The following is a 58,129-nucleotide window of genomic DNA, read 5'->3' on the forward strand; positions in this document are numbered from 1 at the left end:
TTTCAGCTCGTCTTTCAATAACAGGAAAACTTCTTCTTTTTGATTTAGACTGAGATAAAGAATACACAGCTTCCAGTGAGAAACATGAATCGTATAGGCAAATTAACATGGTGAGTATGGTGACAAACCTTTCTTTTAACTCTTCATTCTCTTGTTCTAATTGACTAAGGGTACGTGAACCAGACCGAGGCTTGTGTAGTTCGGAACTCTGCAAGAAGATGTACAAAAAGATTATGTTCTCAATCCAATTCACCAGAGAAAGCGTATAGATAGGGAGAGAAAAAAAAGGAGCATGTACCTTCTCGGGAAGCTCAGTGACAATTCTTTCAGAAGAAGAAGAATCATCATCACTATTGGTTAACTCTACAGCACCAGCACGAGCTCCTCGAGGCTTTGCTCGTTTGTTAGACTTGGAAGAGGTGTTTTCAACTTTACCACCGTTCTCTGATTTAACAGATCCTTTTCCTTCTAGATTCACATTTGATCTTGAGCCGAATTTTTCGGAAGCTGCAGCTGGAGTTTTGAAGCTCGAAGCGGCAGTTCTTTTCCTTGATGAGGCCGATCCTTTAGGAACATATTCTGGTGATGATTCTACAATGTTGAAAACATTTCCAAGAGATTGTTCAGCACAAGTTAAAAACTTCGATGTTAAAAACCAGTAAAAAGATATCGTACCTCTGTTTTCTGAATCCTTTACTGACTTTTTGCCTTGCCTTGAGGCATATCCGATTTTGTGACACTTAGATCTCCTGAGTAAAAGCAGAACGAAAACATAAGCCCCAAGAGATCAATGAAGCAACACGCTTGAGTTTAAAAAGCACGAGAAGAGCATCAGACCAATAAGTCTTCTGCATTTGAACTAGCCGTGCCTCGAGTCTAGACAAAACTGTTGTACGCTCAAAACCTTGCTTATCATGAGCAGGCTCAACGAAATCAGCTTCCAAGACACCTTAGTAACAGAATAAACGAGCATTAGACTTCCCATTAAAAAGGCTACTCGAATATTAGATCTTACAGTTAAAGAACAATACCTATGACCCCACGACCATCACTTCCTGCTGCATTCCATATCCTCCAAAATGGCTGACGAAACAAGTGGAACAATAATCATCGAAGGCATCGAGTTAATTTTCTTCTCAAGAAATTTGAGGGTAATAGTATGGGAAAAGCAGACAGGAACGAAGACAGTATAAGGCAAAAGAAAAAGAAACCTTAATAAGGCGATTTTTGTGGTAAACATTGAAGCCTTGAACATCAACATGATGTTTTGCATCCTTAACAAATCCAATGGTCACTACAGCAGACATCTGTTAGAAACAGAACCAGATATTAGTTATATTTAGAAGCTACGTTAATTCTTTTAATAAAATTACAGGAAGAAAGTCCAAGTATAAGTAAGATATGAAAAGCATACATTTGTGGAATTAGATAATCCAGCGGAACCATCTTTTGGCCGATAAGTAATTTGCTCTGTCAGCATCATGTCATTGACAAGATTGTGGTGCTCAACATCTTTTCCTCTGAGAATGATACGGAACTCAGGTGGAACTCTTAGGTATAGGATAGATACATAACTCTGCGAACAAGGCAAAAGGTAACAAATATTAGCCAACCTAAACAAGATTCATAATCATTCAAAATTGAGCTATTGATTTCAAAACCACCATTGTATCCCCCTGTATCGTTCTTTAAAGAACCATCTCAGTGATAGTAGCAGGAGGCTGAACCAAACTAACTTAGAAACTAAACATCTTCAACTGTGCGTGACTGCCGATATTACGGAAAGATGGAGAGAATTTTTATACCCTGAGTGAGTGTTTGTATGTCAGGAAGTGTCTAGAGTTAGGGAATTGAGTAGCCATATCGATATTTTTCTCATCCCGATTGACCCCTCTAAGTTGGATATCCTGCAACATTCCATATGTTAAATATATGAATACAGAAGCTTTCGACTCGTTGTAGATCATAATCTATGTATATTCAGCAGTAAAAAACACATACATGTGGATCAATATCAAAATCAAGTTCCAGCATTCCTTCGTCATCTTCCCAGAGGTTATATATGATTATCCTTGTGCCATGATCCTTCATCAGATTAAACTACAATAGCCAGAGAAATAGATTAGTGGAAATATTTTAAAAATATTAGTAAAGAGGTAGTAAGGTTTGAGAACCCACATCAAAAGATTGAAAGAAAACACAAACCAAATAAATCATAGCTACTGAATTATTTACAAGAATCACTACGACAGACTCCTTGGTTTTCTATACATTCCTTTGGTAATAAAGCTCTATTGGAACTAAAGGAAAGAGTTTTACCTGGGAAAGAAGATCATCTTCAGAAGAGAACGGCGACCATTGAACAACTGTTTCCACGTTCTTAAGCCAATCACTGGCCGAAGACCGTAATATTGGACTCCATTCTGAATCTCTTCTTTCGTAGTCAAGCTTTCATTTGAATCATCAAAAGAAGAAGATTAGAAGAGATAAACTCGCTACAAAAGCATGCTAAACTCAAAATAACATATGTTCTGACATGAAGCTATTTTAATCAAATGGGAGAAATGTCGACATACCATTATCAAAAAAAAGACATATGTCCTGGTTCTAGGAATTCGATGCCTAATTATATGAAAGTTGTAAACCACGAATACAGCAAGTATCCAAAACAAGCTAGGATAATGATAGCTTTCTCTGCAGAATTAGCTCATCTCAGAAAAGAGAGTAGGGTAAACAACTTTCTGCATAACATCTCTTTCAACAGTGATTGAGATGGTCTGAAACAGTGTCTAAGTAACTTAAGTATGCTTGCAATTGAATCACATGACTAACAAACCATTCCAGATTACCAAGCGTAATCTTAATAGATAAAAGAAGGTGAAACAATGTTCAATGCTCTGTGTAAAGCTATCAATGCCGTAGAGTTAAATTAAGGTACATTACCATGGGTACAACAATATCTTCTTTTCCTGTGCTCTTCAGAAATGTATAAGATAACAGCCCAATGCTCTGTGTAAAGCTATAACCAACATCAAGTAAACAGAACAATGTAAAGCAGGTTTTAATGTTTTTCAATAAATAAGATATAATCCGGCAAAAATCATTATAAAAGGCAAGATCGCTGACAGGGATTACGAACCTATCTCCATCTTTTCCACGGAAACGTGAGAATACAATAACATCAGCTCCGAGTCTCATTGTACTAGTCTTGAATCCATTTCCATCTACATAAGAAAAGTAATGATTAAAACTCTTGATGTAAGCATTTGATATACATCTTACAAGAATAAGAGTCGTTACACTGTCCGATGGTGTTTGCAAGTTTGCTCTTGACAGAGTATCCGAGAGACATGCAGTGTCGCATCTTCTCAGGATTCATCCCACCACCATTATCTACATTTCAAACAAACATAGTGAAACATCGTAAACACACTTGATACAACAGAAAGAGCAAATACTGTAGGAACACACACAAAAAAACACTAAATCAACAATATACCTTCAATCAACACCATCTTGCTTGCATCTTTCCTATTGATGAGCATGTCTACATTAACATATGTAGCTCCAGTGTGAACCTGATAGTCCAAAGATGGAAAAAATATATTACTACCAAACACAAACATAAAGTCTAAAATGCACTTTAAACCTTTGTACTACTTCCAAAACAAGAAAGAAATTTAAAAAGAGAAACATCTCACCTCATCCAAAGCATTATCCAAAAGCTCTGCAAAAGCTGCACATGAAAAACATTCTTAATCAAAACATTGTTGAATATAGCATTGAATCAAAAATTCCACTCCAAAAATAAAGTACCTCCAAGAGCCCATTTGTGACTAGTTGCATTAGAGTGCAAGAACTTGGGATGGACTCTTACATGATCATATCCACCTGAAAAAAATTAGGGTTTGTTTAATTCCCATTATCATTCCCCAATCATTTCCATTCAAATCCAGTCTTCAATAGAGAGAGTCTATAAACAAATTTTCCATTGAAAACACCTGCAGAAACTTCCCAACCACCACCGCCTGTTCCTTCGTAATCCCCAGCTTTCCAGAATTGCTTGCAAGACGGTGACGAAGCATGTGACGAAGCAGGCGGAACGACGGTGTAAGGAGTCGCCGGAACAGCCACAATCGATTGTCCCGTTGGTGGATTCGATTGGCCAGACCAATCGTCTACCTCCTCGTCCAGTATCATAACTGCTAGCCTCTTCGCCGGAGAATCTGTAGAAGCACTACTTCGCGCCCTCTTCTCACCAGCGACGGGGGGAGCTCTAGAAACACCATGAGAAGATTCGCCGGTTCGGTCTGCGCTTTCTGCGTCGGCGATTTCGTCGGGTTTATCGTCGGAGCCGTCGTCTTCGTTGCTGCTAGAGAGATTGATAACAGAGGTTGTGATTCTGTTCCCGGCGGGTTTCGAAGTCGGGATAATAGGAGTTGTTAGGTTCTCTTGCTTCACGCGAATATTATCCATTGCAAAAAGAACGAGAAAACAAAGAAAACAGAGGGAGGTAGAGGAAAAGTTGAAGAATGATGACTGAAACCGCCACTGAAGCGAGAGGAAGAAGAAGAAGAAATGGAATCGTTTTTTTGTTTTTGTTTTTTTTACCTTTAATTTAAAAAGCATTTAATTGATCTTTGGAGACTGCAAAAAAGGGTTAAAGAGCTAGCTAATTCTTCATTTACTGGTATGGAAACGCTGTCGTTTTTGTCGATTTCCCAAAAACCTTTTCAAGTTCCAACCTTTTTTACCCTTTATTTCTTGTAGTTCTTTCAACTTTAAAGTACCCAAAATAACTCAAACGACCCTTATGAAATTTATATGACCAGTCACAATGGTGAAATATCAAAGGATTATCTTTTTAACTGTTAAATTAATCCATAAAAAAAAAATTTACAAGACTGGAGAACTCAAACCAAATAGAATAGAAATAATATAATAAAGATTAAAAACAATAAATAAATAATCAAATGAGGAAATCCTCTTTCCTGGAAAAAAAAAGAATAATTCTCCAGATATATAATTAGAATTTTGTGATATTTTAGATTGAATACAAAGAAAATTAGTTATTAAACAAAGAATCAATACAAAATTAGGTAAATGAAAAAAAAAAACTAAAACTACTATTTGAATGAATAATAGATTTTACGTTTTTTTAATTTTTGTTGGATGCCAGCTTGATGCAGTATATTATACAGAGATTAGGTTTCACGCAAAAAAAACTTATCAGTCTCTTTTATTTGTTTTCGTTTATTTCTGATTGTTATTAGGATATCTCAAAATCATGTTAGGATAAGGATGTGGGGATCTTGTTGAGATCTTCCCTGAGCTGTATAAATAGTTTAATTAGGACTTCTGTAAAATACGTTTGACTTTGAATTGAAATTAAAAGCTTTTCAAGCACTATGGAAAATATCCATAAAATCTGTTGATCTAGCTAACTATTTCGATCGCTATCTCAACCCATTTCGACTTGGGATCGAGCTTGCGTTGATCAGTCGTTGAAATAAACTTCCACTCCTCTATCAGTTGGTATCAGACAAGGAACGTTCTGGGAATTGTGTACTGTCTCGTCGAAGATGCCTCCAAAGAAAAACACCAATGCCACCAACGCCCCAACAGTGCAGAGTTTCATCAAATTCTGTTGGTGTTTCAAAAGAACATCCAACCAACAATCTACGATTTGATCCGCGAGTTGGGAGAGATGTTGGTGCAGCAGTTTCCCTGTCACAATCCATTGTTTGCAGATAACGAGACAGGAGAAGAAGATAACCTGTTTGGTAACAACAAACGTGGTAATGATTGTGATGCCAATCATCATCATGTTGACAATCACTGGGAACCAAGCTTCAAAATTGACATCCAAGAGTTTCACAGTGGTATACGAGGTGATGCCCTCCTTGATTGGCTGGTGACCGTGGACGAAATCCTCGACTTCAAGCAGGTTTCTCCTAACCAGTGAGTGCCACTTATTGCAATGAAGTTCTGTGGACACGCAGCGTCTTGGTGGAAGCAGGTGAAGACGACGCACAGTTGTACGGGTAAAGATCCAATTCAAACATGGAGAAGCTTAATAAGCACTTGCGGTTGACTTTTCTTCCTCATAACTACGAGCGACTGCAATACACCAAATTGCAGAACCTAAAATAGGGGACTCATTCTGTGGAAGATTACGCGGAAGAGTTTTCTTTGTTGCTGACTCGAACAGATATTCGGGATAGTGAGACACAGTTGGTCTCTCGCTTCATTGGAGGTTTACGACCTCAGCTCTGAATGCTTTGTCGCAGTTTGACCGTACCACCCTGGCTGAAGCTCACCGCTGTGCAGCGTCCTTCGAGCAACAATTTTGAGCTTCTCCTTGTCTGCCGCAGTATATGCGTACGCAATTGCAGGAATTAAGTTCAGGCGCCACTTCCAAAGAGTTCGCGTTCAACACCACCTGCCACAACAGCGAGCGATGATACTGCTCCAGAGTTGCAATGTTCGACGAGACCAAATGCATTTAGGTGTTATTCCTGCGGTGAACCAGGTCATCGACATATCGCTTGTCCAAACCAGAATCGGCGAGGACTTCTCCTAAAAGATCCTGCTGAAGCCGACGATGTGGCGTACGAATCCTACGTTGGTTGGTCGTAATTCCACTCATGGCGATACAGGGCAAATGTTGGTTGTCCGACTTTCGTGCGTAATACCACGACGACAAGACGAGCAGTGTGATAACACTGTATTTATATTTATTTTCACCATTGATTTCAAATGCTTTTTCAAAGATTTTAATCAGTTTTAGAAATTTTTATTATGATTTTTTTCTATATTTTTAGTTTCAAGGCTCTTTTCAGAAAACTTAAGGGAAAAAGATGGCAAAATAGAAGAAATCACACATTTTTAGCTCAGAGTCAGACCGTCAAAAGTTCAGCCTCAAATGAAAACTTTCTCACCGTCTGATCAAGCTCAAATTTGGAGACATTCAAGAGGAGATAACCAACTTTCCATATCACTTTACATCAAGAAGATCCAACGGTGCAATCAAAAGATATGTGGAGAACAAGTTAACTAAAATTCACCAGTCTCGGAAGACTCTCACCCGCGGCAAACAAGTGTTTTACCTGCCCCGGAAGACTTTCACCCCTGGTACACCATATCTGAGCCACAAGCCCCAACATCAAAGCCCATTTCTCCATTCTTCTTCAGAGAAGCCCTAAATGAGAACTGGAAGACCTTAGGACTTATAAATACCTTTCTTAGCAGCCCTAAACAGGTGTGTGCTCCTGTAATGAGATTTTGAGCCACCAAACTTTGTTTTTCTAGGGTTAGGCAATGGAGAAGGAGATTTTTCCCTGGATCCATTGTTCTTTCTCCTTTTTAACTAATTAAAATTTCTGTTTCATCTTTTGCATTCTTTCAAGTCTTTTATCATTCTTTGCATCATGTAGATATTTTCCAGAGAGTCAAGTTGTTGAACAGTCATCGATAGGCATATATGTTCGATTACGATTTCTAAGTTTCTAGACCATATTCTGGATCTCATCTCTTCTAAGTTGTTCATATTGCATGAGAGTAGAGTCATGACATATTCTCTGAGTCTAGGATCGATCAGAGCCACGAGAGTGCTGTATCAGATTATCCATACCTAGGTGAAGAGCATATATAGTCGCTACAGGAGTCGAGAGCTACCTGTAGAGAAGATGTGAGCAGACGAATTCAATAGTTAATGCATGATCTTATTTCTGGCATGAGAGCGAGAGTTAATTGTCAGATTTGAGTGATTAGTTGATGAAGATGGCAAGAGTTGGATAATCATACACATGTTTATTCCAATTCCACGCAGATCCCATAAATAGATGAAGATAAATCGCCCGAAAGCTAATTGGAAATGCGTTGACATCGATTAGAGTAAACTGGAGAAGTCTAAATCGCCACCTATGAGGTTAGAGTCTATAGTTTGAGTCAACATCCTTTAACAGATCATTTGCATTACATTTTATTTCCCGTAAATATTAGATTATGTTTATTTTAAGATTCTTAACCAAAAATCTCAAACCCCCATGAGTTTCTGACTTTGCGTACTTTCTCAGTTTGTTGTTTATTGCATATTAGACATCTTCCATGTGGATCAACATCCTAACTCATACAACGTACATCTGTGCACTTGCAGACACTATGATTTTATAAATTTAAAACTTTAGGGCCAATGAGCTTGAAAAAACGACAACCCTAGGCCCACGCATCATCATAGTGGTTACACACCAACATTTTCAGATCGACGTGTACAATCAAGGGCCGTGTCTACAGTTTCATTGTTGACTCTGGAGCTGTCGCAATGTCATAGCGGAGGCTTTTGTGGACATATTGGACATTCCTCGCGAAAACCATCCAGCACCGTATACACTTGGGTGGATGCAAGAAGGTGTTCACGTACGTATTACACAGTGTGTTCTAGTGCCTTTCTCAATTGGGCCATATTACAGAGATCGCACATACTGTGATGTAGCTCTGAAGCCTCCGATGGATGTCAGTCACTTGTGCTGGGTCGACCTTGGGAGTTTGGCCATTGTATCATATACGACGGAGCCAAGAATACATATAGCTTCATATGGAGACACATCAGATTTTGCTCATTCCTTCACGCGATACAGTGTTGCCGGCTCCTCCGGAATCATCTCTGCCCCCACCACCATTATATATTCACCAGCGCTTGACAACGCTCATATGTTTGTATTCTGCCTTTAAGTCAGAACTGCAACTTGAGGGTATGGCTTTTGCACTGTTACCATTCTCGTCTTCACGAGTCTTTTCTGCGATGGTTGCACCTGATCTTGTAGCTGTTATTGACGAGTTCTCCAACGTGTTTCCCAACGATTTATCGATGGCACTTTCACCGTTATGTGACATTCAACACCGTATTAGCCTTGTGCCGGTGCAAAGCTGCCGAATCGTCTGCATTACCGGATGAGTCCTCATGAGCATGAGGCATTACGGCGACAGGTTGAGGATCTGCTGCGCAAGGGACATATTAGAGAGAGTCTCAGTCTTTGTGCTGTACCGGCGTTGTTGATTCCCAAAAAAGATAGCATATGGAAGATGTGCGTTGATAGCCTTGCCATCAATAAGGTCACTGTTCGGTACCGCTTTCTCATTCCTCGTTTGGAAGATTTGTTTGATTATATTGTGACTGCCACTATCTTTTTCAAAATTGATTTAAAGAGCGGATATCACTAGATATGAATTCAATCCGGAGACGAGTGAAAATACAAAATTAGATAAATGATAAAAAGAAATTCTAAAACTAGATATACTATTGAGATAATAATGAATTTTATATTTTTAATTTTGTTTTTGAATGTCAACTCAACCACTTTACATCATTTAGTTACATCCAACATATATACAATTACAGTTATATATAAAACAATAAGAAACTTGAACAAATAATTTTACAACATATCACTTAGCTAAATTTGTGTTAATTTTTTTTAATAATATTATTATCTGCATATGGTGCAGATATTACCAAGTCTTATTATATAAATCTGAACTCCTCGATGTGAATATGACACATATGTAAAATTATTATTTATGAGATCATAACATGTGTCAATTTAATAAAAATAAATTTTATTTTTTAATCAAAAAAAACATAAAAATAAAAATGAAATAAATTTATCTAAAAATATTAAATTGGAAAGTAAAGTAAGTGAAAATATAAAAATTATGTTTTAATTAGAATTTTTCAACATTTAGATTATTTATCATATTTATAAATAATACAGATTAATTTTTATTCTTTAGTTGTGCTAGTTATAAAATATATTTTGTAAATAAGTTAGTAGAACCTTAATTTAAAATATAATTATATGGATCATATTTACGTGGGTTATAAATTTAAAATCTAATTATTATTTTTTAAACAAAAATTATTAGATTGAAAAGTAAAAGAAAAAAAACGAAACTATGATATAATGAAACTTATGTTTTTTGAACTTTATCATTTATTTGGAATGATTATTTATTATATTCATGAAAAATATTGATCATTACTAATTTCTTAATTCTGAATTATAAAATATAAATTGTAAATAATCTAATAAGATTAACTAGTATTATTGTTAACAATTTACATTTAATTATTTTTTTATTGGGGACAGTTGCCCCCAACTCATTCTACATACTTCCACCACTGAGTATATATATTAGTTTTAAATCTAAATATTTTTTATTTTCTATGTATTATGCAGAACCTAATATAAATTTAGCTTGTCAAAAATGTGGATATGTTGTTTTTAGTCTTCACGTTAAACGTTGCGAATGAATAAACTACGAATAACTTTTTTCTTGTGGATGTAGCCGATTTGAAGCCGAAAAAGTGATTTTGGATTTCCTTTTGCAATTTTTTAAAATGTAATCAAGTATAAAACTTAGAATTTTTTAATCAAAAAAATATATACAAAACTTGGGGAAAAGGAAGTACTAGAGTTTAGGGTGATTTGCACCAATATTACTTCTGCGAGCGCTAATTAGGCGAATGACTGCGAAAAGCAGTCAATTAAGTTGGTAACAGAAGTCAACCAAAAAAGGAGGAGGGAAATTACAGTATACCCCTTGCTCCCTAAAAGTAGACAACGCTTTTTCTGAGCGGGACAGGGACCACACGAGCTTGCTAATTTACAGACGCTACCTTCCCTTTTTAACACAAACAACGTTAACTTTATCCCCAAAATAAGTTGTCGTGTAGTAAGAGTTGTACGGATAGGTTTAGGGAGGGGACCCTCAGGACCATCAAATAAATAGAGAAGAAGATAACAACTCACATAATCCGCCGCTAGTAAACAATTTACCTAGGGTTTGTCTACTTGTTTTTCTTCCTGCCATTTGTCTACTTGTACGCCACTAATGTGACTACTTTTAATTTGTAGTTACATACTTATTGGACATTGGTTTTGTTGTTGTAGATGGCAGGAAGACAAATGGTGTTGTTGGTGAAAGGAAAATGGTTCGAACAGAGCAACGGCGTGTGGACTTTCTTAACGGAACGGACTGGGAATACCAAAGCGGTATTCCTTAGCGCGAGGATGACATTTCGTGAGGTAGTGAAGCTCGTGAAAGAGAAAATGGATATCAAGGAAGATGTGGGCGTAACTCTGACCTTCCAGTGGCCGTCATACATGCTGATGGACGACGGTCACGACGCGCCACCGGTTTTCATGTCTTCCGATGATGAAGTGGCTCTTTTTGTGGAGATGAGGGCAGATATCGACCAGCTGAACCTGTGCGTCACAACAGAAGGCGATTCGGATGAAGGTGTGGCGATTCCTGAACGAAATGACTCACCTTTGGTGGTTAACAACCAAACGGAGGAAAATGTCGCAAACAACAACGGTATGAAGTACATAGTAGTCGGTCAGTTAGTAGTCAGCTAGTCCCAAATGTTAGGCATATATGTCATAAAATAGTTCACTATTAGGTAGGTAACTATATTAGTTAAGATTGTTTACTGGGTAGTGCATAGGCCCACCCAGTACCTGTCGTCGACTTGGTAGGGGCAATAAATGCGAGCGACCTGTGTGTACCATGAGCGCCTCGCTTTCACATACGCAGCTGAACCAGATGGGAGTGCGACAAGTTTCTTTTTAGAGGGATTGGTAAACTGCTGATGGAGCTGAATGATGCCATGAAGAAACGTGTACTCAACGAAATCGTAAGTGCATTGATCGTCGTTCAGTTCCGACAATTGATGACGCAATAACCTAATGATGCTGTTGATAGACTATCATAGACATGAAACACAAATTAGTAGTCATATACTAAAAAGTGAGAGTAGACAACTATTGGGAAAGTGTTTACCACAACTGAAATCGGGAATTTTAAGTCCACGATCTCTTTCAAGATGTTCACAGAGAGGGTTACGCCATCCCATCTTGGCAAATTCCTATAAAAAGCGGTAAATATTGGGGAATTTAACACTTACTATCAACAACATAAGCAAAGCAACCAATAATATGTCACTCACCGATTGTCCTTCATTCTATTTTGGAGGAGAATTACTTGCTCAAAATTGGGTGTTGGAAAGAAGTGAGACAGCTGTAATGGGTTCACATTCTTCTTAACACGCTTAGGTCGAGGGACTACAAAGTCGGACATCTGTGTTGAAGGCACGGGTAGTCGTTTACTCTTACAAGTAGGTAGCTGTGCTTCTTCACCCTTCTTCGAGGTTTGAGCCATATTCTTCTCTTCCTGTGTGAGACCAAGAGACCAACCAGGAGGATCAATATCACCCAACACCTACATTTTGTGTTTGAAAAAGTTGGTGATGCACGGCATATTCTTAGTTGACTAATTTATAAAAATAGACGACTATTAATTCAAATCTGCTCGTGGGATGAGACTCGAGGGTCGAGTGGGGCAATAACTTGGTTCTCTTCGACAGCAGTCAAGGCATCTTCCGGAGTGTCCTGCAAAACAGTATGTACATAAAAAAGTAGGAGACTTTGTGAGGATAATAGTAGGAGACTTTTTGATGAAAATAGTAATTAATTAGCATATCTGTAAATACCTCCTTAGGGGGGGCATCTTTGTTGACGTCTGTTTGCTCGGTTGCCACAACAGGTGCTTGTTGACAGTGAGATCCGACGGATGCGTGAACAAAGTTTACTTCGTAGGGGTTTGGGGGCTCCTCCAAGAACTCCTAGTATATATCGAAACATCATATACTACACTACTACTCTCTATTTAGGTAAAGTAGACAACTAGCTAGACAAACCTGATCTTTTGCTTGGCCGTCGTCTCCCATTTGCTATATTGTGAGGAAAAGTAGGCAATTATCAAGAAGTCGACTATGTTTACAATATATGAAAAGTAAAGACATACCTGATCCGTGACTTCCTTGGCATGGTTAACGGGTGAATGAACTGGGTTCACACGGCTTGGTTCACTGACTTGATCAAATGGCTGGTTCTCGGAAGGATCTACATTGACCTGCAAAACAGGCTTTTCTATCATAAGTATATGACTATGTTTATGTATATAACTATTACTAGTTGGCTACTTACTTGGACAGTTGCGGATAAATCAAAAAGCACAGAAGCAATCTGATCTTTTGCTTGGCCGTCGTCTCCCATTTGCTATATTGTGAGTAAAAGTAGACAATTATCGAGAAGTCGACTATGTTTACAATATATGAAAAGTAAAGACATACCTGATCCGTGACTTCCTTGGCATGGTTAACGGGTGAATGAACTGGGTTCACACGGCTTGGTTCACTGACTTGATCAAATGGCTGGTTCTCGGAAGGATCTACATTGACCTGAAAAACAAGTTTTTCTAGCATAAGTATATGACTATGTTGACGTATATAACTATTACTGGTTGGCTACTTACTTGGACAGTTGCGGATAAATCAGAAAGCACTGAAGCAATTTGACTTTGCGCGAGTGTTGCATCATCTTGGACATCGTGAGCGCCAACATGCGGTTGGCTTTCATGGTCTCCAGCATCACGAGATCCCTCGCATTCGTCCTCTACACTGTCTTCTTGGGCAGCAACGTCGCCATCAGTAGAAGAACTGGCCGATTCCTTGTTTTTGGTTACCTTATCACTGTCATCGCCTTCAGATGAATCTGATGACTTAGTCTCGTCAGAAGAAGAAATCTGTTGGAACCTAACATGCTTTTGGCGAATTGGAATTGATTTAACCCTCTTCTTAGTCTTTGTTTGAGAAGGTGGCTTGACTACCGATGAAGCCCCTGGTAAAGTCTGGTGTTGTTGCTTAAAAGTGGACAGAGCGGTAGAGACTTCGGTACGTAGATCACCGAAATCTGCGCGAAAGCTTTTTATCTCGGATTCGATGATGGAAATGGGATCTAGAACCTTATCAATTGTCGCAGCCGAAGCAGAATCGAACTCCCCGTCCGAAGGTGTATTCCGGGAGGATGTAGATGGTGCCTTAGGATTCTTTAGATGAACGCCTGCGTTTTCACCACCAATCCAAGTTTTCCTTGAAAACTTAACCCCGTCGTTGATTGCTGCAATCAAGTTAACACTTTCGTCCAGGACATCATCATCCAGCTCCAAGTCGGTATCATCCAAAATATTCTCGTCGTCCGGCAAAATTGATTTCACAGCCACCTGAAAATTAGAATATTAGTAGTAGTCAGTTACTTTCAAATATGTTTATTTGTAGTTGACTATCAAATATGTCATATTAGAGCATGTATCGTTTTTGACAAACTAGACAGTACATCTTAGATCAAATATCAGCTTGAAATAGTTAGAGTAGTCGGTTACTTTGAAAAATGTCTATTTATAATTGACTATCAAGTACGTCATGTTACTATGCAAAATGTCTATTTTTGACAAACTATACAGTACTTCTTAGATCGATAACAGCTAGAAATAGTAGGAGTAATCAGTTACTAAGCAAAATGTCTATTTATAAGTGACTATCAATAAGTTTAGTTACAGCATGTATCGTTAGAGTTCTTGTATGTCTGATATACTAGGTCATAATGACTATCTACTAATAGTAGTCGCCTAGATATATATGAATATTATACTGGGTGTGGTTATCATACCTTCTGAGACTTGTCAAGAGACTTGACATGCGGCATTGAGATGTTTACGGGTTTCATAGAACCAGGACGTATACTGGGGGTATCGTCGTCCTCATCCTCTTCATCCACCAAATTAGGTTCGCTTGATTTTCCTTTCAGATCCTTCTTGAGAATAGCAGGAGCACATTCCAAAATAACCATTTGTAATGCATGTATAAACCCCTGAAATGCACACGTCGGCTGGCAAAGGTAAGATGTCGTCGCCGTCCTCGTTTTGATGCTGTGTATGGTCAAATCAAAAGATTTCCGACCCCATGGATATTCCAGGAATTTATCAACATCCTGCACCATCATAATGTGCTCGGCACTTATCTTTGCATTCCTAGAAGTTGGGCATACAATCCCATCGATAAGAAGTAAGCAAGCTAGCTTAAATCTAGTCTCTTTGTCCTTGTATGGTCTGCCAGCAAGTGTTGTTGCAATCCATCCAGGAGTCGCATTCTTCTCTGAACCAAACAACTCAATAGTCTCGGCATTGACCTGGTATTCTTTGAGCTTTTTCGCAGGTGGCAACTTGGAGCAATCAAGGCCTGTCGTAATAGCAAACTCCCTAATAGAAAAACGGATTGGCTGGCCAGCGAATAGACACCAAAGCTCTTTGTTTTTCTTCGTCACTAGCTGCCGAGACAAGATAAAGTGAAGGAATCTAACTGATGAAGCAATCTTGTTACCTGCTTCCATCAGTTTTCCAAACTGAGACAATGAAAGCTTCTCCATATGGTCTTCCTCGAGAGCAAAACTGATTGTGTCAAGATAGGTTAGCTGAAAGTAGGTGTTCACCTTCTTATTCTCCGGTTCGTTGCCTAGGGCAAACATTCTATCCGGAAACCTGGTCATAACTTATCAGCTGAAAAAAAAAACAATGAAACAATTGAAATTAGTAAAATGTATTACATAAACGTCTATTAGTGTTTGACTACTATATAAAAATATTCGGTTGTACATATTGACCGTATACAAAATTCGGATGACCTTATTGTCCATGGTTGTATCTGAACTCCATAACGAATTACTGTTAAACGAAAACTTTTTAAATTCATGTTGACATGTAATTGGAAAAGTGATTCAACCCCATAAAAATTCGAAAAACATTTAACCCAAGCGGCACCAAACATAGATCTGTACTCCCGAAAAATCCCCAAAATGGAATAGGGTAATTAGGCTGACCCTACACATGCAACTTGGCGAATAAACAACTACTAGGATAATTAGATACTTGTAGACCGTAAACCTTAAAATAACAGAGCCCAATTCGAAAAAAATGTAACCGAAGCGGCACCAAACATAGATCTGTACTTCCAAAAAATCCCCAAAATGAAATAGGGTAATTAGGCTCACCCTACACAAGCAACCTGACGAATAATCGACTACTAGGGTAATTAGATACTTGTAGTTCATAATCTTAAAATAACAGAGCCCAATTCAATTGGGAGTTGTGCGACGGAAGGCGGCGACGACGCTGGGATCTACGAGAATGGAAATTGGTCTATAAGCAAGAGAAGAAAACTAACCACGGAAGAGATGGGTTCGGATGGAGAGTGGCACGCGACCGTTGTCGTTACTCGGAGCGGCGGACGGTGCTTCCGGCGCAAACAAAAAGACGAAGATGTGTGAGCGTCTTTCTAGGTTAAAGAAAAGGGAGTGGGAATGTGAAAGAGAACAGGGAAGAGAAAGAGGGGAATGACAGTTGCGAAAAAAATCGTAGGTGTGAGAGGAGAAAAGAGGCTATAAATGTGAGATTTATTGCGGTTTTTTTTTAAATAAAAAAACGGTTACCTTTCCATCCCAAGCAGTTTACATCTCAATATGAAGTAATTAAACTGCCTAAATACTTACAAATGCTGCAAATGATTTCGTTGGTTATGTTAACAGAGAGGATACCGTTTTACAACATGAAATAGCCAATTACACTGATTATAAAATCAACTGATATAATTTAGAAAGAGTATTCAACTACAAAGAAAGCAATTATAAATAGTCGACTACATTTAGGAAGTGACAACTACAGATAAATGTTTGGATTGTCCAAAACGGAATACATCCAACCTATGGATCTAAAGAGAATTTCACAAGGTGGTAGTGAACGTAGAGGTAGCAGAGTTCACAGTATCTGCCCTGGTGGTTCATACGGCAACTGGGGAAATCAACAGCAATATGGGGTAAAGATGTATGCGCATCAGGCACCACCATTTTGTCGATCAAAGCCATAACTTCCTCACCAATCTGAGTCATATGCTCAATTGTTGCTCTCCAACCAAAATCACGGTCTAAAATTTCTATGCCTATGGGGTAGTGACCTAATGCAGTTACACATATGGCCATCATTAAGGTCGCCGGTTGAACTCCAGCTTTAGACGCTTGGTTGAAAAACCTTAGAGAACCTTCGATATCATTAGCCATAGTGATTCTGCTCATACCGCGGATATACATACCAAGTGGATTACCTGATGTCACCGCCGCCTCAAAGAATGAAGGGTAGCTCTGAACTAAACTGGGCCTTCTCACGAAAGCTGTAAGGTTGAGAAACCTCATCACAGATGGTTCGTTGATTGTTTGGCTAAGGAATTTGCATGAACAAGCAAATGAGCAAGCGTCTTTAGCAGAACTCCTACCAACTCTTTTAAAAATATCAACGACTGCATCGCGAATCTGAGAAAGAATATCATTTGTCAGTGGTACCAGATCGGGATGTACTTGGGACAACGCAGATCTTCAAAAACAAAAGCAACGAATATTATGCTACCATGTATATGGTTACCTATAACTAGCAAGAATAGTAAGCTACTCAGTATATGGTCACTAGTAAACACTTATTTACTGCTTAAAATGTAAATGGCATACTTAGTGGTTAACTATTCAGATCTGAAATTCAGATCTGGATGACGGGTGAGAATGGTAGTGGAAAGCGTTTGAAAAAAAAAAACAAAAACTGTGAATCAGGACAAATGGCCTACGGAACCAAACGTTTATGAACCCAAAAATAGGAAGAATAACGACAGATCTAACTTCGAAAAAGTTAAGAAATCTAGCTCCTGGAAATTAACGACGACATATACCGGTATCTGCGAGTAAAGTCATATAACATTCAACAGACCAAACAAAAACAGAGCTTAACAGTTTACCTTTCAAGCTTCGCTGCGGAAAAAAAAGACGGTGGTTCGCAAGATCGGTCCATCGTTGCCGGAGTTTCAGAGAAGAGCTAGTTAGGTATAACGACTGGTGTGGTATAAGTAAGTGACTCGCCGTATCAAACTCCGGTTTATCGTGTCGGAGTCGGCGAAGTAAGATGGAGAACCACAGAAATTATAGAAGAGAGGATCTGGGTGAGGTAGTAGTGTTTTGAAATTCAGACTGAATTTCAAGGACCGAAGCTTGACTATAAAGACTCGATGGAAAATTTTGAATTAAAGCTGATGAAAGAGAAAGATGTCAGACATAATGAAAAACAAAAAAACGTATACGTTATTGTTATAAAGATATGTTAGAGTAGAATGCAACTGAGGGGGTTTTGGGTACTTTCCACCCCATAAAAAAATTAGCTCCTCGACACCTAATTAGCTCTTGTCATTACGCTACGACATCAAATTTCCCTAGAGTCTATGGAGAAACACATGTTGGCATCTCAGCTTGTAGGACTGCCACATTGCCATGAGAGCTTGCGGCAAAATAAATCGAAAAAAGAAAAAAATAACAATAGAAAGCGGAGAGAACAAAGAAAAAATCAGAGTGAAGCAGAGAGTTCTTCTTGCATGGATTCAATCAACAAGATCATAAACTTTGTGTTTCCTCCTTTAGCCTTGTACGGGCTTTTTGTCTTCTACCCAATTTACCAAAGGCTGAAGTACATCATCTCCATCTACCAGAATCTGTTCTCAGAAAACGTCGCCGGAAAAGTGGTAGTCATCACCGGAGCAGCTTCGGGCATTGGCGAGGTAAGTTTTATAAACAATAGAAGATTGAAACTAGGAAGTTGAGTGAGTTAGGGGTAAGTAAAGTGGGATTGATTAGTGTATAGATGTGTAGGCTTTAGCATATGAATATGGGAAGAAAGGAGCGTATTTAGCACTTGTTGACATAAGAGAGGAACCTCTCTTCCACGTAGCTGCTCTCGCTGAGCTCTATGGCTCCCCTGAATTCATGCCCATCATCGCCGATGTTTCCAAGCCGCAAGATTGCGAGCGTTTTATCCGAGACATGTTTCTTCATTTTGGCCGATGTAAGTCCATTATGATCATTAGATTCTAGATAATTTGTTTAATGTTCTTTTCGTTTGCAAACGAAACCATAACCTCTATTTCTTTTTTTTCTATTTTGTCAAATCATTTTGAACTATTTTTTTTTTTGTTAAAGGGTTTTCATTAATAAAGAAGAAAGATTACATTTTTTTTTTAAAATAAAAAACATGGTTTACTCAACCCAAATCAGGCATAACCGGCACTGGTTTGAGAAAATTGAAAGATGATAAAATAGCTGAAAAACCAAAGAAACCACCGGCAGTGGAGAAGACAACGCCGTGAGAAACCGTCCTCAAGCTTCAGACGCCGACATCAAACTTCTTCTTACCGTTGCAACCCGATTCTCCGCCGACAACCAGCTCTTTCTCTCCTCTTTCTCTCCAGAGAAGGGGAACACACGACAAAAACCATCCCAGTGAGAACTCCTCCAAGTTCAGCTCCGCCGTCCTATAGCAGTCACCTCACCGGATCATGAAACACACCGATCAGGAAAACAGTCGCTAATCCCTCTCCTCCAAACGCGACGCAACCTCCAAAGCCCACAAAGCTGATTTCTCCTGCAGATATAGGTCTAAGATCTTCACAACATGAACTCCTCCAAGCTTAGCTCTGCAGTTCTATAGCAGGCACCTCACTGAATCATGAACACGTCGAGAAGCTTCGATTGCGTCTCCGAACCATAGATCTGCCTCAGCTCTGCCGCTTGTTGATACGATCCTAGGTGATCAACTCTGAAGCAAGGGGCAATAGATGTGGCGATTTGGTGGATGGGATGGCAGCGATGATGCGATGGAGTGGTGATGGTGGCTGGTGGATCAGATCGATGGTTTGAGATGGTAGCGATGGTGAGAAGATCGATTGATGGTGTGGTGATGATGAGATGATATTGATGGAATGGAGAGATGGGAGAATCTCTTGTAAACAAATTAGTTTTTAAGAGATTCGAATTTCAGAGTTTTTAGTTCTCAGAAATCAAAGAGAGAAGAACACGTTAAAAGTTTGATCAAAATTCTTCACTGAATAGCACTTAGGCGATTTTCTCTAATTTATAGTCTAAGAGAGAAATTCGCAGCCCTAATACAAAACTACATGAAGTTTGAAATAAAAACAACACGAAGTTTGATTTAAAAATAAAACAGTGAAGCGTCCCTTCTAAGTCCTAAGTGGTGCGCTTAAAACAACTAGTGCACAAGTCATTGTGACTTTGCACGTTATTACCCATTAGTAACAACTTCTAAGTAACTCGACGTAGCAATGATTTCTGCCTCGTTAAAAACCTTGGAAAAGAACCTCCTTGCCTTCCAAAATCCTCACCAAGGAAAAGAGTACATAATCATCACCTAAGTTACTAGTCATTGTTACTGCGTTCTTCATTCTTCAAAATAGAGATGTTGAAGATGTGAGCTCCAGCCTCCAGTTGATCAATGTCTTCTGCGGCCATGAGTGCGTGAGCCTCTTTAACCATCTCTCTAGCTCTGGAACAAGTGATTCTGCCAGCTACCTCTGGTTCCTCCTCCTCAGAGCTGGTCACGATCATATCACTTGTCCCCGCCAACACACCTCGACACAACCAAATTGAAGCCCACGAAACTGTTCTCTGCCGCAGATCTAGATCTAAGATCTTCACTCCGCGAACTCCTCCGAGCTTAGCTCCGCCGTCCTCTAGCAGGCACCTCACTGGATCATGAACACGTCGTGAAGCAACGTTTGCGTCTCCGAACCATCGATCCGTCACAGCTCCGCCGCTTGTCCATGGCACCGCATCGCAAGAAAGAAGAAAAGGGACATCCACCTAACAATTACCTCAGCCCAGGCCAGAAGTGAAGCACAAAAGAGAAAACAAAGAAGAAGGACTCTCTCCGGCTAGAGACAACCACCGGAGAGAGAAAACGGAGCTTTCAAGTTTGTGGCGGCTAGGGCGAACTCTTTGGGAGAATTTTTGCCTCTCAAAGGCTCAGCTTTGCCTCTCAAACATTTTGAACTATATAACCTCTAATTTATTAACGTTTACACTTTACATAAAAGCATATAAAATGTCTTACTTTTCAAAGATGTAAATCTAGAAAAACGCAAACATATATAAATTGGCGTTTGTTATAGTACAAACGCAACATTGTTATATATTCCAAAATTATAGTACAAGTTGTGTATATATTTTAATTTCTTGGTGTTTCATTTTGGGTAGTGGATCATCTAGTGACAAACGCAGGAGTTGCTCCACTCTATTTATTTGAAGACATTGACGATCTCTCAAAGGCTTCACCGGCTATGGTTAATTTACTCTTACCAAATATTCCCTTAGATAATAATAATTGGTTTTTTCTACTAATCGATTGTAATTGGTTTTTTCTTTTCCTAGGACATAAACTTTTGGGGATCTGTTTATTGCACCTTCTTGGAGAAGACCAGAGGAAGGATTGTGGTGATTGCTTCCGGATGTGGATACATTTCTTCACCTAGATTGAGCTTTTACTGTGTATCATTTGTGTTTCCATTTGCCTATTTCGTACTTACTAAACATTTGAGGTCTCAAACATTAATCTTATATTTTCATTCTCTGGTAATGGATTTAGGCGAGTAAAGCTGCAGTGATCGCCTTTTACGAAAGTATAAGAACTGAGTTTGGATCAGAGATTGGGGTTACGATAGTAGCCCCGGGGGTGATTGACACAGAAATGACTCGAGGCAAGTTCATGACAAAGAATGGTGAACTCGTAGTCGACAAAGAGCTCAGAGATGTAAGTATTCCTGGCTTAATGTAGTATGTTCTTGAATGATCGAACTTACTTTTAGGAGTAATAAGATAATCAAAAAAGGATTAAAAATTTGTAACTAAAGGAATAAAGTTGAAATGCAATATTTAAATTCCAAGTAATTCATATGAACTAGACTTAGGCAAGAATATTTTGTCATGCAAATAAATATTATTATTATTTTTTTTTTTAATTTCACGGATAATAACTTGAAAATACAAAATTATTTTACGTAAATTTGAATAGTTCATGTGTTATGAACTAGGTACAAATAAATGTATTACCAGTGGAATCAGCAGAGAGGTGTGCGAAAGCAATAATGAGGAGCGTATGCAGAGGAGATAGATACTTGTTGGAACCGGAATGGATTGGTTCTGTAATACTATGGAAAGTGTTCTGTTCAGAGGTAACAGATTCATTGGGCCGGTGGCTGTTGGCTGGATCAGGCTAGAAGATTCTTGATGTAGCCAATGCACTTGGAGACTTATTCTGCTTACGGCAATATCATTAATATCAACATTAATCTTTTATTCTGTTTTGTGTTTTACCAAAACAACTAGGTAATAATCCGTGAGAAAAGTGAGATATCAACAATTTTTTTTTTTTTTTTTGTAATATCTAAGTTTGAAATAAAAGTATGGACAATAAAACTTTAAAATTTTAAAACAAATATATTATACTAATGTAAACTATATTGTTATATAGATATAAAATCATTTTGATAACAGTATAGAGATAAAATTATAATATATAATGTTATATATAGTATATTTTACTATTAGAATAATTAAATTAACTCTAATAATTATTAAAAAAAAAAACTATGTATGAACATAAATAATAGGAATCATAAAATTAAATGAAATAAATTACTAACTTTTAAATCGATTACAACACTTTTTATTGTTAAAACAATAACAACTTAGTATGTTTTTGTAAAGTCTTATGATATTTATTTTTATTTTTAAATATTTTTCAAAAATTTAAAATCAGAGATTAAATTGGAAAAAATAATTTTGGAAAATAAAGATTATAATTAGATCAAATGATATTTTTAAAAAATGATGAGTAAAATGTTATGGAAGACATTTCATCTTATATAAAGACTAATCGTTCCCTACCAAATTATGTAATCAAACGTTCCCTACCAAATTATATAATCAATAATAAAAAGAAATAACTGCAAATTATATTTGATAATTATAATAGGTAACAACCAAATTCCATCTGCATTATATTTGAAAATTTTGTAATTAATATTTTTGCAAACAATAAGAATTTTTTATCTTGAATGTTTTTTTAAATGGTTAAATTACAATAATTTTTTCCAAAAGTATAAAAATCAGAGATAGAAATATTGAATGCATAGTTTTAGTTAAATATTTTTCAATTATAAATAACCAGGCTTCGTGTCATACGTCTCGTGAAATATCTATCAAATATTTTACTAAAAATTATTTAATTTATTTAAAATATAAATAATTGTTGTGAAAACTTAAAAACTTTATTAATCACTGGAATGTATATATAGAGTACATAGGGAATCTAGGTTAAGTACAATGCCCTGATGGGCCTAATGGGCCGGTATAAGAGTCCATATATGATATGTGTTATAACACTCCCCCTTGGACGAGTGAACCGGGCCAGCTACTCAATCGGGATCTCGATAATGCGCTGGGGAATGTTGCCTCATTAAAACCTTACCAGGAAAAACCCAGTGGGACAAAACCATGGTGAAGGAAAAAGAGTACAACACGCATTACTCCCCCTGATTGTAGCATCACTGCAGATCTCTAAGTCTATACATTCCTATCTGTTTGACGAGCTTCCGGTGTGTTGAAGTAGGCAATGATTTGGTGAAGAGGTCAGCTGAATTCTCACTGGATCGGACCTGCTGAACGCTGAGAGTGCCGTCCTTCTGCCAGTCTGAGGTTGAGAAGAACTTCGGTAGAATGTGCTTCGTCCGATCTCCTTTGATATATCCTTCCTTGAGCTGAGCTATGCATGCCGCGTTGTCTTCATACATCACCGTGGGCTGTGTGTCTTCGTCCATACCACAATCTCTGCGGATGTGCTGAGTCATGGAGCGCAGCCAGACGCATTCCCTACTAGCCTCATGAATGGCTAGGATTTCAGCATGGTTTGATGAAGTGGCAGTGAGTGTCTGCTTCATTGATCTCCAAGAGATGGCTGTTCCTCCATGCGTAAAAACGTAGCCAGTTTGAGACTTGGCAGTGTGCGGATCTGATAGATATCCTGCATCGGCGAAGCCGACTAACCCATCTTTATTTTGGTTAGTATAGAAGAGTCCTAAGTCTTGAGTACCTCGAAGGTATCTTAGGAGATGTTTTATACCGTTCCAGTACCTCTGAGTTAGGGATGAACTATATCGAGCGAGGAGGTTCACGGCGAAACATATGTCTGGTCTAGTGTGACTAGCCAGGTACATTAACGCTCCTACAGCACTGAGGTATGGCTTTTCAGGACCAAGGATTTCTTCATCATCCTTTTTGGGACCAAGAGGGTCATCACTTAAGCTTCTAACTACCATTGGGCTGGTCAATGGGTGAGCTTGGTCCATATTAAATCGCTTGAGTACCTTTTTGATATAAGCCGATTGATGCACAAGGATTCCTCCTTTGATGTACTCAAGTTGTAATCCCAAACAGTACTTTGTTTTGCCTAGGTCTTTCATTTCGAATTTTGCTTTTAAGCAGTCGACTGTTTGGGAGATCTCACCAGATGTTCCGAGGATGTTTAGATCATCCACGTATACTGCTATGATTACAAATCCTTTGTTTGAGTACTTCTTGATGAAGATGCATGGACTGATGGGGTCATTTTTGTAGCCTTCTTTGATGAGGTAATCGCTGAGGCGGTTGTACCACATACGCCCACTTTGTTTCAGTCCATACAAGGATTTGTTCAGCCTGATGCAGTATTGATCTCGAGATGCATTTTTGTCTTTTAGTTCAATGCCATCTGGGAGTCTCATATATATTTCGTTGTCCAGGGGCCCATAGAGATATGCGGTTACAACATCCATTAACCGCAGATCAAGATTTTCTCTTATGGCCAGACTTATGAGAAATCGGAATGTTGTTGCATCCACCACTGGAGAATAAGTCTCCTCATAATCGATTCCGGGTCTCTGTGAGAATCCTTGTGCTACAAGCCGTGCTTTGTATCGAACGACTTCACCGAGTTCGTTCCTTTTACGCACAAAGACCCATTTGTGGCCCACTGGCTTGATGTGTGATGGGGTCCGGATGATCGGACCGAACACGTTTCTGAGTTTGAGACTCTTTAACTCCACGTTTATGGCTTCTTTCCATTTTAGCCAATCTGTTCGATGTGTACACTGTGTTATTGACGTGGGTTCTAGATCCTCTTGCGTGAGCGCAACATCAAGTGCTACTTTGTATGCAAAGAGTGCATTTAAGTCGACTTCTTTTCGATTCCATTGTATTCCGGACATATTGTAATTGATGGAGATCTCATTGTTATCTTCTGAACCTGGAGATTCGGCGTCCCGAACTTCCATTGAGGGTTCATTAGATTGAGTCTCAGCCGCGGCTATGTCTGATATTGCAGGAATCCCGGTTTCGGTTATTGCACCTTTCTTTGATTTCCGGGGATTCTTATCTTTGGAACCGAGAGGTCTGTCCCGTTTGAGACGTGGTGCAGACTCTGTAGCAACTTGGGTCTGTCCCGTTGGGACAGCTATTCGTACTGGTGCATTACAAGCTGGGATGTACGATTTGGTTACTTTGGTCGGGTCAGCAAAGGAATCTGGCAATTGATTAGCTAGCTTTTGATAATGAATAATCTTTTGGATCTCTGAATCACATTCTAGAGTCCGAGGATCTTGCCAATTTAATGATGTTTGATTCCATGAAAGATCTTTGACCAGCTTGTTTGTCTCACCACCTAAAGAGGGATATACCGATTCATCGAATTGGCAATCCGCATATCTGGCCTTGAAGAGATCTACAGTGGTTGGCTCGAGATATCTTATGATGGTGGGAGAGTCAAAACCAACATATATTCCCATCCTTCTTTGAGGTCCCATTTTGGTTCGATGTGGTGGAGCAATGGGTACATATACTGAACACCCAAATGTTTTGAGATGGGAGATGTCTGGCTCATGACCCGAGAGTAGTTGGGATGGGGAATATTTGTGTTCACTAGATGGCCGGATGCGTATGAGTTCAGCAGCATGTAATACTGCATGTCCCCATGCTGAGGTTGGGAGCTTTGATCTCATGAGTAATGGTCGGGCTATCCATTGAATGCGTTTAATGAATGATTCAGCCAATCCATTTTGAGTATGGACATGTGCTACAGGATGTTCCACGGTTACCCCCATGGCCATACAGTAGTCATTAAACACTTGTGAGGTAAATTCACCAGCATTGTCAAGGCGGATAGTCTTTAGTGGGAAGTCAGGGAAATGGGCCCGCAATTTGATGATTTGGGCCAAGAACCTAGCGAAGGCTTGGTTCCGAGAGGACAAGAGACAAACATATGACCAACGGGTCGATGCGTCTATAAGGACCATGAAGTACCGGAATGGTCCGGAAGATGGATGTATAGGTCCACAGATATCGCCCTGGATTCTTTCTAGGAAATGAAGTGTTTGTTTAGAGATTTTAACTGGTGAAGGCCGAGTGATCAATTTGCCTTGAGAACAAGCTGTGCACATGAGGTGTTGAGGATAAGCTCGGTTTTCTTTGAGGGTATGCCCTTGAGAGTTTTGAATTAGTTTACGCATCATATTTGCACCGGGATGACCGAGCCGGTCGTGCCAAATAGTATAATCAGTAAACCGGGCTTTGAGAGTGGTATTAGCTTCAATCATACTGACTTTAGCATGGTAAAGTCCAGTAGAGAGCGCGGGTATGGTTTCGAGGATTTGTTTATGGTCGTCTACGGTTTTAGTGACTAGGAGGGATTCTTTGTTCCCTTGACCTTGGGTTTCTATGTGGAAACCATTCTGTCTTATATCCTTGAAGCTCAGAAGATTTCTCTTCGAACTAGGAGAATATAGAGCATCTGGTATTTCAAGTTATGTGCCATTTGATAGCAACACATAGGCATGGCCATATCCTTCGATAAGGTTTGAGGGACCCGCGATGGTGCTAATATTTGCGGTTTGATAGGTTAGGTTTATGAAGTAACTTTTGTTTCTTAAGATAGTGTGGCTGGATCCACTATCTACAACTATGGTTTCCATTTGCTGGTGTGCTTTTCCACCTTTGGATTTTTGACAGGCTAATGAAACTGGGAGCTAATAGACCTCAGTTAGCCGCTACAAATTCCAAGGATTGATCACAAAAACTGGAGAAGCTGCTGGTTGAAGAAGGAAAAACTCGGATCTGGTTTTTTTTTTTTTTTTTCGGTTGATCGTCGTGTACTGTAAGTGTGCGTGAGGGCGCGTCCGACTTTGGATCGACAAACGGTTTTCACCAGTAGATTCGTCTCGTCGAGGGCTTCGATTTGATATGTAGATCGTCTTCTGGTTCCTCACGGTTTGGAAGATATGCGTCTTTTAAGTTTCGACTTGCTTTTAGGGTTTTGGTGGTGGCCGGATTTATTAGGGTTTTTCGCTCAGAGAGTCTTATCGTGCTGATAACGTGTTGTGAAAACTTAGAAACTTTATTAATCACTGGAATGTATATATAGAGTACATAGGGAATCTAGGTTAAGTACAATGCCCTGATGGGCCTAATGGGCCGGTATAAGAGTCCATATATGATATGTGTTATAACAATAATATAATTGTTTATATGTATATTAATAGTATTATGATGACTAATAATATGATTTTTATTACTATTGCAATTACAAATATATAACATGATTAAAAGATTTTATTTTTAATTTCATCTTTTTTTTAATATGAACATAATTGTATACTTAGAGTTTGACTGAGAAATCGATATCTTATTAAATAAAAGCATTAGTGATTTTTTTTTTAAAAAAAAATCAAATTATCGCATATGCATAAAAATATAAATTTATTATATGTTTGATATGATAATTAATTCAAAAAATAAAAATAAACAAAGAGAATAAAAAATATTATGATTTAAAAATAATTCATATTATATAATTGAATATGAAAAAATAACTAATATGATATAATTAAATCTCAAATTTTTTTTAGTCTATTTGATTGGCTAATAAATATGTTTTTGAAATGATTTATTAATTTCCGTGTGTCTAATTAAGGAAAGAAAGATATTTTTGGAACAATTTTTTTAATGATTAGTTTAATAAGATATATTTGATTCTCTAACCAAATTAATATTTGCTGCATTGATTGTAATTATTCTAATAACATAAGTCTTTTTTCAAAAATCTCTTAAGAAGCTTTGTGGATGTGACACCTCAACATGGCAAACTTGTTAATAACAAATAAGATAAATGTTATTTTTAAAGTGTCCTTCTCAAATAATAACATAAGATATCTACGGACTACAACAATGGATGGCCAGGTTGAAATGATTAACACGATATATCCCCACTACACTTATAGGTTACAATATATATACTAACATATGCCTTTTAAAAAAAAAAAAACACTAACAACAAATTCAAATTTTGGTTTTGATTGGTAAACAATAGATAGAATGAATGAATCAGGTTGACAAAAAAAGACTATATGATTAAGTGATTTTATAATTTTCAGTTGAATCAATTGATCAAACAGTTATGCAGAATTATGCCATTTATATCTTTAAATTTGTTGTAGGAATAATAATAAAATATGTTTTTTTTTAATACTTGGTAATCCAAAAGGCAAAACTAACATGACATATGAGGATGATTCGATGGAAGATCCAAGTGTGGTGAACTCGAGAGAAAGTTTTAGAGATAGACCATAGACATACCGAAGTAATGGTCCCATAAGTTGATTCTATGTATTTTCCATCATTAAGTGTTAGATCAGCAATGAATGATAAATGTTTTCTCTGCTACATGCATGGGATACAAAATTTGAAATATTCTTTAGTTTAAGTTTTAATTCAGAGTTAAGCGGATAAATACCCATAGATGTTAACTTACTTAAGAAAATAGGAAATAATTTTCTAAAATAAAGTAAATACAATATCTGTAAGGCATTATGGGTGAAATTACCCCTATATTAGAGAGAGAGAGTGTCCCTGCAGTGAACATTTAATGCTCCCTATTATTTTGGTGTCAGAAAATATAAATATACTATTGATATATTCCAACAAAATCCATCGCCGCCTGTCAAAATAATCTCAATCATTCGTTAAAAAAAATATATATATCTCAATTATATGTAGAATATAATATATTGGTTAGAGTTAAAAAATATAAGAAATGTTGTGTGTTAAACAATATTATTAATGTTGTGTTAACAATGTTGACATTATTGTGTTAGCAATGTTGCTTTTACAAATTTTGTTTTGCAAGACATATCTGGTTTTCCTGAAGATAATCTCATATGTTTTAATAGGTGTTATCAGTTAATCTGTGTGTCGAGCAAAGAAAAATTTATCAATTTTATTGTTGCCTTCATGTAATTCAAGAGACAACAAAAACGATTTACAGAGGTATCAATTGTCTAATTTAGTTATAACTTGATAATATTGTTAACAGTTAATGTGCGTTGATAATGGTGTTACCTATGATAATAGGAACTCGATTGATTGTTGCCATCATAATAGAATCGGGAAAATTGAGAAACTCTATGTTAAAAGGTGTTATTTTAACACCGCTAACAACATTAACTATTAACAAAAATATTATTTTAAGTTATATATGTTACAAGAATAAAGTTAACAGATAAAAAAAAGCTAACAGCTACAAAATTAGTTATAATTAACAGCTCCAAATTCATAGGATTATTTTATCACTGCTAACAACATTAATATTTAAACTAAGAGGGGGGGTTATTGGGAGTTTGATTTATAAAGATTTTAGTTGATTTTAAAAATCATGAGATTTGTTAAATTTTTAAGAGTTTTGTTGGATTTGTAAAACTTAGAGAGAGTTTTATGGATTAACAATATATTAAGAATTTTTTAATATGACAGATTTTGAGAATTCAAGGGATTTATGTAGTATTTTGAGAATAATGATTTATGAATTAAATTGTAAAGAATCATTATACCAATAACACTATATTATAACAGAATCATAAAATCATTAAAATGTAAAATTTTTGAATAAAAATGGATTTTGATTAGATTATAAAAATCATAATATCAATAACAACTGATTTTTATAATCTCTAAATGAATAACAGTGGAATCTATTAATAATGTAAAAATCCACAAACTAATGACTATAGAATTCTAAACTCTAAAAATCTTTATAAATCAACTCTCCAATAACACCCCATAAATGTCTTGTTTAAGTTTATATATGTTATTAAAATACGTTAACAGATAAATCATGTATGCACAACAGTCGAACTGTTAAGAGATAATCTCAATAACTATTTTAATTTAAACTCGAGAAGAGAGAATCTAATAGGATTATCGGCAAAGAGAATCCAGATTTTATTCTTTCTGTTCACATCAAGCTGGCGAGATAAAAGGAACAATCCAAATATTCCAGACCACGCCGACATATATGGAAAATCCAACAATTTGCCCAATAGAGATTCTCTTATGAACTTGACCTTGTCATCTTCTAAAGCGGCTATAAGGTCTTAGATTATGCATCTATGCTCAATTTCTGATAGGTTATAACCCTTTGGCCCCATGGTTAAATTCCGGCTGAGAATATCCTTCTTGATAAGTTGATTGGCCATCTGCAAAATAAAACCAAAAAGTTATTAGTAAACATCAACATCAGCAAATCGCAAACAAATCCACTTAACTCGAAATAGGGGGAGTGGCGAAGCATTGTTACCTCGTCGACAGCTTCACTATCCGAGAATTCCTCCCATGATCGATTACAGAGATATAGTTAGAGTCACCGGTGCCATATCAAACCTTTTTTGGTGTGAGAACGATATAATTTTGGATAGCGTGTAGGATTTTAAGAAACGCTAGACCCCTTTTCCCTCAAAAAAAAGTTTACCAGATAAAAAAAAAAAAATATCTTCACACTTTAGTTTTCGTTGTCGGTAACTCTGACACATGCAACTTTGGTGGGTCCCTGACTCTATGTTTTGTTTTAGTTATTAACGAGATTGGACTAAATCTATATAGTATAGATTTGTTGGTCTTTTTGCTGTGAACAAGGTACGATAAACAATATCGTTTTTGTGTCAGTTAATTTCTAAAGTTTTGGATAGTATTTTTTGCAATTACTCTATAATTTATCATATAATATTTTATAGATGAAGACTGTTAAACAGTATTGAATATTTTTTTTATAAATATATACTATCTTTATTTCAATATGATAAATATTTTAGCCAAAATATTTTGTTTTGTACTTTCAATACAAAATTAAATTTATTTTTATTTTTGTTGGAAAATAGTATATTATAGTTTTTTATTATTGGTTGAATAGTTTTTAATTAGACAATATTTTTTTGAATTTATATGATATTTTGATTTGTGTGAAAAATCCTTAAACATCTATCAATATTAAAACAGAAAGATTTATATTTTGGGATAAAAATAAGAGAGAAGAATGAAGTTTTACTGAACTTGTCTTATACTCTATTTTCTACTAATAGAGTATAACAGTTCTTATTCTATTTATTCTCAAGTAGATTTTATCCATACTCCATCCTAATGATCTGAAATCCAAACAGCTCAAAATAAACTAGTTTTGATCATTCTTCTTATCCATATTCTCTATTCTTCCATATCTGTCTTATACTCTTATTCGCTTTTATTCTCGGTCTCAATTCATGGTCTTATACCAAACACTTCTGTTGTCAATCTCGTTCTCTATGAAAATTTTATTCTAGATGGTTTGTACCTAATTGGTGTTGTTATAAATTTCTACATAGATAAAAAGCTGTGTATATTATAGAGATTTCTACATATGGTTTATACTTTATAAAATTAGGTTAAATGTTGTCTTTATTGTAAGAATTCACTCTTTTTTGTTTCTTAAATCCGGTTTAATGCGGAAAAGAAACATTATAGAAAAGAATCACCATATATTTTTGATGGACAAAATTCCTAAAATATTTTCAACCAAATTTTTAGTTATTTTCTTATGATAACTAACTTTTATCAAAATACCGTTAAATTGTTTTGACCGACGGAGTTAGTCACAATTTTATTAGAAATTTCTGATCGATTTAATTTAATATAATTTTTTATATTCATTAAAAGTTGCCAACGTTTCGATGAGTTCAATTATTTAATTTTTATTTTTAAAGTACATTTTTTTGGGTAGTGAGTTAAAAAGAAATTTTTGAGAACGAGTCAGAAAACAAAAGAGTTGAGAAAATATTTAATATAACGATAGACGAATAAAAGAATTTTGAAACGAACAAAGAAAAACATAGACTTCAACAGCGTTACAAAATACTATAATAAACGAATCAGAAAACACCACCTGGTAGAAAATTATTAACTCCCCAACACGATGTTAGACCGTTCAACAGGTTTAGTCATATTATTTAGGTATGATGATATAAAATGCTTAAAACTTTTTTACAAAACTTACAAACAAACACAATTACATATAGAAGCAAATTTGTATGTTGCATCTGAACATAGAATTTGAATCCTACGTGTATATGATGAATATAGATGTGACATATAAATATAGAAATGATATGCATATATATATATATATATTACATTTTTATATTTGCTTTGCTCGCGGAAACTATACATAATAATTCTTTTTTTAACGTAAGATAAATTATGAGCCACACATGTTGCATGAATCAGGATTCACCATATTTTGGAAACAATTAAGATAGCAAATAATACGTTTACATACTAAAGTACACACTTGGTGACTTGTTGTGATCCACGTCCACCACACGGTCCACACCTCATTATTATCACATCGTTCTCAAGTCTTCGTAGGAGCCAGATTTTTTTTTTTTTTTGCCGCCTCTTTGACGTAAAAAGTAATAATTTCAATCGGATACAAGCCAAAATCTAATAGATTAAAACTAAATACAACTAATTGGATGCTTATAAGTTATAATACTCAATTAATTGAATAATTCAAGTACTGAAAAAGGGCAATAGAGCGTGCCTCTTAGAATCATCCAAGGAAAATATACTCTTTTTGTTTCATTATATGCGTCTTTTCATAACATTTTCATTCATATTAAAATAGTTATAATAATATCTAAATTCTAACTTACATTTATCAAAACAGCAGTATGTAAGACTCATTTACTTTTTTTCTTTAAATAATGTAATTCTGTTTGCATAACAAAAAAAAACTAAAAGCAAATTTATTAAAAAATAGAGAAAACATTTGGTAAATTACCATAAAAATTAAAGCAATCATGTTGTGGATTATCGTATTTGATGTAGTAGTTTATTTTTTGAACGCCTAAGGTTTTTTATATTAAACTTGGGAACTGTTTACATAATCTTGAAACAAATTTTAAGCACATTGATAGGTAGAAAAGAAACTCTATCAAATTGTTTTCTTTGTATTTCTTTCGATTACCATGCATGCTTTGCCAATACATCATCGATACGATCACAAAACAGTCATTCTGTGACTTTATCCTTGTTTTGCCGTATGAATGATGAAAAAATGTTAAAAGAGAAGATAGAAAAAGGATTTGCATTATTGTTGTAGTAGCTTTAAATTTAATTCTTCTGTTTAAATATCATTTAGTATAATCTGTTTCACTAATCTGTAACTAATCTGCGTCGACTTCGTTACACATATTTCACGTTTTGTGGAGATCTGAAGTCAGTATATGGTCTTCTGCAGTGTAATCAGGGTACAGCAAAGCCTCAAGAGTGGAAACATCTTCCATGTGCTACGTATTTATATGATGTTAGGAAGATCGATATCTAAAGAATGTGGATCTACTTTTAAGCAGATTAGTCAGGTTATTAATAATGAGGCAGATATACTAGCTATAGAGTTAGAAGTCTTTCAGTAAAACATGTAATTAAATGGATATTGTAATGTTGGAAAAAAAAGAAACCGTTACAAAAATATTATAATAAACGAATCAGAAAACACCACCTGGTTGAAAATTATTAACTACCCAACACGACGTTAGACCGTTCAACAAGTTAAGATATACTATTATTTAGTCATATTGTTTAAAGCTTTTTGACAAAACTTAGAAACATACACAATTGCATATAGAAGCAAAATTTTTACATTGCATCTAAACATAGAATTTGAATCCTACGTGTATATGATGAATATAGATGTGACATCTAAATATAAAAATGATTTATTACAAAAAATGATATATTACATTTTTATATTTGCTTTGCTAGCGGAAACTATACAAAATATTTCTTTTTAATGAATAATAAATTATGAGCCACACATGTTGCATGAATCAAGATTCACCATAATTTGGAAGCAATTAAGCAAATAATACGATTACATACTAAAATACACACTTGGTGTGATCCACCACCCCTTATTCTTATTACATTGTTCTTAAGTATTCGTAGGAGCCACAATTCCTTTTTTGCCGTCTCTTTGACGTAAAAAGTAAAAATTTCAGCCGGATACAAGCCAAAATCTAAGTTGTCATATAAATAATAAATTAATATAATGGAACTAAAATACGACAAATAGGATGCTTACAATACTCAATTGAATAATTCTAGTACTTAAAAAAGGGCGATAGAGCGTGCCTCTTAGAATCATCCAAGGAAAATAACTTCTCTATTTTTGTTTCATTTATGCGTCTTTTCAAAAAAATTCGTACATATTAAAATAGTTATGATAATATATAAATTCTAACATACATTTACCAAAACAACATCATTATTTTGTGTAAGACTCAATTACACTCTCTCTTTAAATAATGTAATTCTGTTTGCATAACAAAAAAGACTAAAAGAAAAATTTATTATAAAATCGAGAAAGCATTTGGTTGATTACCATAGAGATTAAAGGATTCATGTTGTGGATAGTTGTATTTGATGTAGTATTTTTTTTTAACGCCTAAGGTTTTGTTTTTATTAAACTTGGGAAATGTTTATATAATCTTTAAGCAAATGATAAGTTTAGCACATTGGAAGATAGAGAAAAGCTCTATCAAGCTGTTCTCTTTGTATTTTTTTGAATTACAACGCTCCGCAATATATTGGCAATCATTCTGTGACTCTATTTTTATTTCGCCATATGAATGAATGAAAACATGTCGAAAGGGAAAATAGAGGTGTAGTAGCTAAATATCTTTTAGTATAATCTCTTTAACACATAGTCCGAGTCATCCAAACATCCCCCTGTGTACATCGCGTCTATATCCATATTCACAAATCAGACGTTAGAACCTTGGATAGAAAAACTGAAGATTAATTCAAGCAATTGTTTCAATTTGGAAATGTGAGGGTTTTTTTTTCTTCACATTTCCTCTCAAGCTAAAAACGTATATGGTAATGTTATAAACAAGAACTTAGATATATAATAAAAGGATCAAAGTCTATTCAACTTGAAAAAAGAGGGAGTTCGAAGGAGCTTGTATGAGCCGTTCCGTCTCATAGCCATAGACTCGGTACCACCACATCGATACGGACTGCCCAACCCGCAAATCGGAGAACTAACCGAACCATCATCATCGTCATCATAATCATCACCATGACCATCACTAGACTTCATATCAGCCAAAACCTTGAAGAAAAAGTCAACCTCGCAAGGAAGAACAATGGGTCCATCGCGTCTATATCCGTACTCGTTCTCTGCGTCTTCTAGCAAGTTCTTGAACAAAGGATGGTTCAACAGTTTTGTCTTCACCACGATCCTCTGTTCCGTGGGACCCACGTATACCGTGAAACACCCATGTGGAGGCGGAGAATCTCTCTTGATCTTTACTTTCGATTCGTTGTTCTTAGCGTCCTCGACAAGAACAGAGCCATTCCAAGACTTGCTCTTCTTGATCGAGGCGTTGGTCGAAGAGCTCGTATGCTTAAAAGACTTCATTTTTCTCCATGTCTTCATTATCGGATTCTCCATATGCGGAGATCAGATTCAAGAATCAAGAATCAGAAGAAAGTGTGTTGTGGGTCAGGCAAGTTTCATTTGACCTTTTTTTTTTTTGATTTATAGTTTAAATGCGTTTCTTTAGTCTCTCTTATATATATAGAGGATCTTGACTGGGAAATAAAGAAATTGACAAGTAAAATTGAGGGCAGGCTTAACTTTTGCATATAATACATTCTTCACCATATACGAACTCATGCTCTGATAATTCATGTTTTTTAATTTAGTCGTTGATAAATAAATATATCTTTTCAAACTTATTATTGGTGATCTGGTATGTTTGTTTTATTCAATTTTGTCAACGGAAATAGTTTAGTCGCCTTTCCAAGACGAATACCACCTGATTTTCTCTTCGAACAATATTATTTCTATTTTTTATTACAGAACACACATAGATTGTTCTCCTGAATTTATTTATAAATATTTTAGCATTTTGATGGAATGTAAATGGAATAATTCTAAAGGAATCCGAAGACATTTGTGATAGGTTAGTATGTTGATTTTTCTTTAAAATCTGTAATACTTATGGTCAAAGAAACTCTATTCTATTTTTGGCAGGTAAAATTTGTTTTTTTTTTTACTTGTTTGTTTGTTGCCGTTGATATTCGACCTTGCTTGTAGTCCAATTAAAAAAATCATATGTTAAAGAGAGAGAGACTAAACAATAAAGACAAATGTTTTCCACATTTTCCATGAAATGCATCTCTAAACACCGATAAAATCGCCCAATAATTAATGTTACATTTTTTATTTATTTGTTACTGTAACCCGTTGAATGATATACAATTACTGCTGTGAAAAACCTTACCTCATATAGTCATATTACACCTACCTGAGAAAAACACTACAAGTACCAGAGGCGGCAAAATCCATTTTGTTTGTGTTGTCAGATAATACAGTATACTTTATCAATAGAATTTTAACTGACAGCGTTAGTGTTTTGCCATTTAAACGTTCATTTGATTTTTTTTCACAAAAATAAAAAAACGTTCATTTGATTAATTATTAAGGTTGACTTGTTTAAATGCGAATGGATGTGAACTGTGAAGATGTGAAAATTTTTAAAGCTAGTTGCAATTATAAGAAGGGTTGAGCAAAATATTATAAATTTGTCTTTGATTTCCTTTAAATTTCCTTGCTTCTTTCTTCACCAATCTAAGTCACATCTCTATATCGGATCTCCCACACCATATATTATGTGGCTGTCTTTTCCTTGCACTTTAGATTATGTGGCTTTCTCATAATTTAGTCCCAGTGCATTACTTTAGGATAGTTTTCTTGCAAGGATGATGATCATAGCTGAAAATGTAGTTGCTTAGATGAATAGGAACACAATTTGTAGTTTTCTTTCTTCGTGAATGGATAGAGTTTCGTTCATTGTAAGGTTTTGATTGGGTACAGTAAATGAACTTTCAAAACTGTATGGGTTAAAAAAAAGGTCTTAAAAGCCATAATTAGCCAATCAACTTTATTCATTTAATAGTTTTTAAAATCTTAAAATTGCTCCTAAAATACTCACAGTCATTTCTTTGACATTTTTTTCTAAGTCGATACTTCTAACTTTTTGATTCTTTTAAAACTACAGTTATTTTCTTATAATAAAAGTTTTTACAGTCAAATGTAAAATAAAAAGCCTACAGCCCACAGTCTCTACCAGGCAAAGTCGTAATCTTTTAAAATTATGTGTTCTTTGTGTCATATGAAATTATAAGTTTACGGTTGTTTTTAAGACTGATATTATTTAGTGGTTTCTATTATTGTCATGCATAATGAATAAAAAGATCACATGGTTATTAACTTTTATATTATTTAGTCTAAAACTCTAAATTAGTGCCACCTAAACCTCCCAAACAAACCAAACTCTTCAAGTAATTACGACACATGCCCCCCTCCTCACCATTAGATCAAATTGGAATCTTCTATCTCAGCCACACAATTCTTCACTAAGTTTTTTAATCAAATTTGATCTAAAACCAATGACACATAATTTTTTAAAGAAATTTCGAAACTTCATCGGAACAATTATATAACTTTCAACATTAATCCTAATAGCATAAAGTCATAACCAAGGTTTAAAAGCATGTCGGAGGCCACCATATATACTTTCGTTTTAAACGATCTATGTGTGATATATGAAAAGTAAATATGGAATAACATTATTCTTCTTCCAATCACGCTTAAATACATGTCGAGCAAAGTATATATAGGCAACAGTCACACGAAGTATTACATTACTGTTCGGAGCACACTTCCAAAATAGAAACTATATAAATCGAAGATCATACAATAAATTCACAACATACTTATTCACGCAGATTGATCTTCATCACTTGATATCTTTGCCATGTCCCTTCTTAATTCTTACTATCAACAACCGGCGGGTTAAGCTCCTCCCAAGCCTCAATCCAAGCCATCATTGCATCAGCCAATTTCTCAAAGTACGGATCCACTTTAGTAAGCTTCTCCTTTGTCATCTTGGACAACTCCATGTAGCATTTAGTGGCAGTGTCAGATTCTTTGGAGAGACGAAGGTTTTGGAAGAAAGGAACCATATCTTCTTGCCAATGTAGTCCCTTGTGCTCTTTCTTTAGGTTTACGAATGGGTTACTAGCTTTGCTGTGCCACACATATGGCAGACCGGTCTTGACCCCAAAACCTAAGTGGTCACACACCACTTTAGCTGCCCAACCAGCCCACATGTCATCGTATCGGGAAATGGGCTGGCCTTCACCCATAAGCCCAAAGTACATAGCCGGTCCAATAAGCTCTCTGTTGAAAGCAAGATTCATTCCACACATTGGGTACAGTACTCCTTTTGGGATTGTCATCACTGCATCAACATATCTGCAAGGGCTATTGTAGAGTTTATATACAACTTGGCAACTTATAAAATACATCATAGTAAAAACCAACCTAACCGAACCAAATAGTTTTTTGAATTGTAATCATACTTCTACATCAAAAACTGAAACGAAAATATGTTAGTGCAACTGAACCGAATAAATCTCAAATAACATAAGATTACAAAGATGTTTAACTATACCAAAAACTGAACCGAACCGATCAGAACCAAATACCAAAAACCAAAACAAAGCAATGATGATTTGGTTGTAAATCGATTATACAATACTCCTCAAAACCGGACAACCTAAAACAAACAAATTAAACAAACCAAATGAAATACGGAATAGCAATGATCTTGATTTCTATCTAATTTATGACCTGATGTTACGTTCACGTGGCTTCACGAGTTGGGTCGGGGCATCGTAATCAGGGATGTTAAGCCAAAGGCCATGAGAGATGGCGGTTGTAACACCTTCCCTTAAACTGAAAGGATATCCTCTCACAAAGTCCGTTCCTTCTCTAAAAGGGTCATAGAGAGTGTTGAAGTAGTGTGGTGTTGAAGGTGTCTCAAGGTTCCTCATGTGTTGAGCTATCACATTGATCTCTTTGCCACTTGGATCCTTTGCCACCTTTTTTACATAATCAAAACATATAATGGACTTAGATGACTATATTTATAAATATATTATCAAAATCAAAGCAAAATAGACTTACAAAGCAATCATCATCAATGGTGTAGATATACTTCTTTTTGGAAACCATGAAGCCGAAGCAACGACATCCACCATCCTTGTAGGAGATACAATTAGCTCTAGGACCAAGTATCCTGTTGATATCGTTTCGGTTGTAAAGCTCATAGTCATAACCCTCGGGAACTCGGATCTTGATTGAAGGGTCTCCATCTTGGACAATAATCAAGTGGTAATGCTTAAGAAATGGCCTCCATTGTTCTAGAAAGTCAAGGCTCCTGATTGTTGGGATCACAATATCTAGATCGTCCTTTAATGGTGCAGCTTCGATAGCTTCTAGGTGGTAGCCCGCCATACTTAGAGAATTGAATAGCTAGATGTTTGTGACATGATTTTTGTTTTAGAGAAATGGCTTAGGGTTTATATAACGGTTTTAGAAGTTAAATTTTCATTTATTGCCCAAACGTTTAGTCTTCTAGTTAAATCGAAAGTGATTGGGTTTTCACAAAACTGCGTCTACGAAAACAAATGAAAGGATCATATAGCTTTTCTACATGTTTTCTAAATTGTAGTTGTTTGAACATTGCGATCAATACGAATTATATAGGTTAAGTCTCATTATCGAGAAAATAAAGACGCTCAAAATTATGGTCTCTTTTAAAAGTTTTTTCCAACCTTTTGTCCTATTGCTGGAAAAGCATAGATGTTCGGTACAGAAATTTAATATTTTTGGGTACACAAATTAACAATTAACCAAACAAAATAAACTACACCCATCCTACGTACAATACCTAAATTGTTAATAAGTAACAAAATAGTTTTCTTTCGTTAAATCATCAAATTGAAAATTTGCCTTTATTGACTAACAAAAGAAACTTTAAGATATTTACAAACTAAGTTTGGAATTGCTTAAGGGGAACAACAATAGCTTGAAATATCAATTATATCTAGACATATCTTTTCAATTTTTCTTCGCTCCTTGATAGTTGATACTATGATTTACGTATATCTAGTTTCTTATGTTAAGTTTTTCTTTTTACCATTCATTTTTTTCCCCTGTTTTTTTTTTATATATATTCTCTGTAACTTTCTTTGAATTCTATCTATATTCAAAGATAAAAGAAAAGCTAAATTACTGTAGTTAAATGGCCTACATTTTGCAAAAAAAAAAAAAAAAAAAAAAACTGGCCTACTCCAAATTTTTTGACAATTGAAAAGAAAGGACAAAAAGGCGTTGTTGTGTTACAAACTTACAAGAAACTCATAATAAGATAGTGAACATAGTGTTCTGAAAATGAAGTGAGAATACGATGTCACTGTTTTATTATTACTAATATCAGAATCCCCACGAAATCACTTTAAAATGATTCATTATATGTAGGGACAACAACATCGATTAGTAGACTTAAATTTGCGGTAAACTTAAATGAGATATTTATGTGAAGGAAAGATTATATCATAGACATAGTGTTAGATGGTGCAGAATTATTGAATTTTAGGAACTTCGATTGGTAGACTTATATCATTGGTAGACTTGTACGACGTCTAATTTCTGTGAAAGCAGATTAATTATGTAGATATATTGTTAAATGTTGCAGACTTATCAGATTTACGTTATTTCTTCGATGTAGATTTGTAAATGTGGTAAACTTAATTATATTAGAATTTTATGTGAAGGAAGATTTATGTCGTAGACATATTTTTAGACGGTGCAGAGTTATCAGATTTTAGGAACTTCGATTGGTAGATTTATATCTTTGGTAGACTTGTACGACTAATTTATGTGAAGGCAGATTAATTATGTAAACATATTGTTAGACGTTGCAGACTTATCGGATATTACTAATTTCTTCGGCATAGACTTGTCAATGAGACTTATATTAGAACCTTATGTAAAGGAAGATTTATATCGTAGACATACTCTTAGACGGTGCAGAGTTGTCGGATTTTAGGAACTTTGATTGGTACACTTATATCTTCGGTACATTTGTACGATTAATTTATGTGAAGCCAGATTAGTTATGTAGACATATCGTTAGACGTTACAGACCTATCAGATTTCAGTAATTTCTTCGGCGTAGACTTGTCAATGCGGTAGACTTATATTAGAACCTTATGTGACAGAAGATTTATATCGTAGATATACTTTTAGATAGTGCAGAGTTATCTGATTTTAGTAAGTTTGATTGGTAGACTCAGTAAACTTGTATGAGTAATTTATGCGAAGGCAGATTTATACTTGTTGAGATATTTGAGATATCTAGGCAGATTTATAATTTAGACATATTGATGTATAAAAACTCGGTGTATTTGTATGAGAAAATAGTCAAAGCAGACTTTCGAATGATGATGCATTGTAGGTGGAGGTGTGTCTTATAACCATAACCCAAAACGAATGATTTAAAAAACAAAGGGTCATCTCTTGTAAGAGTAAATCTGAAAGATCCTTACATAATAAGAGAAAATCAGGAAGGTTCTTCACCAATACATAGTTAGATAATAAGTTAGGTTCATAAAGACTTAGAGGCTCATCTCTTCTACTTAAAGAGATATGAAAGTGCTAGCAAATATGTCCTTCAACCGAGATACTTCGCCTTGAATCTCTTATAAGAGTAGCTTCATTTCTGAAATGTCATTGCCATTGTCCTCCATAATCATCAGCATTGTCGCTAAACGAGTCTCCAAACGAGGAATATATCCTTCTGGAAGTTCAATTCGGTTAAAGCTTTGCATCCTCTCGCTGTGCTCTTTAAGTCTTATTCCTACGATTGTTAGTTGCTCTGTAATGGCTTCATCCCACCATTTCCATATGTGTTCTTCACTTTCCTACAAATAAATTAGAATTGATGAATCTATTTGGGAGCCAATAAATTTCCCAAAGGTTTTAAAGTTTGATAATAACTAAGCTAAACAGTAGTCATAGTTACCTCTCCCAAAATCATCGGGCATGTGAAAAAATTTCTTCCTAGCGTGGCTACAGTGGTAGATTCTTCAAGGATGGGAACACAGCCACAGTAACAACGAACCGAGATTCCAAATTGGCATCAGCTCGAGCACATCAATTGTCAACACTAGTTCGGGAAGATGAACTTTCAGTGTAACTGATCGGCATTTTCACTGGAAGAAAATCATAAATTCATCCACGCAAACCAAGTAAATATCCAAGCCAAGTGACAATGCAAAACAATCGATTAAAGGAGAACTTAAACCAAAATAAAACAACGATTTTAAAGGTATACCTTTGGTAGGTCGATCTGGGGAGTTATAATTTCGTTCGGAGGTCAAACTTCTCTTCAATTTTGTCGGATCAGAAACAGAAGCTGAAGAAGGAAGAAAGAAATCCTAAAAATCGATTTGCTCCCAAAAATATACCTTATAGAAGCACATGCTTTTATTCTGTTTTTAGCAGAAAAAGCCACGTGGTGGCACTTATGTGTATGTAGACTTGTGTTCGTTCATGTATGGAGATGGTGCAGGTGAGGAAAACTGTGATGGAAGACTTATGTTATTTAAAAGTTAGACTTATTCTATGCAGGGATGTAGACTAATGTGACTGCAATCATTAAGTGCTGGTAGTTCGTTCTTCGCAGTTAGTGGTTGGCGATAATAAAGCTGATTTGGCGGAATGTAAACGATAAACTTGTGTGATAAACCTATATTAAGGTAGACGTATCAGGTTTATGTCTACAACATCATTATTTATAACTGTAGGTGAAGAAACCTGTCATGGAAGACTAATAGTATGTACAGACGTAGACTTATATGTGGCTCTAAACATTAATTGTGGGTGGTTGGTTCTTGGCAGTTGGTGGTTGGCGTTAATAAAGCTGATTTGCTAGAATATTATTATCTCGTTGTTAAGATAATTGTGCCTTCTATCTTCTTCCTCGTTTTTTTCTTTCAAATTTTCGCTCTCTCATTGAAAATATCATTGGGAAAAATTGTCATTGTTTGTGGTGAGTGAAAATTTCAGAAAAACAGATGGTTGTTTTTTGTCGATTGCAGCCTGGGATCACAACTGATTTTTTTCAGACAAGGGAACAACTTTTGAAGAATTCGCTGCTATGATGTATGAATATTTTGGTTTTCAAAAATTCATTGAAGAGATTGAGTTCAGTTACATGCTTTCAAAGAAGGTGTTGCTAAACTTTCCAGAAGATACTCCATTCGTAATTGTTGGGAATAATCGACATTTCAAATGTATTTAGATCAGTGTAAGGAAGCCTCATTCGTTTATGTGTGATAGTGAAAAAAGGAGAGCAAAGTATGAGAAATTCGAAGGTTGAAACAGAGGAAGCGATCAAAATGTAAAGAATATGCAAAATCATTAGATGAAGACGAAGACGAAGCTGAAGAAGGACATAGATTCGATTGCTATGACGACGCTGATGGAGCTTCAGAGGATGATGATGATTATTCAGTTTTTACGAAGTCTGACATTGAGGAAGAGGATGACAACCAAACTTTGCTGGATCTACGAGAGTAAACGGATCATAAAATTTCAGAGATTGTAATACACCTGTCATGGAGCGTTTCAATGCTGAATTTCCAAGATAGGGAGAAAGTTGGCTAGGGGCTTTTTGATTTTTGCGCTTCATAAGGGGTGTGCCTGAAGATAAGGCACCTGTAAGTGCATCCAACGCCATGTCCATTTTTTTTCAATTGTTCCGGTCTAAGGAGTTTGAGAAAGTAGAAGCTGAGTCAGGTTTTTTCATTTTTGCTTCAGCTTTTGCCACAGCCTCTATTATGTCGACTAAGTCGTCAGAAGCCTGAAAGGTAGGATAATCTTTCTATCTTGCAACACTTTTTTCAGATCTGACAACGCACTGAATAGAGACACCATCTGATGTAACTTTGTTCAAAACCATCCACGACTGTTGAAATGACACAATATATGAGATATTAAGTTCACCATAACTATCAATATTTCTGAGGAAAATTAATGGCACGTAAATCTACTTTAATGGAATTTAAGTCGACTAGTATTTTCAATTAATAAGTTAACAAATAATGCAATATGTCTACATTAACTACTACTAAATTTACAACTATAGTTAAAATCTGCTTTTATTAGTGTACAATATCAAGTTTACCATCACACAAAACACTTAGTTTTCAAGTTAACCATCACACAAAAACATAAGATTACAAGGAAGAAGGGAAAGAAAATTTTCTAAAAAAACTGGAAAACTGTTTTCTGCGACCAAATCAAACATAAGCCTGGAAAGAAGAATATTACTCTCCACTTTTTTCTGCAAAGAAAAACACATAGTATCAATCCCTAAATCATGCATAGAGTATGCTTACTTTAATTAAGTCTATATCATTAATTACAGCAACTTCATAAGTGATCAAAATTCTTATCGGATCATTGCTATTTGTTTTTTCATTGAAACTACCACTTGAGTGAATTTCTTTCTTGGATCCAGGTTTATCAACTTATTTTAACTCCTTGAGTTCACTCTCCACTTTCACGATTTTTCCATCAAGTTTACCCTCCATATTGAAAGCATTCTACTTCTCCCTTTAAGTTATCAATTGAGTTCCTGAAATTGGTGCCCATAGTTTCTACTTTGCCTGACAATGTCTCGAGAAGTTTCATAATCCCCTCCACCATACCATCATTTTGAGTAGATGATGATGCAATCGCTTTCTCACCAGAAGAATTTTCACGAACCCAAAAAAAACAAAAACAAAAATAACATGTTAAATTGTACAAAACTATTTCGAAGTGTCCAAAACTAAAAATATGTCAGTCACTCGCCTTTCAGACTTTTTCTCCTTCTTGACCATAGTTTCTCCTTTCCGTTTATTGTTTCTCACAGCCTTCTTAGGCGTACGAGAAACCTTTGGTTCAACGAAGTCATCGTCGTTTTCTTCAACAGGTACTTTGACCTTACTCTTCTTTTTGACATCAAACTTCCAAGCATTAGGGGCCAAACGATCGTGGAGGATATCTTCCAGCAATTTCTCAATCCACTTAGGTCTATTACCAAATAATCCAAAACATCATCAATCCACTTAGATCTTGGCTCTTCTCCATCTTTAACAAAAATATGTTTCACCCGTACCTACATATATGTCAGAAATAAATGAGTACTAAGTCTATTACCAAATAAAATTTGAAAATTCCATATAAAAAGCATACATACCTTATTGTTCTTGTTTTTATCTTCAACTAAGAGATCATCAAAGTCAAAACGCTTTTGGGAAACCACCCTACGCCAGAAGGGGAGCATCGATACCATCTTATCTTATTCTCATACTTTTCACCAAGAATAGTACCGCCTCATAGACCCAATTTTGAAGAATCGGCACAAAAACACTAATAGTCTAGGACTTGTTGTTGTAATTAGCCAATTTCACAAACTGAATCAGGCTTTCACAAGCCACCCTACCCCATGGAAACTTCTCGAATGCCTCCACATCAAATACTCTTTTCACTAAATTCAGAGGAATTTTGCTCCCATAATGCAGCCCAAGCACGCCAATAGCAATAACACATAAGCATCCTATCATTCTGCGCTTTTCATATGACCAGGTCCTACATTGTTTTAAGACCTCTTGCAGCTCGTCCCAACTAGGTCATTTGATTCCCACTTGATATACTCCTAGTTTCTACTGCAATAGAACAGTGATGTAGTTGTAATATAAAGGATTTGGGATCCAGAGGACCAGTGCTACTTTATGACTTTGTGAGGATTGAATTAAGCTAAGACAAAGATGATTTGCTGCGAAAACTAAAAGTAAACAGAACGGCAAACAACGATTTAAATTCGAATTAAAACAAGCACTAGACCAAAGCAATTCGCAGGAATTTCAGAGATAAGAACCAGATGACTATTCAGGGCATAAGTGTACGCAAGTCTCGAACTCAAATAGAAAAGCTTATCGATCCACTGTCGTGATCTCGATAACTTTGTCTAACAACCTAAATCCTAAACTGTCGTTTGAACCTAGAAAATTGCAGACAAGCATTAGCTAGCAGGTTTGATCTGTTCACGATTTGCCTTAATTTCAACTGTCGTTGGCTAAGGACAAATCGCTCACCAATGTTTATTCTAGCAACCTATTACACTTTTGATGAATAGATTAACCTAAAATCGCAGATTGAGTGATCAATTCAACCTAAGCATTAAGTCTAACAATGGTGAAGACAATAGATATCAAGCCCTATTTGCATCTAATCCTTTAACTCATGAAATCCTTTGAACGCTTTAATATAGCTAAGAGAACTACTCAGACATGGAAAAGAGAAACACAACAACAGATGAAAAGGAATTCATGAAATAAATCAGGTAAGATATCATGGTTCAGAATTCTTCTCAGAATGTAGCAGGAATTCTTCTCCCAATTGCTTACAAGCAGAAAACTCTCAAAACTAAAGCGTAAAAAATCTGTAGAAAAACGTGATGATAAAAGGTAGGCGGCTCTGGCCTTTTTTATTCTCTTTCTCCTCCTAAAATTAGGTAAAAGTCGATTTCCTTATTTCTCTCCAGGCGGTTGGAGCAGGTGCTCCACGAAAGGGTGAAATCGGGAGCAGGTGCTCCCAACCAAGAATGATCCAACTTCGTGTAAATTGGCCTCTTTTGCTCAGCTTCAGCTCCTTTTTGCACCAAAAGCCCCAGCTGCTCCAAACTGTCGCCTTAAGCCTCCTAGTTACCTGAAACGACTTAACAAAGACTCAAAATACTCTAAAAAGATCAGTAAACACAAGTTATAATGAGTCAAAATCTCCACTTATCATCATTCAGTAAGAGGCACCTTCATTCCCCCCCAAATCTGATGTCAAGAAGTTATTTGACTGCCTGTGAGGCTTCAAAATCATTCTATTAGGTGTAATGTACTTATTAGATCTAGCATTATAACCCGCACTTCCTGTTCAGGAGGAGTGATGGAGCTCTCCTAAGTCCGCTAAGTGGTAGCATGAAAGCAGATAACCAATGTACTGTCCCAAAACAGATGTGCTGCGCTACCCAGCGCGTAACCTTGTCCCCCTACCCCTCTTTTGCTTATGCCATTACCAACCAATTGCGGGTAGCCCCTAGACCGACCCGATCGACGCACATCCATGCACCTCCGAACCAGGAGATTAGTAAAACATCACTTCCCTAGTCTTAAGGTTCATAAGGAACCTGTCTCGCAAAGAATATTCAGAACTGATCGAATCCGAGGAATGTCAGTTAGTCGAGTAAGAGGTCTGCAAGCCTCACGTAGGCAGGATTCGAACCTACGTAGAAAAACTTTACCCTCTGCTAACCGTAATGACGCGAAAAAAGCACATTCTCAGCAAAAAGAGGATTGTACCATAGAAGCAAGAAGGTCTTTCATATCTGTGAAACAAGTCTATCCTATAGATGAAACAATTGTACAAAACAATCCAACAAGTCTACATTTCAACAATTTACAAAACCAAATCTACCTACACTCCAGGTAACAAATATACAAAACTTCAACATGTCAAACAAGTCAACAACTTTAATTTATAACCGAGGTCAACAAATCTACCAAACTTTCATGGTTAGTCTACTTAATCAACTTTCATAAATTTTAATTTGCTTACTTATCACAGTTTGAAGTTGTTGTAGATTAGACAACCACCTTATGGATCGACACTCTAGTTACTACACCGCACAACTGTGCACTTGCAGGATTCTAGGGTTTAGAAATTTAAAATTTCATCTGCGACCCCCTAACCCTAGCAGCATCACTTAGTTTAATAGAGTTAGTGACACACAAAACCTCTTTTATTCGGATTAGGTCTACAACAATTTTTAGCATCAGTTAGAAATCTTCAACATACAAATCCATGTGGATTCGATCCCTAAGTACTACTGCGTTTGCTATCCACTTGCAGCTTGTTTAGGATAAAACTTGTAGTTGCCCACTGCACCTACTTCATCGGTCGACACCGTGTTTGTGGATAAGGAAATTTTACTTTTGACAAGTCTTTAGAGAATTTGAACTTTGGCCCAAAATTTTTTAATATTTGTAAGAAGGCCCCACGCGTGTTTTTAGCTTTTTATTAGGTTTTTCAACCATTTGTTTTGGCTTACTTTTGAGTTTAACCTTTGATACTTGGAGATAGCTTTTAGGGGAGACAAGTTTGAGACTCTGTTTGTTAGAGAGAAGATTTTGAACCTCTTTTCCTTTATCTTTTTTTTTTTTACCGCAATCTGTTCAATTATGTTTATTGTTCCAACTCCATATCTGAGTAGTTTGCTTGTTAGGTTTAGGGTTTTCAAAAAGAATCTCTTTGAATGCTAGATTTACTGGTTTGTTAGGATTCATAATCTGATTAGTTCTTCACCACATGTTGTCCTTAAAGCTAATCCTAGATCTTAGATCTTACACTAATTAATTTGACACGAACGTATGATTGATAATATGATAGAACCTAGAATTAGCAAAATAACTATCTGCAAAGAATTTTAGTTTAGTTATTTTGTGAACAAATCAAACCTGAACTTAAAGCTAGTTTAGTCCTTAGGATTTGCAAAGAAATTTTAAATTTTGAGATTTAAACTTAGATAATTCTCGCAGCGAAAATTGGTTTATTATAATTTGTTGATTTAAGTTCAAGAACAGCGTTAAATCTCAATCCTGAGTGATTGATTGATCTCTCAAAACTATTAAGCTAAACTATGACCTGATCATAGAATTTCAATTTCTATGTATCAAACAGTTAATAATAAAAGTGATTCAGTTTTCACACAACTCCAATAACTCGACTGTCTAAATTTAATTAATCGTAATATTTTCCTACTAAAAGCATACAATTTACACATTATACATTACACAAGATTCCCAAGTGTACCTTTAATACGATACTGACTATCAAACAATCATAATTTCACAATCATATATCATCTAGGTCTTCAGCAAAATATTCTAAACAAGTAGATATATAATCAAGCAATAAAATATAGACCGTGGCTTAAATTTATCAAAATAGCAAAGATGCTAGATTACAATTCAAATTTGCTTGAGGAAATTCAAAGTCTAATAAACAAATGATTATCTATACCAAATCAAACCGATGATTAAATAGTTAAAATTTTAAAACAAATGATTATCTAAACCAAATCTGACCGAATGGATTTAATCAAACATGTAGACTGGTAGCCCCAGATGTGCATGATTCAATATAAAAAGACAAAGTAAATAATATTTTCGGTTTGCTATAATTAACTGAACCAAACCATTAAATAATAAAACTAATATTGTTAAGAATGTTTCAAAGTTAGTAACTTACATGATTGTGATACATGTTAAATTAATTATTCGAATTTTGACATATATAAAAAAATTAAATAAAAAATATGATTAAAGAGTTAGAATTTAAAAACAAAAAAAAGAAGAAAAGAATAAGTTTATTTTAAAAAAACATAGTGCAGTTTAAAATCTTATTATATAAAAAAAAATCTCTCTACGTGAGCGTGATAATTATAATTCATGAGATCGCGGCATGTGTCATCATTAATTTAGATTGTGATATGTGCCAATGCAATAATATAAAATATATAATTTTAGTTATTTATTTCAAAAAAAAGAACAATAAGAAAAAAAATCTATTTTCTCAAATGAAAACTACTAAATAGCTAAAGTTTTTTTAAAAAGGAAAAAATAATCAGTATTTTTATTTAGATTAAGGAAACTGAAAAATTAAATACAGTCCTAAATTTTTTTTTTTAATTCTCTACTCTATATATATAACCAAACTGATAGATCTTCGATCTCACAATCACAGAAATTTTTTCAAACCTTAAGCATTAGATAATATTTACAAGGTTACATGAATTTACCAATGTTTTTTATTGTTTACAGAAATATCAAGAGAGAAATAATGAGTATTGAAAATCTAAATAACAATAAGGATTATTAAACATTGGATCTGTTAAACAAAAATCATTTATATTGTTTTACTGTAGAAATCCTAAAAAATTACACACCAAAAACTTAAATTCTAATAATCGTATCAAAAACTATTTCTTGCATCTAGTTTACCAATTGTTTTCTTCAATTTATATTACAACATAAATGTTTTTTCTATGTATTATATATTTTCATGGGTAATTTATTTATTTTTGATAATTTTTTCATGAATTATATAAATATTAAATTATAAATCTGCATATTTATGATATTTATTTAATAAACAATAAAGAAACAAATAATGAGTTTGGTTCTACAGAATTAATCGAACCAAACGAAATGTAAAAAAAAAAATACTTAGCTTGATGGGTATCCACGATGAGAGATCAGTTAGGGGTTTTGGTGAAAATTTCGTTTTATTTGGTGGGTAGCGATAGATTAGAGCTTTGTTTAGGTATATTATTATATAGGGTTCCATGTTGATAACATCTTATACTAATAAAAGTTGAAACTAAACGGTTTTCAAAGTGTTTACATAGGATTTAAAAAAGCAATATTATTGGTCCACATCAAGATTAGAAATCAATAAAGTTTATAAACTCTAATATTATTCCTGAATAAAAAAATTAAAATATTTACAAATTCTAATATTATTGTTTAATAAAGAAATTAAGTATAAAATTTTTATTGGTCCACCTCAACATTGAAAATTAAAAAGTTTCCAAATTTTATTATTGTTTTTAAATATTATTAAAGATAAAGAAAATATATAAAAAATTAAATTTAAATTAGATGTATACACACATATTTAGAAACTCTTACATTATCATCTAAATTTTGGTCACATAACTATAATAAATTTTAAGTTTTTTTTTTTTAATGTGTGTGAAACCATTAAAAAAAAAAGAGTTAGGTTTCACTAAAGAATAAGTCATTAAAACGTAAAAAAACCAACTAACTAAAATATATGTTTAACTAAATTACAAAGAATATAATGAAAGAAGATATAAACAAAGCTACTACAAGTCACTTATATTGAAAAAAATCGTAAAATCTCCAAAGTTTGGCCACTGAATTTGAGAAGAATGAAAAATTCCAAGCAGAAACATGTCAAGTGATTGATACTCGACACTTTTAAAAACGAAGCACTGAAAATAGAGAAAGATGTTCCGTCATTAAGACGAAGGATACTGAGGTACCAGAGGAAGATTTTTGAAATAACATGGCATTTGATGGAGTTTTAAAAACCTAACCTGAACCACACAGATAGCAATTAGCTGACCAAGTAGCATCCAAATATATTCAGTAAGCCTTAAAACAAGGAGAAGAGATCAAAATCACTTGTCTCAACATGTCTCGTGTGGGATATTCCAACTTTAATTTCTGAATTTGTTGCTAATAAGAGTTAAAGCTATATGCTTTGAAGATTGTCCACATGTGATTTAAAAGTTCAATTCTATTGATCCACATTAATATTTAAAATTAAGAAAATTTCCAAATTTTAAAATTATATTGTTAACAAAAAAATAGTTTATAAATTTTTTTGAAGCTATATGCCTCTGAAGACATCCATATAAAATTTAAAAGATCAATTTTATTAGTCCAGATCAATAACTAGATTAAACAAGTTTTTAAATTATAAAATTACATTATTAATACAAAATTAATTATAATAAAAATTATTAATTAAAATAATTTTATTATTAGAAACAGTGAAAACTATATTAATTTCAAGGCATCCATATCAGCATTTAAAATTCAATTTTATTTATATATTTCAAAATTGTAAATTAAAAAAAAGTGTCATAATTCTATTATTATGGTTAAGAAAACAAATTAAAAAAATAAAGAAATCTCTATTAACAACAAAAAACCAACATAATATTAAAATCTCCATTATCACTGTTTAAGTTAAAAATTTAATTTATTATCTATAAAAAATAGATGCTACTTATACAAGTTTAAATCACTTGATTTTAAGTTTTTCAGGTAAAATTTTAAATAACTACTATTATGATTTATATTCATCTAATTTTTTCATATATGCAAAACATATTCCCACATAATCTCATGTAATATATTATGCAAAAATGATCGAAAAAATTATATTTTGTATATTTCACTTTGAATTACAGTATATTAATGTAGGAGTTTTTAGTTTTTAGTTGTTCAATTTGCTATTTCATTTTTGTAAATTTATATGTATTAAATTGTACCGGTTTTGCCTACTTAATTATAATTAGGAGAAGTAAGAATGAATATGATGAAACTGAATATAATCATACAAAAATCATTAAAATAATGACATATCATTGGAAAAAAAAAGATATAACAAGAATACAAATGAACATGATGAAACATATAATCATTGTAAAATTATTTAAAAATTTACACTACCAATTAATAAAGATATATTTAATTCACAAATTTGTGTGATTTTATTCATTTTATATTCAACTATTGTTTTGGTTTCAAAATTAAAGTTCGTATTAATCTCAAAGCAAATATTTTTTACTAGTTTGTTTTTTAAATTGATATATCAAAATAAAAATTTGTATTGGTTAAACAAGATAAAAAAGATTTAATTTTAAATTTTATTGTTTCTATTGTTTTTTAGGAACACATATATAATTTAAATAAAAGTGAAAATGATGAAAAAAATATCTTCATAATTTAAAAAAGTGAATGTATAATATTTTATCATCATGTCAATACTATATTTAAAAAGTAGCATTTAATTAGTTATAAAAAATTTAGTTGGTTTGGGTGTATTAACTTATAAGTGTTTGACCAAATAATACGTTTTTGAAATATGAAATATTGTATATAGATTAAAAAAACCGTTAAAACCTCATAATTTACATAAAAAATATCAGATTGCATATAATTAATATATAAAATTTAAATTATTAAAACCATAATATTTTTAATATATTATTAAAATATTAAAATATAAAATTTATATCTTAATAAATATAATTGATTGCATATAATTTTTATCAACAAAATATTCACGCGTCGTGGACGCAAAATCTAGTATTATGAATAAAAGAGAAACATAAAATATTATTATCTCTTATTCTATAATAAAAAGTTATATATAGGTTACAAAGACTAATAAAACAAGCTTAATTAGGAGAATAAAAAAAACTTAAAATATTCTAAACCTCCTATAATAGAATTTTAAAATGGGCATTCATGTACTTAATTCATAATATTGGTAATTATTTATTGCAATTTTTTGTTTGAACATATTGATTGCAGTTTTTTTGTTTGACAATTTGCAAACATCTGTAATCCAGTCTGTATAGTTGACAGTTTTTTTTTTCAAAATTAAATTATTGTGACAATTATTTATTGCAACTTTTTTTGTTTAAAAATATCGATTGCAACTTTTTTGTTTGACAATTTGTAAACATATAGTTTAACAACTACTCCTATCTATGCAAAGGACATAATCATAGTATATAAAAAAAAGTATTGGTGGACAAGTAATTCAAGATGAGATTTTATAGAACGTGAATCAGAAGAAGAAAAGGGATTATTGTGTTCTATACGCGTCCTTTTTTTGTCAACGTTATACAACTTCGTAGGGGTGAAAAAAAAAACCGAATCCAACCAAACTAAAGCAAACCAACTGAACTCAAACTATATTCCATACACGGCTTAATCAGACAGTTTTATGCTCAACCCGAATAATTTGGTTCGGTTGATTTAAAATGAACCGCATCGATACACCAATGTTCATTATTTGTTTTATTGATAAAACCAGTTAACCAAAAATATTATTAATTAATTAATTACTGTAATAAAAATAATATTGTGAATTTTTGATCCTTAAGTAAAGACTTTTTTAACCGAATTGATATCGAACTAAACTATAACTAAACCAAACCAAATTAAGCCGAATTAAACCAATTTGAACGCAAACCGAACCAAACTAATTTTTGTTGAGATTTGCTAGAACTTTATTAAACTTGAATTAACCAAACCACACCCGATATACAAGCATCTTATGTTGAGGCCAACGTGAAGTCCTACATTTTTATATACAAGTATAAAACTAAACTTAAGAAACAAGATTCGTAAAACTGGATACGTCTGTGCCATGGCTTCTTTTCTAGGGACTGGATAGTCCGTATCACACATGTGTATAGGGAGGTTAATCGTCTGGCTGACGGATTAGCAAACCATGCATTTACTCTTCCGTTTGGGTTTAGTTTGTTAAAGTCACTGCCGAGTTGCGTTATTTCGATTCTGGCGGATGATGCTCGAGGTGTTGATTTTGTTCGAAGTGTTTATGTTTGAAGTGTTTAAGTTTTAATAAAATTGAGGAGACATTGTCTCCTCTCCCCCACCAAAAAAAAACAAGATCCGTAAGAAACGGCCTCCTCTGTTCTGAAAAGAATAGATCATCAATAAATAAATAAAAAAATTGCACAGAGGAACTACTTTTATTTATATATTTATAACAAAAGATATAAAAAAGACCAAGCTTAGCTGTATTCCCATTTATAATAAAGGACTTGCTATAAAATATGCAAAGGGTAAAGGAGAAGAAGAATATCACAAACCCGAATCCCCATTGTAGCAACCATGAGTTCTGTGGGTGTATTCCGTAAGGTGGATGTTGATGAAAAATCATATTGGGTATACACATTAACACAAACAGATAACCCAGCCTCCTCCACTGAAACACCACCTTCAACTTCTTTTTTCTGCCCTAGTGCACGTGTGAGATTTCTAAAGTTAAAACTAAAGGAGAACAATGCTGATGATGTTTACCGGCTTCATCCAGTTATTTCTCCCGCTCACTTCCCCAGCACAAGAAGCGGTAATCAACAAGGCGAATCTTTGCTTGATTGCAACCACGATAAAATATGTAAGCTCCCTGTAGTTCATCTCAATGATGTTGATGACGAATTCAAGTGTGGTATATGCAGAAGTTCATGGGTCAGCACAAGCTATTATGCATGTCTCCAATGTCAGGAAAAGTTCCACAAAGAATGTGTTGAGTCTCCACCTGAGATCAGACACCCTTCTCACCCCTTTCATCCTCTTCGACTCTATCGTGAAGGAAGTGGTAAGGAATGCAATTCTTGTGAAGAAAGTATCTACACCAAATTGTATTATCAGTGTACTACCTGCAAGTTATTTATGCATCCAAGATGTGCGATGAAATCAATACCATTTATTGAAGACCACCCAAAGAGCCATCCCCACCCTCTCAGCTATTTCCCTACACAAGCTTCTTTAGTTTGCCATATATGTGGCATGATCAACAACCTTGATCCCACATACATCTGTATCCAGTGTATCTTCGTAATCCATAAAAAATGCCTCGGTTTCCCACGTGCCATACGGATATCTCGTCACCACCAACGTCTCTCTTTTACTCCTTCTCTTCCACCTGGAAAATTGTTTTGCGGAGTCTGCCATCGACAGGTGGACAACAATTATGGCGCATACTCTTGTAGTAAAGGTGAAGCTTTTTTTGCACACTCAAAATGTGCGTTAGACAAAAAGGTGTGGGATGGAAAAGTTCTCGATGAAGTACCAGAAGAAGATGATATCATAGACGATGGTGAACCGTTCAAAAGGATAGCTGATGGGATAATACTCCATCCTTTTCATAGTCACAATCTGCATCTTGAGATCAGCGAAGCTTATGACGAAAACAAGCTTTGTCGAGGGTGTTGCGTTGCAATTTACGAAGGTCAATTCTATTCATGCATGGAATGCGACTACATCCTCCATGAGAGTTGCGCAAATGCTCCACGCATGAAACGACATCCTTTACATCCATATCCACTTACACTAAATGTTGCCACCATCGGACCTGATAATAACGAAGGTATATTCCGTTGTAGTGTTTGTTCTTATTATGGTACTGGCTTCTTTTATAAGCATCAGATAGGAGAAACAAGGTTCCAGCTTGACTTGCGGTGTGCCTCTATTACTCAACCATTTCATTATCAAGGCCACAAACATCCTTTATTCCTTCCTTTGGAACCCCGGCCGGAGGCACGTTGTCAAACGTGCAAATACCAAAGCTACAGTTGGAAAGTTAACTGTTGCATTGAATGTGATTATATGATATGTTTCCGTTGTGCTACCTTACCATACAAGGTTAAGTATAAGCATGACAGTCATTTTCTCACAATTTGCGATGGGAAAGAGGCAAGTGATGAACCAGATTGGTGTGAGATTTGCGAAGGCAAAATAGAAGCAATAGAAGAAAGAGTGTATTACGGGAACCAAACAAAAGAATTGCGATTTTATAAATGCGATGACTGCTGCAGGACTCTTCATGTTGAATGTTTACTTGGTGTAAACATTTACATGAAACCTGGTAATACGATAAATGACTATGTTTATTTTACCAAGTACTCATTTGAAACTGAGTGTACAGAGTGGATAAAGGTTCGGATTCTTCTCAACAGTTCTCTCTCCCGACCAATTTGCACTGGATGCAATCGCCGTTGTCCGTTCCCAGTAGTTTACCAACAGTCTGAAAACGAAATATTTTGTTCTTGGGACTGTATTGGATATGCGACGTGGTGACTGAGCATCGAACGAGTTCTCCGTTTTTTTTTTTGTTTTTTTGCTTGTAATTTGAAATATTTTATGTATCGTTCCTTTTTTTTTCTTAATTTTCATTGTGAGCTACATATTTTTTTTTTTAAAAAAAATATTATATGTTTTCATGTCCTTGAATTTTAGCCACAATCACCTAGTTAACCCAAAAAAAAAAAATCATTGTCAGTTGGCTTGGCTTTAATATAAAATATAATAATTAGGAACTTTGGTTAAATATACAAAACTAGCAAAAGATGGTGAAACTTATCTACGAAACTGCATGATATACGTCGTTTTCGTGGAACTTGAGGCTATTGTGATGGATTATCCTCATCCAAAATACCTTTTGACAGAGTCAAACAAAAAATTTCTGAATGGGTGTTTTTAATCCCTAATTTCTTAGATATTTTCAAAATACAGGTTTTACAGCACCAAACAAATTAAAAAATTTGTGGCAATTTATTGATCTCAATGAGACGACCTGCAGAAAGCCAATTATACAACCCAAACAAGGTTGATGCGCCATCTTTAGTTTGATCTCTACCGGATAAAAGAAAAAGCTAGGTTTCGATTATTAATCAGTTTAATCGATTTTTTTCCATTAAATGTTGTTATTTTTTTCTATTAACTTTGATATTTAGGGTAATTGTTTTTTTTAGGACTCGAGTATAGACTTCTAAAATTTTGTTGGCAATTTAGGAATCGAGTATAGATCCATAAAATAACCAGTAGACACGAGAGAAATTGCTAAAAATATACCATGAGTCCAAATGTAAATGTATACCTTAAATTTAACTTTTTGTAAAATAAGTTAGAGGAGTACAGAAATTATTATTATCTCATACATGAATAAACAAAAAAAAACGGATGAAAAAGTCTGCAATTATTAGCGGAGCAGACTTATAAAAAAGTCTTCTATATTATTAAATTTTAGATTTAAACTTAAAAACTTATATAAAAAAAAATTTGAAACTGAAATTTGTTTTTATAAATCAAATATAAACAAGTATGATCTATATAAATTAGAATTTAATAAAAATAAATCATTTTAAACCATCTAAGATAAAATATAAAAGTGAATAATTCTAAATAGGGTTACAAACTTTTTTATAAGTCTGCTGAGCAAACTGAAAAACAAGTCTACTATAACGGTAAACTTGATATTTTTAATTTAAAAATTATATTAAAACTTTGTGAGCAGAAATTTGTTTTCAAAAATCATATATAAACAATTATGAGGTTTATAAATTAAAAATTAATATAACCGAATCAAATTAGAACAACTTATTCAATATAGTTTTAATTTAGGGTTCATAGACTACGTTTTGAAGTATGCTCAAACCAGAAATAATTAACCTAACCGAATTTTTTTTTAATATAGTATATAAAGGCTCTGATTGGTAGCAAATAAAGTTCGATTGGGACGGGCGCATTCCATC

The 58,129-nt window shown here is 34.7% G+C and overlaps 6 protein-coding genes and 1 long non-coding RNA gene across 8 annotated transcripts in view; 2 read left to right on the forward strand and 5 right to left on the reverse strand.

The window, feature by feature from the left end:
- LOC18018005 (protein MICRORCHIDIA 4) overlaps positions 1–4,579 on the reverse strand; it is a 5,029-nt gene extending 450 nt beyond the window's left edge. The window contains exons 1-18 of the mRNA XM_024156550.1: positions 4,002–4,579; positions 3,817–3,891; positions 3,702–3,736; positions 3,500–3,578; positions 3,301–3,393; positions 3,140–3,224; positions 2,944–3,019; positions 2,320–2,448; positions 2,002–2,100; positions 1,806–1,907; positions 1,415–1,576; positions 1,212–1,307; positions 1,032–1,083; positions 838–949; positions 676–749; positions 299–591; positions 129–208; positions 1–49 (exon numbers count right to left, since the gene is read on the reverse strand). The exon at positions 1–49 is cut by the window's left edge and continues 36 nt beyond it. Coding sequence (XP_024012318.1) covers positions 1–49; positions 129–208; positions 299–591; positions 676–749; positions 838–949; positions 1,032–1,083; positions 1,212–1,307; positions 1,415–1,576; positions 1,806–1,907; positions 2,002–2,100; positions 2,320–2,448; positions 2,944–3,019; positions 3,140–3,224; positions 3,301–3,393; positions 3,500–3,578; positions 3,702–3,736; positions 3,817–3,891; positions 4,002–4,476 — 2,166 coding nt within the window. The 5' untranslated portion in view covers positions 4,477–4,579. The remainder of the gene's footprint in view (positions 50–128; positions 209–298; positions 592–675; positions 750–837; positions 950–1,031; positions 1,084–1,211; positions 1,308–1,414; positions 1,577–1,805; positions 1,908–2,001; positions 2,101–2,319; positions 2,449–2,943; positions 3,020–3,139; positions 3,225–3,300; positions 3,394–3,499; positions 3,579–3,701; positions 3,737–3,816; positions 3,892–4,001) is intronic.
- A 6,912-nt stretch (positions 4,580–11,491) lies between these two features.
- Positions 11,492–15,446, reverse strand: LOC18018006. Its single transcript, XM_006402001.2, has 11 exons — positions 14,571–15,446; positions 13,378–14,124; positions 13,196–13,303; positions 13,050–13,121; positions 12,868–12,975; positions 12,761–12,793; positions 12,554–12,685; positions 12,387–12,452; positions 12,011–12,282; positions 11,845–11,929; positions 11,492–11,767 (listed from the first exon to the last, which is right to left on the reverse strand). The coding sequence occupies exons 1-11, from the start codon at positions 15,444–15,446 to the stop codon at positions 11,492–11,494; spliced, it is 2,775 nt and encodes a 924-aa protein (XP_006402064.2).
- Positions 15,447–18,358: 2,912 nt separating this feature from the next.
- Positions 18,359–22,048, forward strand: LOC18018007 (11-beta-hydroxysteroid dehydrogenase-like 6). Its single transcript, XM_006402002.1, has 6 exons — positions 18,359–18,541; positions 18,633–18,825; positions 21,030–21,115; positions 21,204–21,320; positions 21,418–21,582; positions 21,863–22,048. The coding sequence occupies exons 1-6, from the start codon at positions 18,359–18,361 to the stop codon at positions 22,046–22,048; spliced, it is 930 nt and encodes a 309-aa protein (XP_006402065.1).
- Positions 22,049–35,139: 13,091 nt separating this feature from the next.
- On the reverse strand, positions 35,140–35,766 carry LOC112086556 (auxin-responsive protein SAUR71). Its single transcript, XM_024155526.1, has one exon. The coding sequence runs from the start codon at positions 35,674–35,676 to the stop codon at positions 35,140–35,142; it is 537 nt and encodes a 178-aa protein (XP_024011294.1). The 5' UTR covers positions 35,677–35,766.
- Positions 35,767–37,852: 2,086 nt separating this feature from the next.
- Positions 37,853–39,691, reverse strand: LOC18018009 (probable UDP-arabinopyranose mutase 4). 2 transcript variants are annotated; one of them, XM_024156342.1, is made up of 3 exons: positions 39,262–39,691; positions 38,926–39,176; positions 37,853–38,556 (listed from the first exon to the last, which is right to left on the reverse strand). In XM_024156342.1, the coding sequence occupies exons 1-3, from the start codon at positions 39,589–39,591 to the stop codon at positions 38,058–38,060; spliced, it is 1,080 nt and encodes a 359-aa protein (XP_024012110.1). In that variant the 5' UTR covers positions 39,592–39,691; the 3' UTR covers positions 37,853–38,057. The 2 variants fall into 2 exon arrangements, with proteins under 2 accessions (XP_024012110.1, XP_006402067.1); XM_006402004.2 differs by having other exon boundaries at positions 37,853–38,547; positions 39,262–39,674.
- Positions 39,692–41,627: 1,936 nt separating this feature from the next.
- On the reverse strand, positions 41,628–42,734 carry LOC112086770. Its single transcript, XR_002899623.1, has 3 exons — positions 42,476–42,734; positions 42,164–42,353; positions 41,628–42,062 (listed from the first exon to the last, which is right to left on the reverse strand). It is a non-coding gene; the product is annotated as an uncharacterized LOC112086770 (long non-coding RNA).
- Positions 42,735–54,707: 11,973 nt separating this feature from the next.
- Positions 54,708–56,675, forward strand: LOC18018010. Its single transcript, XM_006402005.1, has one exon. The coding sequence runs from the start codon at positions 54,708–54,710 to the stop codon at positions 56,673–56,675; it is 1,968 nt and encodes a 655-aa protein (XP_006402068.1).
- The last annotated feature ends 1,454 nt before the right edge of the window (positions 56,676–58,129 follow it).

This window comes from Eutrema salsugineum, unplaced genomic scaffold (assembly GCF_000478725.1).
Source record: "Eutrema salsugineum unplaced genomic scaffold, Eutsalg1_0 scaffold_2, whole genome shotgun sequence".
NCBI lineage: Eukaryota > Viridiplantae > Streptophyta > Magnoliopsida > Brassicales > Brassicaceae > Eutrema > Eutrema salsugineum.

What these genes read in the sequence shown, in the direction of transcription:
- LOC18018006 (XM_006402001.2), bottom strand. Translation starts at nt 15,446, where the DNA reads ATGACCAGGTTTCCGGATAGAATGTTTGCCCTAGGCAACGAACCGGAG. An exon ending in ATTTATCCGCAACTGTCCAA is followed by an intron (nt 13,304 to 13,377) that starts GTAAGTAGCCAA and finishes CTTGTTTTTCAG; the next exon opens with GTCAATGTAGATCCTTCCGA. An exon ending in CCAAGGAAGTCACGGATCAG is followed by an intron (nt 13,122 to 13,195) that starts GTATGTCTTTAC and finishes CTCACAATATAG; the next exon opens with CAAATGGGAGACGACGGCCA.
- LOC18018007 (XM_006402002.1), top strand. Translation starts at nt 18,359, where the DNA reads ATGGATTCAATCAACAAGATCATAAACTTTGTGTTTCCTCCTTTAGCC. An exon ending in GTTTCTTCATTTTGGCCGAT is followed by an intron (nt 18,826 to 21,029) that starts GTAAGTCCATTA and finishes CATTTTGGGTAG; the next exon opens with TGGATCATCTAGTGACAAAC. An exon ending in CTAGATTGAGCTTTTACTGT is followed by an intron (nt 21,321 to 21,417) that starts GTATCATTTGTG and finishes TAATGGATTTAG; the next exon opens with GCGAGTAAAGCTGCAGTGAT.
- LOC112086556 (XM_024155526.1), bottom strand. Translation starts at nt 35,676, where the DNA reads ATGGAGAATCCGATAATGAAGACATGGAGAAAAATGAAGTCTTTTAAG.
- LOC18018010 (XM_006402005.1), top strand. Translation starts at nt 54,708, where the DNA reads ATGAGTTCTGTGGGTGTATTCCGTAAGGTGGATGTTGATGAAAAATCA.
- LOC18018009 (XM_024156342.1), bottom strand. Translation starts at nt 39,591, where the DNA reads ATGGCGGGCTACCACCTAGAAGCTATCGAAGCTGCACCATTAAAGGAC. An exon ending in CCATTGATGATGATTGCTTT is followed by an intron (nt 39,177 to 39,261) that starts GTAAGTCTATTT and finishes TATGTAAAAAAG; the next exon opens with GTGGCAAAGGATCCAAGTGG. An exon ending in CCACGTGAACGTAACATCAG is followed by an intron (nt 38,557 to 38,925) that starts GTCATAAATTAG and finishes ACTCTACAATAG; the next exon opens with CCCTTGCAGATATGTTGATG.